Source organism: Chrysochloris asiatica, unplaced genomic scaffold, assembly GCF_000296735.1.
Source record: "Chrysochloris asiatica unplaced genomic scaffold, ChrAsi1.0 scaffold00140, whole genome shotgun sequence".
NCBI lineage: Eukaryota > Metazoa > Chordata > Mammalia > Afrosoricida > Chrysochloridae > Chrysochloris > Chrysochloris asiatica.
Window position 1 is genome coordinate 2,579,691 of NW_006408658.1, and position 62,730 is coordinate 2,642,420.

Below are 62,730 nucleotides of genomic sequence, written 5' to 3' on the forward strand. Positions count from 1 at the left end.
AAAAAAAAAAAAAAAAAAGAAAACAGGCAGGGTATCTCTTTCTAAGAGGAGTTCCTGCCAGTCCAGGGGGGCCAGGAACAGGCTTCCCATCCAGAACTGCAAGTTCTGCTGGTCTAAGGAGGTGGAGTTCCTGTACCTCCAGATTCGAGGGTGATGTGCAGCTCTGACCTTAGGCAAAGCAGGGACTGATAGGGGTGGGATGTCACCATCCACTGGGCAGATGAGGGTGCGGGATGGCGATATTCTAGTCACCAGGAGGGTATGGGGAACAAAGTGAGACTGCACTTTTTTGGTCATCAGCCATCAGTGTGAATGCTTGTGCTGTCCTGGGTGAAGGTAGCTAATTATCAGGTTGCTGTCCCTGTTGGACACTACTTGCGAAAGTTCAAAATGGCCATACGACGTCAGGCCAGCTGACAATTTACTCAATCTGTCATCTCCTCAGCACTTTTGTTCCACTTATTCTCCTAGTTCGTATTCAATCCACTTCTCTAGCAGGATGCCAGGACTGTCATCTGTATCTGTTTCATTTAGTCTCTTGTGTCTTTGCTGTAGACACAAGAGACCAAATGAAACAGATTCTGGGGAGCGTGTCTGCCTGGTCTGCCATCTTGCTGGAAGTCCTCTAGTGACCCTCCTTGCACCTGACCTCCTCAAACTTTCCAGGGTGCCCTCTTGAATTCACACCTTTATGATTAATAATTTTCGCTATAACCTCAGCATCCCTTTACCTCCAGCCTTAATTGATCCCTGGCCCTATCTTAGGGCCCCTCTCCCTATCCTGTAGTTGTCCTCATGAGTGGGAAGCAGGATTGTCATTAGCATGACGACCACAAACATCAGTACCATTTCTCTTTCTATGCAGGTTAAATTCCTCCTCCTTGGCATCATACTATGCAGCGATAGCATCCTGCCATTTTTATTACCATTATCTACCAACCTCCTGGATAGGTCCTCACAATTGTTGAAGACGCTGCAGACTGAAATCCCCACTTGAGTTGTCTAATCACTGTGGTCAAACCCTGAACTAGTCTCACTCCAAATTGCTCCACCTCTGAATAAATTTCCTAAATTCCAACACCCTACTGTATGATCATAATCTCTTATCATTCAGCCTCCCTCACAGCATTGCCACACTTCTGCTTTTTGACTTTATAGAGATGTTTGGTCCCTTGATTACTATCCCAATCTTCTGCTCCTTGGTGGTCATTTCTGTTTGTCCCCTGTCCAAATGAATAGCAAGGTTGGCCATCTGAATGCTCTCCTAAGAATTCTTTTATTTCATGTAGACATGAAACCCTCCAAATGAAACAAAACACCACCAACAAAGACCATCTATAGATCAGGGAAAGAATGAGAACTTTAGAGTTAGGTATGTTTAAATTCCAATCAAAGCTAGTGGCTTTGAGAAACTTACTCAATGTCTCTGAACCTCATCTGTATGAGTATGCATTCAAAATTGGTTGTATATTGTATCCCACAGTATTATAAAAGGAAACAGAAACCATTCCACATATTCCAAATAGAGAAGTATTTAATGCAAAGCATTTGTTACAAAGGTGTGGGGAGGTCTGGAGAAGCATAAGAGGGAATGTAGGGGGGTTACGCAGAGATTAGGAAGCTGTCAGAAATGTTGGTTTAATTGAGCAGAAGTGGAAAAAGGTATTGCTCAAGGAACAAGATGGTGGTGGTGGTGGTTAAATCGACTCATAGAGAACCTGCACAGGGTTTCTGAGGCTGTAAATCTTAACGGGAGCAGAAAGCCTCATCTTTCTCTCGCGGAACAGCTGATAGTTTCGAACTGCTGACCTTGAGGTTCGCAGTCTGATTCATAACCACTATGCTACCAGAGCTCCTTCAAGGAACAAGATGAAACCCCCAAATTTGCACTCACTGATGCTGCTGCTAGAGCTTGCATTGCGGATATTCTGAAACCATCTCCACTTTTACTAGACAGGAACCACTGCCACTGCTATTTCCAGAGGCACTTTCAGAAGCAGAGGGCTTCTTCCTCCCTTCAACTTTCAAGCTTCCTGTGAGACTTCCCACTGGCAAAACCTAACTGAAACCAACTGACAAGGGAGTTTCAAAAATGTGGATTTTAAGTTTCCACATTTTATAATCTTTTCTAGTAAAGGAGAGATTATACAGGAATGTATATGAGAATGAGGACCAGTAGGCAATATCTGCCACATGGATTCACCATAACTCTTGGTTGCAAGTGATAAATCCCAACTCAAGCTAGCATAAGCAAAAATTGAATTCATTGATTTGTATAAGTGAACACATTCAGGAGTGGATTTTGACTTCAAGCAGAGTTTGATATAGATGTTAAATATTTTATCAGGAATATGCCTCTGTCCATCCCTTAGCTTTGCTTTCTTTCAGTTGGCAGGCTCATCTTTCATGGTGGCAAAATGTCCACCAACTAACATTCTACAAGAACTCCTTGTCTAATAATTCTAAGAAAATTCCTGGATTTCATCGTCTCAAATTGAGTCCTATACCAAGCTCTGAGTTGATCACTTTGACTCTGATAGGCTAATCCTAGGTTAGAAGGCCATTATTGAAGTGGGTTGTGGCGAGACAATGGATCTTTAAATTGATGTGCTACTATCAATAAAAGAGCAAACGATTGCTGGGTGGGTCACAAGAGTGACACTAAGAACAGATACACAAGACAGGATAATACTTACCTTGTGAGGTTTCTCTTGCTCTCTATTCAACCCTTCCTTTCTTCCTCAGCTAACGACCTGGAAAATATTGAAATCATCAGGCATGAAACTCCTTAACTTTGCTAGGTTTAGTATAGATTTCATTTCTTATACTACATAGGGAAAGTTTCATTTTTTCAATGGAAAGCAACCACCTAGAAGCTAAAGAATTATTGGATCAACTATAAGGAAAAATACAATGGCAAAGCAATACATATATGTGGTGGTGGTTAAGAATGATTTTGCTTCTGAAGCGTCTTTGCTGTTAATAGAGATGAAAGAGCCATCTCTAAATAGGGGACTTGAGTCCCAGCTACCTGGTAATACTCTTCTAATTGGCTGGTCTATCAAATAGCATAATGCCATTACACTTAGTAACAATGACTCCAGATGAATTTGTTTCCAGTTTTTTTCTTTATAAACCTCCAAGGAAGTAATTTAAAAAGACTGATCCCTCATTTGCTGTTAAGTGCCACTGAGTTGGTTTCCAGTCATAGCTGTAGAGGTTTTTCGAGGCGCAGTTGTTGAGTTTGAACAGCTTACCTTGTAGTTAGTAGTCCAGTGCTTATCCTACAGTGGCACATCAGGACTAGGGACCCACAAGTGGTCAGAACCATACATAGAATGTGAGATGGATCATAGATTATTTGTTGCTCTTACACCGTGAAGTTCTGGTGTGTCACTGTAGAAAAAAGCACTAGACTGCTAACCACACGCTAGCTGCAAGATTGGCGGTTCAAATCCACCAGCTGTTCTTTGGAAACCCTATACAGGGTTGTTATGAGTCTGAACCGACTCGACAGCACTTAACAACAACACAATGGAAAGTATCAGAGGAGGAAAGAGATAACAGTAGAGAAAGAATGGGTGAAAGGTAAGGGATATGATTTACCATTGGTCAGGACGCCAGAGGAGATGAGGAATTTAAGAACTGTATGTGTATCAAATACATCAGGAGGAAAGTGTACAGATGAACAGCAGATCTGCCTTTTTGTATCCTAGCTAATTACACCCCCATGCTCCCTCATGCCTCTGGCTATTTAAAAGGATTTTTTTTTCTGGAAATTGTAGCCCTTTTGCTCAATGGGGTTGAGGAGACAAGTATTCAGTTGGGCCATCAATAAATGGGAGAGATTTCTGGATTTTTTTTTTTTTTCATTTGTTAAAATAGACACCTAGAAGTCATCCTTTTCTTTATACTGCCATAGCCAACCACTCAACCAATTACTAATTTCTGTAGATTCTCACCTCCTGAACATGCTACTAAATCTATGTCCTTCTCTCCATCCCTCCTCCCACCACTCTAGTCCAAGCCACCTGGACTACCTCAACTACTCCACAATTAGTCTCCATACTTCCAATTTTGCTTTCTTCCTATCCCCACTAAGCAGCCAAAGGTGATCTTGTAAAATGCAGAAAAAAGTGATGACTTAAAATAAAAACCCTTTATAAATAAATTTTAAATAAGAACAAACCCTTAGTCTGAATACACGATCCTCCTAGTACCTACCCACCTCTCCCGCTCATCTGATATCATTCTTCTTCACTCTCACACCCACACTGGTCTTCTTGTACTATTCCTTACAATTGGAATAATCTTCTTTTCTTCTGACTGACCTTTATCATTTTTCCCCTTGCCCTCTCCCCACTAAGTATCACTTCCTAGTGAAAAGCTTCCTAGATCTCCTCAACCAAGTTAAGCCCACTCACATAATGCTTTGTAAACCTTCTTCAAAATACTCATCACATTTCTAATTACATACTTAATGTTTCTTTTCCCTGTTACATCTCAAGCTTCATGAGGACAGGAACCTTATCTTGGGTCTTGCTCCTAGCACCAAGGACAGTGCCCCAAACATTAATGTATATTTGTTAGAAGAGAACCAATGAATTAACAAATAGGGCCACAATTCTTTGAAGTAATTCCCACTGGGTAATTTCTTCAGGATCCAGGTCAGATGCTATCCCCTCTAGGCTGGGTAATAAGCACAACTTTGATTCATCTTTGGATTCCTAGGACCTAGCTTGGGCCATGAGTGGATAATTATTGAAACTGAGTGGTGGATATATGTTGTTGTTAAGTATCATTAAATCAGTTCTGACTCATAACAACCCTGTACAGGGTTTCTGAGCAGCAGCTGGTGAATTTGAACCACCAACATTGTTGTTAAAATCAACCTTGCAGTCTAGCACATTAGCCCACAGTGCCACAGAGAGATGGGCATGAGAGTTCATTATATTGTTCCGCTTACTTTTGTATATATTTGAAAACACCCCTGTTAAAAAGTTAAAACGTTATATTGTTCTGCTTACTTTTGTATAAGTGAAAACACCCCTGTTAAAAAGTTATAAATCACTTCAAGTCAAACAAAAGTATACTCAAAGTTGATCTTGAGGTTTCTAGCTAGGGTAAAGGAGCAGATGGTAGTGTCATTAATGGATTAATGTATGAACTGGTATCACTTTCAGTCTGGCACGTATGTGTATGTGTTGGGAAGGGTTCTCTTTCACCCAAGTGAAACTCCTTAGAAGATCAATGAAGGGGAATGAAATAATGAACTCAGATTTGGACCCGTTAGTCTCAGTTGCCCTGAGGGTATCTCCAGCCAGTTGCTGAATTCATTAGCAGGTCAAATAAATGAAAATCTGCCTTAGACATAGCAATTGGTTTCTATTCACCTGGAGTCACAGAGAAAGAAGAATCAGAAATAGGAGGAGGACAGGTTCGCTATGGGTTGGAACTGACTCAGTGGCACTTAACAAGAATAACATGGAATGTGTGGCTAGTTACCTCTATGAACAACTACTGAGACCAGAAACACCGTGTGGTACCCAACAACTATACTGAAATCTTGAAAAAAGATTCCATAGAAAAATCCTGATCAAATGGGGGAAAAGAAGAACAGAATTTCAAAATGTCATAGATCCCAGACTTCTTGGAATTATGAAAAGTGGATGAACTCTTAGAACTATTTTCCTGAGATTATCTTTAAACCTTGAACCAAAAACTTCCCTGAAATCTTTTGAAAAACAACAACCAAATAATGTTGTTAAGGGCCATCGAGTCAGTTCTGACTCATAGTGACCCTGTGTTGGGTTTCCAAGGGGCAGCTGGTAAGTTTGAACCATCGACCTTGCAGTTCAAACCGACCTTAGTTTAACTAGTAAAAAACATCTGCCTTGAGCATTATGCTCTTTTAAGAACTGTCTATATGGGACCAAATTGTTAACAGCAACTCTAAAGATTTGGGCAATAGTGTTTATGCTATTGAGGGAGAAACAACTCAGAAAAGGAGGATGAACAACTTTAAGAATGTAGTCAATGTCATGAAACTGTCATGGAGCCGATGTGGAAACTGTTGAATTGGAGTTATGTTTGTGTATATTCTTAACAACAGCACAATAAATAAAATGTAAGAGGAAAAACAAAAACCAACCTTACAGCAATGAGCGTTTAGAGGGTGTCTGGTTGTTAACACTCCCTCTCTTTATTCTTCATGGTATCTGGGATCTATTCCACCATCCAGGGGGCTGCAACAACTATTGAGCCATATCATTCTTCCCTTCACATTTTCACTGTCTCTCTCCTTGACTTTCTTCCCTCTTGTGGATTTCTTGTTGTATTTGGTGTTAAGCTCCTACAGTTGGTTCCGACTCATAGAGACCTTCCTTATACAGGGTTTCCGAAGCTGTAAATCTTTATGGGAACAGAAAGGCTTTCTTCAGCAGAGCGCCTGGTGGACTCAAATTGCAGACCCTACAATTAGCAGCCCAATACATAACCCATAACACCACCAGGAAACGATTGTTGTTGTTGTTGTTGTTAAGTGCCATTGAGTTGGTTCCGACTCATAGTGACCCTGTATTGGGTTTCTGAGGAGCGTCTGGTGAGTTTGAACTGCTGACCTTGCGGTTCAAATCGACCTTGCTTATCTTACAGCGCCCCATCAGGACTCCAGATTTCTGCTAGGGAACAATTTATTCCTGACGTTTGTGAGGTCTTGGTGCCACTGTCCTATGTTCAAGATCAAGAATAATTAATACACAACTGGGATCCAGTCTGATGTTCACCACTTACTGTGACTGCAGGCAAGTTACTTTACCTTTCTGAAACTCAGCATCTGCCTCTGACAAAATGAGGATAATAATAACAACGATTCCATAGAGCTGTTGTTGGAATTAATGCATGTAAAGGGTTGAACACAAGAGACTGGCACAGCGTAAGTGGTCAATAAACACAGCTAGTATTATCGCTAACATTGACTGTGTCCTCTTTGCCTCCGCACCAGGACGTCAGGGAGTGTCGCTGCAAGAGCAGAGCAGTGCAGGCTGCCTCCTCCGAGCCCCTCCCGGAGCGACCGCGGTCCCAGCTCGGCTCCAGCGGCTCCAGCTCCAGCCTCGTCTGTTTGGAGTTCCGCGCAGCTGCGGGCAGGGCCCTGCGGGGCGCGCACGGTGAGTCCGTGCCTTCGTCGTGAAAGGCGGTGGCCCGGCTGGGCAGGGGTCGGGGAGGCTGGGCAAGAGCTCTGAGCCCTGGAGAGTGGGGTGTCGGCTGGCAGGGAGGGCTTGGGCCCAGAGGTCTTGGGGGGCTGAGGGCCCTAGAGGGTAGGGAACGGGGCGCATCGGCCCTCCAGGGTTAGCGCTCGTGCGCCCGCAACCGGCCCAAGATGGCGCCCCTCCCCCCGCGCGCGTCCCCGCCGCTCAGGGCGCGGCCCCGCGGCCCGCGCGTTCCTGGGCGGGGGATGTTGTGATGGAGAAGCCGCGGCAGAGCCGGAGCCCCGCAGCCTGAGCCGCCTCCGCCACCTGGGCCCGGGGCCTCGCCACGCAGGTAGGAGCTACCCCGGGCCGCGCCTAGCCCTGGCGGCCCGATCCGGATCCCCAGCGGCCGGCAATCCCTGCAGCCCCTTCCCCGTGGTGGCCCAAGCTCCCTGGGCCAGGCCCATCCCCGCGGGCGGCCCTTCCACTGCACGCCTGCAGACTGCCCTCCAGTCTTCCTCTTGCAGATGCCACCTTGGTCTTCAGGCCGGCCCCCTGCACTGACCTTTACCTCTGGTCCCTACAGGATGAATAGGGGGGCGCAAAGGGAGGGGCAGAGAAGTGGGGGAGGGGAGGTCAAGGGCTGGGAAGGGGAACGAGATGGAGGAGGAGGCAGCTGGAGTGCCAGGCCTGGGATCTGTCAAGCTGCATTCTGTTGCCTTCAGCACCCGAGGGGTGTGCCCTGGGGGGCTACTGTGTCCTAGCTCAGCCCAGAGGCCTAGCACTGGCAGGAGCACTCCTCAAGAACAAATTTCCCAAGGCCAATACGGAGGCTGTTCCAAGCCTATTTTGATTATGCCTGTCCATCTCTCATATTCACAGCCCCTCAGGCTCTCTCCAAAGCCCAACCCCCTGTCTACACTTTCTGCCTTCATTTCCACATTTCCCATTCATTCCTAAAACCACTCCACTCTGTCTTCCATCCCTGACACCCACAGTAACAGCTCACACCAAGGTCACCGGAGACCTCCGTGTGTGGCTCAATCCAATGGATATTTGATGAACCCCTTTCCTTTACCTTTTAGTAGTATTCAGTGGTGTCTGCTAACTCACTCGTCTTGAATAATTTTTTGGTTTCTTCCCTACCGCATTGCCTGTACCTTCTCAATCTCATTTGGTACCTTATTTTCCTCCTTTTAGATGCTGGTGAGGTGCCGCTCTCATTCTGCACTTTCTCTCCAGACTTCAAATTCCATATATATGCTGATGATTCCCAATTTTATATATTTGACCCAAACCTCTTCTCCGAAAGCCAGACTATATCCAGCTGTACTCTTGACATCCCCTTGAGAGTCCAAAAGGAATTCCAAACCTACAGGTTCCAAATGGGATCAATTATCTTTCCTATATTCCTTCTCTACCTTACTGCTATATCTGCGGTTCTTTCAGATCTCAGAAATCACCACTTTCCAATCAATTACCCAGGCTGGAATCCTGGGCAACAGTCTAGATTAGCTTCTCTTCCTCACTATGCGCATAGCATGTCACCAAGTTCTGCCATGTTCACTATCTAAATATTTTTCATACCCATTTGTTTTCACCTAGTTCCCACTGCTACTAAACTTACTCTAGACCAGTATTCTAGTTTTCCTTGACTGCTCTAATAGCATACCCTCTTGCCTATTGTCCTCTAATTATTCTCAATATGACATTCAGAGCAACCCTTAAAAAAAAAAAAAAAAAGCATTGGGACAGGTATTCATTCAACAAAGGTGAGCTGAGCACCTAATGTGTACTAGGAAATGTGATAGGCACTGAAGATATAATTATGAGCAAAATTAGACTGGGCCGGTGTCCCTATGGAGCTGATGGTCTTGGGGAGGGAGAACAATCAAATAAGAATGTCGTGCAAAAGCAAATGCAGTAAGTGCTATGAAGAAAAAGTGTTATCACTCTTCAAGAATACACAAGAGCTCAATTGGTTGGGGGTTGGGAGAAGAGGGTCCAGAAAGGTTTCTCTGAGAACATGACATCTGAACTAAGATGCAAAGGATGTTGTTGTTAAGTGCCGTTGAGTCAGTTCTGACTCATAGTGACCCTGTATAGAGTTTCTGAGGAGTGGCTAGTGAGTTTGAACAGCTGACCTTACGATTCAAACCAACCTTTTGGTCCTATTCATCCTAAAGGATGAATATGAGTTAATTAGACCGATAGAGTAGGGAAAGACAAACTCAGACAGAAGCAAAATCATGTGCAGACGCCCTGTGGAAGATGTCTTCGAGGAATTGAACGAAGGCCAGTAAGACTGAAGAGTAGAGGGACCAAAGTTGTAGAAGAGGGCAAGGACCAGACAGAGCAAGACAGGTTAGGCGTGTTAAGGATTTTGGTTTGGGGGATATTTGTCCTGGACATACAGTGTTGATAGTAGAAGCTGTGAAACACAAGTGAAGTTTAGAAATTTTTTCTGAGAGAAAATTGCCAGTATTTGGGAGCAGATTGAATACGGGGAATAAGGATGGTACCTCTATTTCTGGTTTGCACATCCGGATAGGTGGTGATAATATTTCATGAATGAAGATCCTGGGAGAGAACCAGTTGGGGTTGGGATTGAGAAGCATGAGTGTGGCTTTGGATATATTGATCCAAGGGGTCTTTGAGACATTCAAGTGGTATTGTTGAATTAGTTGTTGTTGTTAAGTACTGTTGAGTCGGTTCTAACCCACAGTGACCCTGTATGGGGTTTCTGAGGAGCAGCTGCTGGGTTTGGACAGCCGACCTTTGCAGTTCAAACCGACTTTGCAGCCCAGTGCACCACACCAGAACTCCTGTACTGTTGACTAGAAACTTCTAAGTACATATCTGGAACCAGATGAGCAGTTGAAATGGAGGCATGAATTTGCAAAGCATCAGCATATAGATGGTAACAGAAGCTGTGGGCACAGATGGATACCCATGAGTATGTTGTTGCTGTTGTTAAGTGTGTTGAGTCAGTTCTGACTCATAGCGACCCTGTATAGGGTTTCTGAGACGCAGCTGGTGGGTTTGAACCGCCGATCTTGTAATTAGCAACTCAGTGCTTATCCTACAGCACCATACTAGGATAAGAAGGGGGAAAAAAGTATGGGAACACACAATGAGAAACTTTAAGCATTGAGGAAGATGAGCCAGCAAGGAATCTAAAAAGGCAGTAACTAGAAATACGGGAAGAAAACCAGGAGATGAAGTGTGTGGAAGTCACAGATGAGGGATGGGAATGGTCCACAGTGTCAAACACAACCAAGACGAAGACTTCAGAGGCCACTGAGTTAAATGACACACAGATCAGGTCAGCCTTGGTAATTGCTGTTACAGAGCAGGGTTGGGAATGGAAACCCGGTTGAGGTTGAAGAGGGTTGAGGCATGAATGCAAGGTGAGCAATTGACACTGGTGAACAGTGACCAGTCTTTCATGAAGTTTGTGTGGAAGAGAAAAGAGTCCAGAGAGCTCTGGAGGGCTGTGGGGTAAAGAAGGAGTTTGTTTTAAAACTAGGAGATCGTGAATCCCATTGAGAAGGAGAAATGGATTATATAATAGAGAAAAATCGCTAAATAAATAACAAAAAGAAAACCCCCTGAAACAACCAGTTGCGTTAGGGCTGATTCCGTCTCCTCCTGTGTTTGTAGAATGTGCTTCCTCAAGTTTTCAGTGGCTGATTGTTTTCCAAGTAGATCACCGGACCTTTCCTCCAAGGTGCCTTTGGGTGAACTTGAGCCTCCAATTTTTTGGTTAGCAGTCAAGCACGTTAACTGAAAAACAAGAAAGGAAGGGTGCAGATTATAGGTGAAGTGATTGGTTTTAGGAAGAAGGGGAGAAAAGGACATGTGCTGGAGGAGTTTGTCTATCCATTGCTTCTAATGGGTGGTCTCTGTTTCCTCTGTGATTAGGAAGGGACGTCATCCTCTCATCCATGGAGAGTTCTGTTCCAGTTTCAGCTTAAACCTCACTTCTCTAGGCAGGCCTTGGCTGATGTCTGGACCCAAATAAATCTTGGAATTCTGTATTTCCTGTTCTTCTGCCATTGTAATACTTACTCATTTATTCAACAAATAAAGACTGCTTGCTAGGTGCCAGTCACTGGTGTAGATGCTGGCATTGCACTGGACTGTAATGGCTTGTTCAGTTAGGGATTCCCCACTAGATTGGGAGCTCCAGTAGGACATGTTGTCAGGAGGGAACAGTTGCTGGAGAAGGATGTCATGCTGGGTAAGATGGAGGGTCAGAGAAGGAGAGGAAGACCCCCAATGAGATGGATCTGCCAGGTGGCATCATTGATGGTGTCAAGTGCGGCAGCGGTAGTGAGGTTGGCCCAGGATCGGACATTGTTTCGTTGTGCTGTGCATGGGGACGCTATGAGTCGGTTCCGACTCGATGGCACCTGACAACAACAACAGTAGGGTAACAGCTAGTTCTTTGTCATTCATCGCTCTCCCTCTGGCCCAGCCCAGTGCCTGGCATACTGTGAACAGTCAGGAAAGAAGCCCCTCACTGCCTGCCTGACTTTGGGTAGGACTCACCCCCTTAGCCTTAGAGTTTTTCATCAACTGCTTCAGTCTTCATTACCTCTCCTTTTAACCCTGGCCTGAGGGTAGCTGTGCCCAGCTCCCTTCCTTGAGCCAGAACTCTGGTTCTTTCCATTCCTTTGAGATACTCCAGGTATGTTGTTGTGCCTTCGAGTCGATTTCAAGTCACAGTGACCCTGTATAGGGTTTCCAAGGAACTGTTGATGAGTTTGAACTGCCGACCTTGGGGTTCTAATTGACCTTGCAGTCTAGTGCATTATCCCACAGCACCACACCAGGACTCTGCTCTAGATATAGACACCAACAATAAGTGGAGAGAGTTTGATTTGTGTCTCTTCTTGAAGAAATTGGGCATCTGGTCATGCTTTTGACTTTAGAAAGTGAGGTCATGGTGACCACATGCTCTGGGCTAGCTGCTCAGGTCTTTTACCCACAGCAGAATTTCCCCGTTCTTTCCCTAATACTTTCTTGCCCTGGACCAGGTGGGTTCATGGTTCCAGTCACACAGCGCATTTCCCTCTTGAGACCACATCTCTAAAGACTAAAGAACTACTAGCCTGAGAAACTCTGAGAAACTCAGCTCCATATACCATTGCTTCAGAGAAGGGTCCATAATCCCTGTAGTTCTCTGAGCTTGGCAGAGTTGTAGGGTCCTCCATGACCTGCAACTAATGGAGGTATGACTGTCGAACACTCTTTAATGTCAGTTTAAGTGAAGTCCCTCCCTTCTCCCCCTTTCAAGACCACAGCCCTCACCTGGCCAGGACCACTGTCCCATCCTGCTTCCCTCTCAAGGATCCTTCATCATTCTCTAGGACCCTTCCTAACACTCCCAGTGCCCCCACCCACCCAGCTCATGGGGCCACACAAGCCTTTCTTAGTGTTTATTCACAAGCCAGTTCCCAACTTTCTGGTTCTTGATTCCTCCTACCCCTTCCTTTGTCTCCACCCTCTCTCCCTTCCTGCCACAAAGGGTCAGCTATGTGGCAAATACACAGAACATACACCTTAATACTGGGGATACAAAGTTGACTAGACAGAGTTCTAGATGTTTTGATAGCATTCAGTACTGGACATCATGGGTGGAGAGAGGGAACTGAGCTTACTCCTTCCTTCCTTCCTTCCTGTAAGGAGCTGTGACTGCTTAGTTGAGTTCTGGAACCTGAGTAGAAGTTCTCCTCAGGAGATAGGATTTTAGTCTGGAACCTGAGTTGAGGTTTTCCTCAGGAGATATGATTTTAGTCTGGAACCTGAGTTGAGGTTTTCCTCTGGAGATAGGATTTTAGTCTGGAACCTGAGTAGAAGTTCTCCTCAGGAGACACGATTTTAGTCTGAGGGAGCAGTGTAAACAACGATCCAGAGCTGTGAGAAGGTGACATGTTCCTGAGTCCACCACACTTCTTGTGGCTGGAATATAAGGTGTGAAGCAGGCAGAGAGTGGGAGGAGGTTTGAGCAGCCATAGGGGCTGGTGAAAGGAGGCTCTTGGGTTTCCTACTAACGAACTCAGACATTATCCTAAAGGCAGTGGTGAGCCACCAGGGACTGACACAGTCTGGTACCCACTTTTGAGAGTTCGGGGAAGAAGCAGAGTCATCTATTGTTTTTCTTCATCTGTTCCAGTGATCACAAGTTTTCTCTTTGCCCAGGTGGAGTCACACTGAGCAGATTGACAGTTACATGTGAGGTCGGCACATGGGCAGAACCTTTGTTTTCACTTGTTTCACAGATAGATGCCTAACACTGTGCTAGGGTCTGGGTACCAGAAGCAGCAGGGAGGTGAACCGTGACTTCTGCCTCGGGATCACACACGACAAATGGCAACTGTGCTTGGTGCTGAGAATTACCCCGAGGAAACAGAGAGACTCGGGACAGTGGGGAACCAGGGAAAGAAAGAACTCCTTAGTGGAGAAACAGGGAGATAGGGAATTCTGAGGTAAGGAATGGAGGAGAAAGAACTGTGCAGAGGCAGTTACAAGGGAAGAACTGCAGTGAAGGAGAATTGTGTGTGTTTATATGTGTTGAAAGTGGGTGTCAAGTAGGAAAAGAAAAGTGGAGTGGACTCTCAGCAGAGGAGAATAGCCTGGTAGGGGCTGTCTGAAGGAGAGGAGGCCCTGGATGGTTACATGCTCAACTACTAACCCAAAGATCAGTGGTTTGAACCCATCTAGAGGCTCTTTGGAAGAAACGCCTGGTGATCTGCTTCTGAAAGATTGCAGTCTTGAAAACTCTATGGTCTCCAACACAGGGGGTTGCCGTGAGTTGGAGCTGAGTTGATGGCAGTTGGTTTGGGATTTTGGTTGGTCTGAGGAAGAGCTCTGCAGTGAGGCTGAGGCTGAGAGAGAACTGGGGTGTAGTTGACAGAACTGTATGATGAGGCCGGGAGGGTCAGGGACGGGCAGTGACTAGAGCTGTGGAAGATCATGGGGTGGGGCTATGGGACGGGGCTCCTCAGGCAGTGGGGCTAGAAGGAGGGCTAGGATTCACACCTTGGTGTACAAGGTGCTCAGTGAAAGACTTGTGATGAGGGAGCCCTGGGAGATGGGAGGGGTGGGCTGCACCTGAAGGCCAGCTTGGAGTTTGCTTGGGGCACAGTAACATGACCAAAGTGTGCTTTCTCAAGCTTGCAGAGGAGTGCTGAAGAGGGGCCTGGAGGAGATGAGAGGGCCAGTTCGCACATTCATTCAACAGATGTTTATTGAGTCCCTGCTCTGTGCTGGAACTGTACTGGGTCCTTGTCATGCTGCATTGAGGGTGGGGGTCGGGGAGACCAAATCTTTACCACCATGGAACTGAATTATAGTCCTGCAGAGGCAATCGTTATACAAGTAAATAATAAATTAGTTTATCAGATGATGACAAGGGCATGTTGAGGGCCTTGGGAATTGCTGACAAGAGGCTGTGGTGACCTACAGTTTGTGAAAAAGTGTCCAAGGAGGGCTTTACTGAGAAAGTAACATTTGGGCAAATACCTGAAAGATGGGAGAATCTAGATGGGAGGCTCTGGCAGTGACCCAAGCAGGGGACATTGAAGGAGCTGGCAGGAGATTGGTGTGAGAACTAGCCAAGGGAAGCATGGATTGGAGTTGGACACCATTCATCTGGGACCTGTCTTCTCACGGCCGTGCTCTTTCTTCCCTCTTCTCACAGCCCCTCATATGGGGTGGTCTTGGGGGCTGGTGGGACCATCCTGGAGCATTTACAGTTGTGGGGCTCAGGGATAGCAGTGTGACAAGAGGAAAGGGACAGTCAGTGTCCAGTGTCCTGAACCCATCAGATAGTCCCATGCCAGCTGTGTCCCTGGCACAGTAGACTCCAGCCGGATGAGCTGGGGGCAGGGTGCACAGAGAGCCATTGTGTGGAGGCTCTGCTGGTGGGAGTGAGGGCAGAACAGAGACAGGCTGTGCTACCCCAAGACGCTCAGGACCAGGGAATTTGGAGATGGGGTGGACTGTGGGCCTGGTGGGGCGGTGGTACTGGGACAGGAGGGGAGCGTAGTCATTCTTCCGGGAAGCTAGCTGCTGGGACATAGCGCAGTGTGTGTGGCCTGCTGAGTATGAGGAGAGGCGGTGCAGGGCAGAGTCCTTGGGTAGAAGCAAGGGTGCAGCTTCCTGGCCTAGAGGCTCAACATGGTCTCCCCTCCCCACCCCACAGGTTCTTCCAAGGCCATGTCGGTTCCATCGTCACTGAGCCAGTCGGCCATTAATGCCAATAGCCACGGAGGCCCTGCCCTGAGCCTACCCCTGCCGCTGCACGCTGCTCACAACCAGCTGCTCAACGCAAAGCTGCATGCAACGGCTGTGGGACCCAAGGACCTTCGCAGCGCCATGGGGGAGGGCGGTGGGCCTGAGTCAGGCCCTGCCAATGCCAAGTGGCTAAAGGAGGGCCAGAACCAGCTCCGGCGGGCTGCTACAGCCCACCGTGACCAGAACCGCAACGTGACCCTGACCCTGGCGGAGGAGCCCAGCCAGGAGCCTGAGACGGCACCCTTGGGCCCCAAAGGTCTGATACACCTCTACTCTGAGCTGGAGCTGTCAGCTCACAATGCAGCCAATCGAGGGCTCCGAGGACCTGACTTGATCATCAGCACCCAAGAACAGGGGCCAGATGAGGGAGAGGAGAAGGCAGCCGGGGAGGCTGAGGAGGAGGATGAGGAGGAAGAGGATGACGAGGAGGAAGAGGAGGAGGACTTGTCTTCTCCCCCAGGGCTGCCTGAGCCCCTCGAGAGTGTGGAGGTTTCCCCTGGCCCGCAGAACCTTGCAGACGGCCCACGGGATCACAGCAAGAGTGCCAGCCTCCTGTTTGGCATGCGGAACAGTGCAGCCAGTGATGAGGACTCAAGCTGGGCTACCTTATCCCAGGGCAGTCCCTCCTATGGCTCCCCGGAGGACACAGGTACATTGTGGATCTTGACAGAGGGAATGTGGGAGGGCTGGAAGGCAAAGGTCAGGCCTCGGCAGGCAGAGGAGGCAGGCCAAGGCCAGCCTGGTTATGTGTCACTGAGGCTGTGTCCTCAGTTCACCGCAGCTAGGCCCAGGTTTCCCTGACATTTCCACATTCAGAGGGTGCTTGAACAAGGTGAGAGAGCTGTCCATCATGCACTCCAGGATGGATGGTGGGCTGGTTCCATTTATTGGGCACTTATCAGGTAACTGGTCCTATTACGATATTATTATTATCATAATAATCTAATCTTCACAATAATACTCTGAGGTTGATATTGTTATTATGCCCATATTACAGATAAAGGAAGAGCGACCCAGAGGTATTTAGTAGCTTTCCCAAGGTCACATGCAGTCAGTAAACGTAACACCTGAGATCTAACCAGGTCTGAATCCAGGGCCTGAGCGCTTCACTGCCACCGATGCACACAGCATGATGAATTGAGATGCACTTGGACTGTCTCTGTTATGTCTCCACAGGCCAGGTCTGAAGGGAGCATCTCCCCAGTGTGAGGTCTGTTGGAAAGACTTGGGGTGTTGTATGCTCATGATCCACATGCCCAGGATAGAGCATGTGTGGGATATTGTAAGAATACTGTTTTGTTTGGAATACTATTATTGATGTTGTTAATTGTCATCTAGTCAGTTCCGACTCATAGCAACCCTATATGGGGTTTCCAAGAAGTGGCTGGTGAGTTTGAACCGCTGACCTTGTGGCTCAAACCAACCTTGCAGTCGAGTGCTTTGTCCCATAGTGCCCTACCAGGACTCCATAATAATATCCATCTTTCAGGCACATGTTGTTATTAAGTGCTGTTGAGTCAGTTCCGACTCATAGCGACCCTGTATAGGGTTTCCAAGGAGCAGCTGGTGAGTTTGAACCATAAACCTTGTGGTTCAAACAACCTCATGGTACAATGTTTATCCTGTGGTACTGCACCAGGACTCAAGAATATGATATTGACTAAAATTTTGGAAACGAAGAATAAGCATGTACAGTGTAGTGGTTACAAATTGGGCTACTAACCTCAGGGTCAGCAGTTCGAAACTACCAGCTGTTCCGTGGGAGAAAGATGAGGCTTTCTGCTCCTGTAAAGATTTACAGCCTTGGAAACCCTGTACAGGGTCGCTATGAGTCAGAACTGACTCCACGGCACATAACAACAACAACTTTGGTATTAAAAAAAAAAATGAATAAGCAAAAGGATCCAAGGATTGATCGTTAAACATGTGCCATTTAAATAAATTGGGTCTTCATATTTGTTAATATCACCTAGCAATGCAGACAGAGCTAAGGGAAGAGCTAATGGACTGAGCCACAACCCTGAAATCCTGTGGGATGGGCATGCAAGTAAAGAAAGACTGATTGGCATTAAGTAGCAGATGCCATGCCCAGACCCTGACCTAGAACCTTTGCAGAGAGTGTGCAGTTCAGATGAGCCAAGGGTAGCACACCATTCCCTTTTTGAAAACCTCATTATGGAAGATTTCACACATAGAAGTGGAGAGAATCGAATAAAGAACTTGATTCATCTATCACCCAGTTTCAACAGCTATCAATATGTGGTTAATCTTGCTCTGTTGATTCCTCACCCCTTCCTCAGTCCAGGTCGAGGTTATTTTGAAGCACATGTTTTCATCTATAGATATTTACACATACATTTCTAAAAGTACCTCTCCCTGCCTTTTTTTTTTCCTTTTTGTCCCTTCCCCTTTTAAAAAAGTTTTGTTTGTTTGAATTGAGATATAAGTAAGTCCTAATTTACAAATAGGTTCAGATATTGTGATAGTTGATAAGCCTTTTAAAGTTTCTTTCAGTCTGTAAGTTCTCCCTCCGCGTCTTTCTCTTAATGTTTTTAGCTTGCATTTGTGTGTGTGTGTTTGTGTTATAAGGGAAGAAGCTGTGTTAGTGGTCCTTAGTGTTTTTCATGGTCTGGATTTTGCAGACTCTCCCTGTGGTGGTATTTACCATGTTCCTCTTCCCTGGATTTCCTATAAACTGGTGGTTAATTCTAGAGATTTGATCCAATCTAGATTTGAGATTTTGGTTTCATTTTGCTTTGTTTTTGCAAGAACACTTCATAGTGTCTGATTGTCTCTCCTTGTGTGATATAAGCAGCCTTTGCTGGTCTTTGCCTTGACCCACTTTAAAGGAAATAGCCCCTACTTTACTGCATCTGGTTGTTTATGGACTGGGAGTGAGAAAAATGTCATCTCCATGGAGCCAATTCATACAACTTTTCAAGGAAAACTGAAAATTAGATAGTGATGCGAAATATCCCAGTTTTTAAATGTTAGCAATTATCTTTTTTTTAAAAAAAGCACTATGCAGGCCACCCAGAATCTGTCTGAGGTTTGCTTCCGTCTGCAGGTTGTCAGTTTGCCACCTCTGTGTTAAGGAGTGTGAGCGAGAGGCCACAATGCAGAGAACTTGGCTGCTCAGTGGCTCCGGGGATGGTCACTATGGTGGCTGCTCCCTGAACCTTCTGGAATCGGAAGGATAGAAGTGTACAAGAACTGGGAAGGTGTGCTAAGCGTGGGCAGTGACCTCAGCAAAGGGGCGAGGAGAGTCAGGAATGGTGCTCGAATGGATGTGTCAGAAATGGGTGGAGAGCATGGGACCAGCCCAGGGAAGGAGTGGGGTCACTGCTTACTCTTTTGTGATTGTGTTGCTATGGCCACAAAGGCCACAGAGGAACACTGGGCTCCTAGAGGAATAGGGCTAGAAATAGGTTTTGTTTTTTGTTTTTTTTCTTTTTCTCTTTCCCACCCTGGGAGCTTGACAATGTTGTTGATTGAATGTGTAAATGCATGAACCCATGAATGATTGAATAAACTTTACTGTCTGTGTTGGGTACATGCCGAGTGCCAGACCTTGTCTTAGATGCTGAGACAGGTGTTCAGACTCAGGGCACACACAATTAGAGGAGGCAGAAATAAACAGGCACTTAAAATCTGTATGATGAGCCCTGGGTATGGACAGGGCAGGACTGTGTGGGTAGCAAGAGAGAGAGGAGGAGTTTTGAGAAGTGACCTTTACACTGATGCCTGAATGAAGATGGGGAGATAGTTGATGAAGATGGAGGGAAGGAGGCTGGGCTGAGAAAGGGTGAGGGGCATGTCTCAGGCAGAGACAGAGACAGACAGAAATGGAGGGGATGGGAGACAGGAGAGGAGTCAGAGACAGGGCTGACTGACGGTCAGAAAGTTAGGGGTCTCTAACAGCACATACACCCTGTGGAGGAGTTTAGAGTTTATCCCAAGGGCAATGAGACAGCAAGAGTATTACACTGGAATGTAACCTGATCATGTTAGTATTTTAGAAGAATCCTTAAGGTTGTAATATGCGGTCTAGATTGAGAACATTACACAGGATGCAGGGAAACCAATTATAAGGCTGTTGCAGTGATTCAGGTGAAAAATAGTAGCCTGGGTGACATGAGAGTGGGGAGAAGGGGCAAGCATTAAATAAATCACTGATTATTGAGCAGATGATCCCATCTGGCCTCGCCATTAGGCATGCTTGGATGCCTGGCTGCATGAACGAATGATACATGAACGTTTGTGTTTGGGCGTGGATGCCTGAATGAATCCATGTGAGAGTGAAGGTGTACAATTATGAATAAATGTATGAATGTGGAAGCAAAGCATTGGGTGGGGCTGTGCTTAGTGGGAGATATGCCAGGCTCCAGATGGTCAAGTCGGGGAGAAGCTGCCCCTTCAGGACAGATCAGAAGGATGAAGCTCTTTGAAACAGGAAGGTACAGGAATGGCAGATGGGATTGGTGTGTGTGACTCAGTTAGGAGATAGTGAATTGATCCCCTGATTCCAGAAGTGGGAACTCGGGCATTGATGTAGTGTATGTCCCCTCAAGAAGACAAATGTGGCTGTGGAGGCCCTGGGCAGTGGTGTTCCTGGAAGATTTTAGCAGGAAAGCCCTGAAGGGCATAAAAGGTCTTTGGAAATAGCAGGTATTCATTCTCTGAGACTCTGCCAAGTGTCAGGAAGTTGGAGACAGGAAGGGATACAGGGGTGGCTGCCTAGAAGGCTTGATGAGCAGGAGGAACCCCTTCCTCATTGAGTGCCAAGGATGTAGAGCCAAGAATGGTGAAACTCCTCGCCTGAATAACTTTCACGCCAGGTGTGTAGTCACTTTGGTGTAACCACGCCCAGCCCCCACGGATATTCCCACTGTGGCTGGTTGCCCAGCAGCCTAGGTTTTGGGACTGCCTATCCCTCAGTGCTGCCTCTTGGACCAGTCAGGATTCCTGGTTTCCCTGGTAACAGGAAGCACGTCAGCAGTCTGGGCGCTCCCAGCCTGTCCTGGTACTGCGGTTGCCGAGGAGACGCTGCAGCCTAGCTGGGCTTGGCAGGTGAGGGGGGTGGGACTGGGAACCCTAAGCCCAGCCTCAAGCTTGCTGGGACCCAGGCCCTCAAGGCCCACCCTTAGGCTCAAACTGCTGGGCATATTCTGGGCAGGGGAGGCCTCCCTGGGGGCCTTGAAGCCACACCCTGTTTATGCTGAGAGCTATAAGCTCTGCAGGGCCCCTGGTGGCTGGGCTATTCCTGGGAGGCTGAACCTGCTGCCATCCCTGAGACTGGGCTTGGCTAAGGCACTGAGGTGACCACTGTGGCGTGGGATACAGATTCAGGATGTGGGTGCAAAGGGGGCAGGATTAGGAGGAAGAAATGTGAGCAGGAAGGCCTGGGGTCTCATGAGTGCCCTTCTTCCCCTTTTCCCACTCCACGGATGCCCCCTAGCATGGTGGTCCTGGCCCCTCCTTATGAGCTCCAGGCGGGGGAGGATCTTGCCTGGCAGACGTTCTGCCCTGGTGAGAAGGGGGTGGGATGAGCTTTTCTCTGCAGCCCGGCACCAGGCTGTGAGCCCAGCTGGCTGGGCTGAAGGGGCTGCGAAGAGGGAGGGTGGAGGCAGGAGGGGCCGGGAATGAGCGCCATGTTCTCCCAGGACTTTTTCCTGGCCATCATCCTGCAGGACAGCAGCCCAGGTGAGGCACAGCATGGGGCTGAGCATGATGTGGGGTGGAGCTGACCCGGAGAGCAAAGAGGCGGGAGGCTTCGGGAGCTGGTGGGAGTCCAACTAAGGGATGGCCTGGTGTGGCTCCGCCAGGGGAGGAGGGGTGTATGCCACAGGTGCGTGGTCCATGTGTGTGCACAGGAAATGTTTGCCTGCGTCTGTGCGTGGCAGGGTTCCTGTGTGTGTCTCTGTGGTGTCTGTGCCGGTGGGGCGGGGGCTGGCATCTATTGTGTGTGAGTGAGTGTGTGTCACATGTATCCACAAATGTGTTAGAGGCTGTTGGGGCTGTAGTACCTGCACACATGTGTGGCGGGGGTTGGAACATATAGCTGTGTGTGTGTGTAAACCTCTGTGTATACGGTTGGCATTAGTTTATGACTCAAGTTGGTATGTCTGTGCCTGGGCACCTGTATGTGATTTCTACCATCTGTGCTGGTGTTGTTTGTGTGCGTACACACCCTTGTCTTTGTGGTGCTTGCACAGGTGTGTGGCAGTGCTTTGTACATTTTTGTACATGGCTGTGTGCACATGGATATGAGCAGGAGCTGCTCAGTGTGTGCACTGTCATGTACCCTGTGATGTGGGTATGTATAAGAAGAGGTTAAGTGGGGTTACCCCACTTCCCTCCCTGCCTTGCTTCTTTGCTTCCCTCTATGTGGCCACACTAGCCAGGATCAGGGCCCAGGAGGAGACCAGAGCCATGTCCTGCTGGTGGCCCCCTACGCTGTGACATTAAACTGTAGACTCTAGGAGAAAGCAAGAACCATATTGTGCCACAGCCCTTCTGTCACCCTTCTTCTCAGCCATGGGTCTCAGGGAAGGGACTACACATAAGTGCCCCACTGCTTTGGTTTGTTGGGTAGGTAGACCCTCACCAAGCCTTTCACCTGGCAGATTCCTTCTGGAACCCCAACGCCTTCGAGACGGATTCCGACCTGCCAGCTGGATGGATGAGGGTCCAGGACACCTCAGGGACCTACTACTGGCACATCCCTACAGGGACCACCCAGTGGGAACCGCCAGGCCGGGCCTCCTCATCACAAGGGAGCAGCCCCCGAGAGGAGTCCCAGGTGAGACTCATAAGCAGGTGGCTTTGGACCAGGGCATGGAGGGAATGTGTGTCTCCGAAGTAGGGTGGGCTACCTACTTACTGCTTCTACATCACCTCCTAGCTCACCTGGACTGGCTTTGCCCATGGAGAAGGCTTTGAAAATGGGGAGTTTTGGAAGGTAGGTGAGGGTCCTGCTTGATGATGGGAGGAACTGAAGAAGAGACATCATTTTGGACCTGATTCCTCACTCCCTTTCCCAAGGATGAACCCAGTGAGGAGGCCCCTATGGAGCTCGGACTGAAAGACCCCGAGGAGGGGACATTGCCCTTCCTGGCTCAGAGCCTGAGGTGAGTGGAAAGGTACCAGATGCAGTGGGCTGGCAGTGGGATAGATCTATCCAGAAGGGGCCTGTGGGACAGCTCCATGTATGAGGACCCTGAGCCAAGTGTTACCGTCTGTCTGCAGCCCGGAGCCGTTGCCCCCAGAAGAGGAGAAGCTGTCCCCACGGAATGCCAACCCAGGGATCAAGGTTTGTTCATGACCAGCCCCGACTTCCCAGGATAGGGTTCCTCCGTGTGTAGGAGAACCTCTTGAATTGGGTCATGTTCTGGTCTCGGTAAAGCTCCTCTGGTGCTGAGATAGGAGCTCTTCCAATCTCAGCACAGACTCCTGTGTCTGAGCTGGAGACACCACACTGGTGGCTTTCCAGGCTCGGCTCAGATTCTTCTGTGTATTAGCAGGGGTCTCCTTTGAGACACCTCCTGCCCCCAGCTGTGTTCTGTTTGTGGAGTTCCTCAGTTTTAGCTCAGACTGCCACTGCCACATTCTGAGTCAGGAACTCCGCTCTCTTAGCACAAACCTGTGGCCTGTAGTCTGAAATCCGCTGTCTCCGCCCCGCTCTTCTGTGTCTGGCAGTGTTTCGCCGTGCGCTCCCTGGGCTGGGTAGAGATGACTGAGGAGGAGCTGGCCCCTGGACGCAGCAGTGTGGCAGTCAACAATTGCATCCGCCAGCTCTCTTACCACAAAAACAATCTGCACGACCCCATGTCTGGGGGCTGGGGGGAGGTGAGAGCCTGAGGTCAGTGGGGTGAAATTTGGGGTGCAGTGAGAAGGGAAGGGAATGTGACAGTTGGGACACCCGACTTGCTCAAGAGAACTGAGGGGTGGGGGGCCTGACCAATCCCAAGTGGCAGTCCTGGGAAATGATGTGTGATCCTCAGTGGGCGTCTTGGAGCTGGTTGTCTAACAGCAATAGGGATGATAGAAGGAGCCATTTGAGATGGCAGATGCGTCCGAATCCAGAGCAAGGCCTACAGGGACACCACTGAGTGTCTGCTTCCTGGGCCTGCAGGGAAAGGACCTGCTGCTACAGCTGGAGGATGAGACTCTAAAGCTGGTGGAGCCACAGGGCCAGGCACTGCTGCACGCCCAGCCCATCGTCAGCATCCGAGTGTGGGGCGTCGGTCGGGACAGCGGAAGGTGGGAGCTGGGCCTGGGAGGCCGAGGGAGGGTGGGGACTCAGTTGGCGGTCATCAAGTCTCCCTTCCTAACTGTGTTCTCTGCCTCTCTTGTGCTGCCGGACCCAGAGAGAGGTACTATGGCTATTTGCAATGACCTGGCCTTCTCCCACACCTGGACCAGATGCCGCCAAACACCCAAGTTTCCCTGTTCTGCCCTTTTCTGCCTGCTCTGCTCGCCCATTCCCTCCTCCTTTGCATGCTTGCCTGTCTAGCCTCCAGCCAGAGGGCAGCTCCCACAGGACACCACGCCAAGGGCAGTATCCCAGGAGGAGCTGCCATGGACAGGGAGGGTGCAGGTGGGGTGAGGATGGGGCTCAGCACTGGATAGTGCTGGGAGACACTGAGGCTCCCCTCTCGCCAACAGGGACTTTGCCTACGTAGCTCGGGATAAGCTGACCCAGATGCTCAAGTGCCACGTTTTTCGCTGTGAGGCACCTGCCAAGAACATCGCCACCAGCCTGCATGAGATCTGCTCTAAGGCACGACCCCTCCTCCCCCGGGATTACCTGCCCCCTTTGCTCTACAAGGGCCTGGGTGACATCACTGACTGGAAATGGAGGACTCCAGGGCTGTGAAGCTCTAACAGACCCTCCTCCCTTGCTTCCTCCCTCCTTCTTCAGATTATGGCCGAACGACGTAATGCCCGCTGCTTGGTCAATGGGCTTTCCCTGGACCATTCGAAACTGGTGGATGTCCCTTTCCAAGGTCAGTGTGACAGCCCCATCAAGATCAGCTCCACTTGGTTGACAAAGGTGGGGGAGGGGCAAGAGGTGGCATGAGCTACTGGACAGACATGATAGAAAAATAAGCATACGGAGAGAGAATGTTTTGTGTCAGATAAGTGGAGGGATGTCCGTTGAAGGGAGGCAAGCCCTTGACTGGAAAATATCTAACTTTTGCCCTGGTGGTTAGGGACTGGGAGCGAGTAAGCTCTGACCCCACAATTGACCTTCCTGTTCTTTTCCACAGTGGAATTCCCAGCACCTAAGAATGAATTGGTACAAAAATTCCAAGTTTATTACCTGGGGAACGTGCCTGTTGCTAAACCTGTTGGTATGTGTGTTCGTCACTTTGCTTCCAAAGCTTGACCCTTACCCTCGGTCTTCCAGTACTTCTCCTAGCAGACCCTCCTCATGCTTGGTGTCTCCCTCCCCTCCAGTGAACATCCTCCTCTCTGGATCTCTGCCCCAGCTGCCTATAGTGTTGGGACAGGGTGGGGAGAGCCAGCTGGCCTTCACCAAGTGTTGACCGTGGGACTGGTACTGAACTGGGAGCATAGGAAGACCCCATTCCTGCATCCCACAGTAGAGTTTTGGTAATGTTGGAAGGCAAGTCTTAGATGATTGGAAATAGCGGGAACAGGCTGGAGCTGACTTTTGTATTACAGCACCAACTGTGGGCTTTGGCATCCAGAGAAAGAAACAGTGAGAATAGTTGTCATGTGGTTTAGTGTTTGTAAAGCACTGACTTATATATCATTAATTTCATGATTCTTTTATGAGGTTGGGTAATGGTAATACCCATTTTATAGATGAAGAAGTCAAGGGTAGAGATTACCTTGTTCATTTTTATGTATCTCTGAATATGCCAGGCACTGTACTAGGCACTGAGGGAAAAGTGGCCACAACCTTGATTTCATGGAGTTTATAGGCTAGGGGAGCACGGTGGCTGAACCCCAAGGACCGTGGTTTGAGCCCACCAGAGCTCTGTGTGCAAAGATGAGGCTTTTTGTTCTCACTATGGTTTAAAGGCTTGGAAACCTTACACAGGGTCACTGTGAGTCGGAACTTAACAACAACAACAGTAACATAGGCTAGTAGCAAACACAGGCATTAATCAAATAACCACAGAAATGAATGTACAATGATAGATTGAGTCATTCATTGAAAGAAAGTAGCAAAGTGCTGTGAAACTATAACAGAAGAACTTCATCTAGTATGGTGGTGGTGGTTATGTGCCGTGGAGTTGGTCCCAACTCATAGCCACCCTGTACAGGGTTTCCAAGACTGTAAATCTTTACGGGAGCAGAAAGCCTCATCTTTCTCCAGTGGAACAGCTGGTGGTTTCAAACTGCTGACCTTGCAGTTCATAGCCTGAGTCATCTAGTATGGGGGTCAGAGAAAGCTTCCTTGAGAGAAACAAGATCAGTGAGTCAGAGCTAATGCAGCAAAGTGGGCTGGAGATGGGGAGGTGAGTGAGAAATCATCCCAGGTGGAGTGAGCGGTATGTGAGTCCATAGACGCTTTGGCACTTTGGAGGTATTGAGAGAAAGCCAGTGGTGTAAGATGAAGCGAACAGTTGGGACAGCAGTCAGATCATGTAGAACCTTGTAGGCCGTTTTAATGATTTTGGTCTTCATTCTAAGAGCAGCAAGGAGCTATCTAAGAGTTCTGAGCACTGGACTTGACACTATCAGATTTGCATTTTGGAAAGCTCATTTTGGCTGTGCTATGGCGAAAGACTGAGGGCTCCGTTGGCCAGGAATCAAACACAGCTCACCTGCTTGGAAGGCTGCTATACTCACCACTATGGTGTAGGATAAAGCACTGGACCGAAGGTCGGTTTGAGCCACAGGGTCAGCAGTTCAAACTCATCAGTTGCTCCTTGGAAACCCTATATAGAGTTGCTATAAGTCAGAACCAACTCGATGGCACTTAACACCAGCAACAATGGGGACTGATGTTAAGCTGACAGAAGTGGATATGAGGAGCTCTGTTAGGAGAACCTTAAGATAGTTGTGGTCACTAGTGAGTGTATCTTGGACTATAGTGGACTGAAAAGGACTGTGTGGATTCACGACACGTTTAGATGATTAAAGTGAGTTCACAGGACAGAGGCATTAGGGATGACTTCTCTGTTCAGAACTGACTGGTTAGTTTCAGAACTAGTAGTAACTTTTAGGAGTCCTAGTATTGCTCTGTAGAATAAGGACTGGACTGCTGACTGCAAGGTTGGCGGTTCAAACACACTTCCGAAACTCTGTTCAGGGTCCCTATGAGTTGGAATTGACTTGACGGCACTTAACAACATCAGTCAGTGCCGCTTCGTGGAAACCCTATACCGGGTGGCTGAGTCAGTACTGACTCAATGGCACTTAACAACAACAACAGGAGTCCTGGTGGTGCTGTCAATTAGGCATTGGGTTGCTAATCAAAAGGTTGGCAGTTCAAACCCACCAGCTAGTCTGCAGGAGAAAGCTGACACTGTCTGCTCCTGTAAAAATGTAGTCTCAGAAACCCTACATAGGGTCGCTATGAGTCAGAATTCACTTGATGGCAATCTTGTTTTTTTTAATTGTTAAACTTTATTAGTGGTGCTGTTCTTTAAAGGTAGCAAACACTCGGGGGGGAAAAACAGTTTTGGTGTGGAGATTGGAAGCTCAATTTGGACTGAGTTTGAAGTATCTTTGGAATTGCTGACTGATAAAAGTCAAGTTGGCAGCTGAGAGGAGAGATCTAAGCTAGAGAGATACAATTGAGCATATCTGGGTTATAGATGTAAAAAAAGTCAGGAATATGGGTAGATCTGGAAAAAAATGCACAGCCAGAGGTGAGAAGGGAAATGAGACTAGGCCTAACCCTCAGACTCTCCAACACTGAACAGATGGTGGAAGAGGATAAAACCGCAAATAGTAAGAACAGCAGACGTGAGGTCCGAGGAACGACTGCTTCAAGAACTGGTCAGGTATTATGTCAAAAGACACTTAGGAAGATCTCAGAAAATGGTGGATGAACAAATGAATGAATGAGACTTACTTTAACTTACTAAAACTTGCCTTAAACCATTCTGTTTTTAATGACCAATATATTCATTGAGAAGGAGCTCTGGTAGCTTAGTGGTTACGAATCGGGCTGTGAACCACAAGGTCAGCAGTTCGAAACTACCAGCTGTTCCACGGGAGAAAGATGAGGCTTTCTGCTCCTGTAAAGATTTATAGCCTCGGAAACCCTGTACAGGGTCGCTATGAGTCGGAACCGACTCCACGGCACATAACAACAACAACAATATTCATTGAGGGAACCCTTCTTATGAAAGGTAGGAATTGAACTGAGGTTTGGAGGACAGCTCAGATTTGCTGAGGAGAGGATATTCTAGTTGAATTCAATGGCATTGCCAAAGACTTGGAGCTAGAGATGAGGATGGCGTGCTCAGGAGTTTAGCTGACCCCTCATCTACTTTCAACTTCTCAACACTTACTCTCATATCTGCTCATGGCTTCCTTCAGCCTCAATAGGTGAATAAAGTCTGGATTCTTAAAAAAATTGAAGATCTGTTCTATATTGTCCTCCCTTTTTAATCAGTATTCATCTTTTGTGTTCTGGATCATAAAATTCAGTAGTGGGAGCTAGTTCTGGTCTCAAGGTGGCTCAATTACCTAGTTGGTCTTGTAGTCCAGTTTCTTCTGATTCTTGGCGTCCTTCCTTCTCTTCTAATCCAGATGAATAAAGACAAATAGACACAATCTTAGATGGCTATTTGGAAGCTTATAGGACTCCAGACACTACTCACCATACTGGGTAATAGAATATACATTTTAAGAACTATGTTTTGCCAGTTGACGGGATTGTCCCACAAGACCATGCCTGAGCCCCCACACCAAGAGAACTAATCTTGTTATGTCTAGTTAGTATCAGCATCTGTAGCCACCCCGCCCCCCTTTTTGAGTTATTATTGTTGCAAAACCATATGTGACCTAGCATTTGCCCCTTCATCCCTCTTCCCTATATACATTATCTCCCTACGTAAATGCTTGCCATCATTGACATCCGTCATGCTGTGCAAACTTTGCCCATATTTAGTGCCATCTTTCCTGTTTCTCTCTGAACAAAAAGTGATTGATACCTTCATAGTTCTTCTCCCCCACCCCCCAGTAACTACTAATGAACATTGTTGTTGTTCTTGTTGTGTGCCACAGAATTGATTCTGACTCACAGCTACCTATATAGTTTCCAAGGCAGTAAATCTTTATGGGAGCAGAAAGTCTCACTCCTGTCAGTTCCTTGGTGATCTCCACAAAGCATCTGTGCTTGTTTCTCTGTGTCTAATAGTTTTTTCTCTATCTCAAAAGTCATTAGATTTAAGACACATCTTATAACAATAGGCTCAAACATAAGAACAATTGTAAGGATGGTACAGAATCAAGCACTGTTTTGTTCTGATGTAGAGTCTCTATGGGTTGGAATAATGGCATCTAATAACAACTTACTTATATGGTCCTATTAATGTAACAAGGAAAATCCTATTCTCAAATGGGATTACATCCACAGATGTAGAGGTTAGAATTCCAATACATATTTTGGGGTCGGGGGTCACATGTCAGTCCGTAACACTGTCCTTGAGATGGCCACAGCCCAGTGTGACAAAAGGTTTTCCAGCAGTGACAATGAAAGATGTCCCAGAGGTGTGTTCCCCCAGAGCTGACAGAGTGAACCCTCCCCTGGATGCTGCAGTGAAACTTGTCCCAGAGGTGTTGTCCTCTCTCTGCAGCAGGGGAGGTGTTCCAGTCCAGGCCTGCATGGAATCCTGAAGGCTGAGAATGGAGAATTTCAGGCAGTCGAGGGGGAAAGCACCCCATCCCCCAGCCCAGACAGAGGCTTCCCCCTCAGTCTGTTCCTCGAGGGCATCCTCTTTTGTTGCTTTGTATTTATTTCCCATCTGCCTCGAAGGGTATTTGCCAAGAGTAGATGTTAATAAATGCTACATAAAGCATCTGAAACCAGGGAGCAGTCAAATATGAGGCCTGACAGCTTGAGTGAGGCCTTGTTTTGGAGGACTTGCATGCTTATGTGAGGAGTTTGGCCTTGATCCAGCCAGAGATAGAGAAGTAAGGCCAAGATGGTGGAAGACTTTTGAGGAAGACAGTTGACCTTTGCTTTGTCCTTTCCTAACAATGGATCCACCATGACCTGCTCCTGGTGGCAGCTCAGAGGCACTGAAAGTGGCAGAGGACTGAGAAGTGGCTCAGAGTGGTGTGCACTTTTTGTACTGGCATTGTTCACTCCAACTTCTTTGTTGGCTCATGAGTAAGGCAAGGACTGGACTCAAGCTTATGTCATCTGTGTACCAGTCCTTGTTCTCTGTTACATACAAAGCAAAGTGGGACAGACAAGTGCAAATGTTTAACTACAGTTTGAGGTTGTTGTTGTTAAGTGCCATCGAGTCGGTTCCGACATATAGGGTTTCCAAGCTGTGGCTGGTGAGTTTGAACTGCTGACCTTGTGGTTCAAACTGATCAGTTTGAGGTAGAAGAAGTTTTATGTGATAAGTGAAAAGTAGTTAACCTTCAAGTTAGGAAACTTGTTTTTTGGCCTTTGAGCACATACAGAAATTCTGGAGTGGAACTATGATTTTGACAGTGCTTCTAATTTGGTCAAGTCAGAATACAGAGAAGAGGCAGGGGGAAGGCAGGGCTAAGAACAGGCTCTGGATTCAGACAGCCTTGAGTTCAGATCCCCATTCCTTGTTGTGACCTAAAGCATGTTGTTGTCGTTAAGTGCCGTCAAGTTGGTTCCCACTTGTAGCGACCCTGTTTAGGGTTTCCAAGGAGCAGCTGGTGAATTTGAACCGTTGACCTTGTGGTTCAAACCAACCTTGTGGTCCAGTGCTTTTCTTACAGCGCCACACCAGGACTCCTGCTCTCTATGTGGGATGGGTTTCCTTATCTGTCAGATGATTATGAAATAGTCTATTGGGAAAACATTGTGAGGCATAAATGAGATCATAAACTGAAATGACAGCACAGTGTGACACAGAGCAAACACTCATCAAATGTTTATCTGTAAAAAATGCAGTCTTGGGCGAGGACTGGCCTGTGGAGGCTGACCTGGGAGTTCCTGCTGTGGAGGGGAAGCAGCAGAATAGATGTGGCCGAGTGTTAGGAGAGCTGAATAGGGAGGTCAGAACTTTGGGGGTGGGAGAGTCAGTCAGGTTAGGAAGAAGAGGCAGTCAGTGAAATAAACAAGCACAAGATTTAAGATGGAAGAAATTAGATAAGTGCCAATTCACTGAAACCAAGAACTCCAAAGAATGGTTACAGAGACAGTCTCATCCTCAGGGCCATCATCTGGGAAACTGGGTGGCGCTAGGTCTAGGGTAGAGCTGAGGGGTCCTTTCTCTACCCCAGTCGTGCCATGTGTGTTACCCTTATCTTCTAGGAGTAGACGTGATTAATGGGGCCCTGGAGTCAGTCCTGTCTTCTAGTAGCCGTGAGCAGTGGACACCAAGTCACGTCAGTGTGGCTCCTGCTACCCTCACCATCTTGCACCAGCAGGTAAAGAGCTAGGGTAGAAGACATGGCTGTGCCCTGCTGTGGAGGGGAGACCGGAGGCTGGGGAGGACCGGGTAGGATGGGTGTGCCTCAGTGGAACACTGAGGGTTGGGGTGTCCCATTCTAACTTGGCCCACTCCCTCCAGACGGAAGCAGTGCTGGGAGAATGTCGGGTGCGCTTCCTCTCTTTCCTGGCTGTGGGCAGAGATGTCCACACATTTGCATTCATCATGGCTGCCGGCCCAGCCTCCTTCTGCTGCCACATGTTCTGGTGTGAGCCCAACGCCGCCAGTCTCTCAGAGGCCGTGCAGGCTGCGTGCATGGTAAGTGACTCGGGTGGTGGGTGATACCCATCCCACATGGAGACAACTGGAGAGTGACCACCCCACCTGCCTCTCTGCAGCTCCGCTACCAGAAGTGTCTGGATGCCCGTTCCCAGGCCTCCACCTCCTGCCTCCCGGCACCTCCAGCTGAGTCCGTTGCCAGGCGTGTAGGGTGGACTGTCCGCAGGGGCGTTCAGTCGCTCTGGGGCTCCCTTAAGCCCAAACGACTGGGGGCCCATACCCCCTGAAGAAATCCCTAGTCCTCCTTCTACCTGCTTGCATTGGGCTCCAGGGGACTCAAGGCATGGGGCAAGGAGGGGCTCTACAGACTATTCCCAGGTCTCAGGCCCCTCCAGAGCTACCCCTTAGTAGCTGGAGTTCCCTGTCTCGGAGCTGGGGAGGGAGAAATCTAATCCCTGTGAGGAAGTGGCAACACTGGATTGAAAAGAGGAGCAAGGCCAGCCCCCAGGCTCTCCATCCCCATGAGTTTCAAGTGGACATGAGGGACTGGTCCAGGCCATACCCCATCCTTATAAGGTCCAGCAGGGGCAGAAGGAGGGGGCTGGTCCCGGCATGGGTCCCCTCCCTTTGCCCAGTGGGCACCTCCCCTGTACTGATAACACTAATAAAGTCTGTCCGTCCTGCTGAGCTGTGTGCTTTCTGAGCTTACACCACCATCACCCTGATCCCTCAGATAGGGCCTTGCTGACAGACCCACTCACCCTGCCTGCCTGGAAAGGAGAAATTAGGACAGTCCGAGAGGGCTAGGGTATAAGTCTCATACCTTTATTATAACAGCCTGGAGGGATCAGTCAGCAGCAGCAGCAGCACAGGGTTCCTGGCCGGACAGCCCAGGGCAGTGTCTGCTTAGACCATAAAAGGGCAGTAGCCCTGGGCAGCCTGCGTGCTAGGACTGGAAGAGCCGCCCAAACCCCTCTCAAATTCTGCTAAACCAGCTTCAGGAAAGGAAAAAGTCCTGTTTCCCTGGCGCACCTGGGGCCCCCATGGGCTCTTCCACCAGGATGTTCTTGCTAAACTGTACCACAGCAGCCGTCAGCATCCTGGGCTTTTCACTTCCTCCCCAGACATGAACTTTACCAACGCTGGGTCCTAGGGGGCGCTAGCAGAACAGGGGCCGTGGCCACAGGTTGTGAACATCCTGGAGGCTCTCCTCCGGCACCAGGTGGCGACACAGAGCAGGGCTGTCAGCGCGGGCAGACAGCTGGGCACACAGAATAGTGAGGCGGCAGGGCTGGCCGCAGGGCTCCGAGGGCGGGTGGCCCTTATGGTAGAGGAACCAGAAAGTCTGGAATAGTCGTGTGTCGCCCCGCATGCGGTATACCAGGTTGTGCCAGGCGGCAGGCAGCGCATTGGGTAGCCCGTAGGTTTCTCGAGCCCTATAGAGGCGCTGCCAGTGTGGCGAGGCTCCAGGCGCGTTCGCCTGCGTCAGGTTCAGAATGAAAGTTTCGTGGTCCAGGACCACGTGAGAGCTCCCGAGGTAGTCACCGTCTATTTGGTAGACGCGGTAACCTGCACAGAGGAAGAGCTGACTGGAGAAGGAAGGAGCGAAGGCACCGCCCCAGGGAGAGGCCGCATGTCTTCTTTCCCCTCTCCCTCTCCCTAACACTTGTCGGGTTTTAGCTGTGGCCACGCCTCTGCCTTACGTTCCTTCTTTCCTCCCTCCCACCAGCTCCAGGATAACCACCTCATTCTACCACTCACCAGGATTAAGGCCAATGTAGGTGGTGGCACTAGGTGCCAGGAAGGCCACAGCAAGCGGCCGGCTCAGGGTCTCTTCATCATAAAAGACCTCAAATTCATCCACATGGGTGTGTCCAAAGAACTGACCAGCCAGGGTGTTCTCATACCTGGCCAGAAGACACTCATTTTATTCAGAAGATTCTAGGTAGGAGGAGGAGATTTGGGGAGATCTTTCTCCATTTGATTCAAGTAAGTAGCTACTCCACACCCACCAGGCAGAAGCAAAGGTGAGATAGATGCTCAGGGCAAATTCTAACATTTAGACTCTTCATCTTCTTAACCCCACCCACCCCACCCTGCCCCACTCCATCTGCCTCCTACCTGGCTACAATACGGTAATAATTCCAGCTCCAGCTCTTTAGGCAGTGTCCTGGGGGAATGTGGCCAATTATATGCACCTGGAGAAAAGGAGAGGGGTGGTTGGCATGGCACCAAGGCATCCAGGCATCCTTGCCAGGGTAGTTGGTACTCATCTCTCCTACAATGCCTGACATTCCTGGCCCGAGGGAGGAGTAGTAAACAAAGGGCTTTCAAAGAGAACCCTGAGCTGAACTCCAAGAAACACAGTTCTTGGGAGCACCAGAAAACCAAGTGTCTCTGCTTACAAGTGCTCCAGCTTCAGACAGGTGCCTGCTGGTGAAGGCTCTACTTCTCATCCTCTCCACCCTCTCCGCTGCTCCCTCCTGCCCCCTTGTTAGTCCTCACTTTGTCTCCTCGGTCCTCAGCAGCCTGGAGCTCTCCCACCAACCACTCGAGTTGTCCAGCAGGATCTGTGGAGTTGATCAAGAGCCAGAAGTTCTCCCGGGAACAAAAATTCATATTGAGAGAGATGAGGCGGAGGCCAGGGTATGGGGACAGGGCATAGAACCCCCCAATCCTGAAACAAAGTGAACATCAGGGGTCAGCACTCAATTTATAACCCCAGGCCTGCATGCTCAGTCCTGTGCTAGGCATTTGGGTGGAGTTGATGTTGCCCCTACCATGAAGGAACTGACAGTCTAGCTGAAGACCATGTGACTGAAAATGGCTTGAAGGGCTAAGGGATCTAGGAATTCAGGGAGAGATCAAAGTGAGCTATAGAGTGGGACACAAAGGTCATTCAAAGGGAAGATAAGCTGACCCTTGGTCAGTTGGGGAACTGGTAATGTTAAAAAGGGCAAGGAATTTTAGAAAACACCAACATGAGCAAAGAGCCAAATGGGTACATGAAGAGGAAGGCAGCTGGAGATAAGGGTGGAGAGGGAAGGGGGGCCAGTTTAGGGAGGGCCATCAAGGAGTGCAGAGGGCTCATGCCAGAGCAGACAGAGATAATGCCCTAGGTTCCCAGCCCCCCTCAGTTTCATCCTCCTGGGTTTCCATGGGCCTCAAGTACCTGAGAGTGTGAAGCGCTTCTGTGGGCAGCCAGGGCTCCCACGCCTTGGCCATGGCCTCATAGAGCCAGTGGGATGAGTGGTTACCCTTTATGAAGGGGGGAGGGAAACTGTTGACAGGTGTACTCTCATGGTTGCCCACAGCAGGGTACACAGGTATTGGCCCCAAGAACTTCCTCACGAGGGCCGTGATGGTGGCCAGGGCCCGCAGCTGGTCCTGGCGAGACTGTTGCCACACATCATGGGCAGGGATGTCTCCTGTCCAGTATACCATGTCAAAAGGGCCTGCTGGGCCCAACCCACTCAGCAGGCTTTCCAAGGTTCGTAGGGGTAGGTCACACTTGCTGTATTCGCCCCAGTATCCAGCACCAGATCGGGAGGCTGGAGGTAAGCCAGAACCCTTGCGGCAACACAGTGGGTCCACACAGTCAGGGTCTGAGCCTTCCAGATAGTCATGATCCCAGTGTAGGTCAGTGAGGAAGAGGACACGCTTGACAGGGGCGCCTGGGGCTGGGGGGCTGGGAGGCTGTGGGGGCGGCTTGGGCACTGCTGGTAAGGAGATGTTCCAAGACGAGAAGACGTCCCAGTGCCCACAGGTGGGGCCCAGAAGCAGGCCACAGGCCTCAGATGGGCTCAGCACCGAGCGTGTCCACACCTCCACCATGTCACCCTCAAAGAGCTGGACGGCTGATTGGCACACTGCAGGTGGCGCTATCTTCAGCAGATTGCAAAACTTGATGGCTATGGAGCCCACCCGGGCCACATTGGATTCCTGCTATAGTGGGAGCAAGTAACAGCAGGTCAGACACAAGGCAGGGGAGCCAGGTCAACCCTGACCATTGCTCCCCAGAGCGCCATATCAAACTTGGCTGGCTCAGAGCACCATGGTGAAGAGAGCTCGACGCACCCGCTGCCTCCCATAGACATTGTCCTATGACAGGCAGCATCTGGTCAGGGCTTCCTCTCTGGCTCAGTGACCTGCGGTATTTTATTTTACATCATCATTTGACCAGCTGGCTCCTGATGGGACAGTCATCTCAAACCATGGTTACTCTTCCAACAACCTTCTTAGGTACTGTCCTCAAGGCCCCTAAGCATTGCGCTGAACAGCGTGACAGACTGTCCAGAGTTTGGGGACACACACAAGGGCAGGGTCTTTGACCCTGTTAGCCTGGGGAGCCCTGCAGAGCTCACCAGAGACCCAGCATTTATAGATCTCCATAAGGAGCTCTGGTAGCATAGTGATTACAAATCAGGCTGCGAACTGCAAGGTCAGCAGTTCGAAACTACCAGCTGTTCCGTGGGAGAAAAATGAGGCTTTCTGCTCCCGTAAAGATTTACAGCCTCGGAAACCCTGTTCAGGGTCGCTATGGGTTGGAACCGACTCGACGGCACATAACAACAACAATAAGGGTCATGGCAGTCCTTCCTACCTAGTACCTGCCTCAGGGTGGTTGGACTTCACGACCTTTTTGAGTATCTAGTACCAGGAGTTCTGGTGTGGCGCTGTGGGTTAATGCGCCAGACTGCAAAGCCGTTTGAACTGCAAGGTTGGCGGTTCAAGCTCACCAGCTGCTCTTCGGAAACCCTATCTAGGGTCGCTACCTACTGGATGGCACTTAACAACACAACAGTACCAGGTATGGTGCTCAGAGCTGGAGATGACAAGTGTAAAGCACAGTAGATCAGGAGATAGGCGCTGCAGGGTGCGAGTCCCAGCACCCACCTCCACCAGCTGTGTGCTCTTGGACATTTCACTTCACTTCTCTGGGACCCATTTGTAAATGGAGATCACTACTCTGGTAGCGTAGTGGCTACGAATCGGGCTGCGAACCTTAAGGTCAGCAGTTCGAAACTACCAGCTGCTCCGCGGGAGAAAGATGAGGCTTTCTACTCCCGTAAAGATTTACACCCTCGGAAACCCTGTACAGGGTCGCTATGGGTCGGACCCGACTCGATGGCACTTAACAACAACAACAACTGTGTTCTAAAGCTTTGCTGGCTTGATTTAATCTGTATGAAACAACCTAGCATATCATTTGCATTTTTTCCTTCCTTCACAAATGTCACAATTGGGTGGTGGCATTTAGCCACAAAGTCCCTACGGGGGAGCAAACTGAAGACACATAGACACCACTCTTTCCGGCTGGGGCTGCTCTGGGGCGCCCCGCGCTCCCGCATTAACCCTCACCTCTTCCCGCAACACTCCTCTACGGGCCCCAGCCCGCTCCACCGCAGCCCCTTTGGTGCTCACCTTTAATCCGAGGTCAATGACGGAGAACAAGCCTTTGCACACCGGGCAGGTGAGGTTCCACCACCTAAAGGTGTTTCGGAGCTGGGGTTCTATGCGATTGAGCCTGGCAGGATAACCTTGGGCAGGCAAAGGGTGGGCCCCCGCCGGAACCCAAAGAATCAGGGAGTTGGGCAAGGCCAGGGCCAGTGTCAGGCCCAGGGCCATCCAGAGACGTCCCAGCCTATCTGGTCCCTGCTCCCGGTTGGACCAGAGGTGGCTCTGGCCAGGAGGTACTCCGTGGTAGGACATTGTCAAGACTCTTAGGGCTAGTTGGCACTACGGCCCTGTCCGGCCTCCGCTGGCCTCCGCCCTATTGGCCCTCTGGGCCCCGGAGGCTCCGGGGACACTCTACCCTTCGCTGCACTCGGCTGATCCCTCCGTTGGGAGCCGAAGGTAGCTCCGCCCTTTCCTCTTTCTCAGCTGCCCAGCTGCTGATCGCAACCGCGGCGGTGGCGGGGAGCCCCAGAGACGCTGCGGAGGCGAAACGGGCGGGGTGCGTTGTGATCCGCCCAGGATCCCGCCCCTGGTTCCTCCCCTCCACCTCCGCCCCCGCCCTGCCTGGTCGCAGGGACTGACGGACGCTGCCGGGGTTATTGCGGGCACCGCCTGGCGGCTTGAGCACAGGAGGCCGCTTCAGCCATCAAACTAGAACTTGCTTTGGGGACGATTAAATAAATGCTGCTGGTGGGAAAACTCGTCAGCTACTCTAACTGCCAAGCCGAGCCAGCATTTAATTGAGGAATGGTGGGTGAAGGACAACAGGGCCGGCTGGCAGGAGGTTTTTTTACAGAGTATTTTCCCAGTCAGGAAACGCTTCTCTAGATTTCCCAGATGGGCACCAGCACCCTTGAGCCAACCTGACTGGGTGTCTTTGAGTAATCTTTGATTCAGATTCCTCTGGATGAAAGGGACCGGCAGCACACTTTACAGATAAGGAAACAGGTGCAGGATGGCAAAGTGACTAAGAGACAGTAAAGATTATGTAGGCAGGAATCCTGGTGGGGCACTGTGGGTTAATGCGCCAGACTGCAAAGCCAGTTTGAACCGCAAGGTCGGTGGTTCAAGCTCACCAGCTGCTCCTCGGAAATCCTATATAGGGTCGCCATGGGTCAGAACCTACGCGACGGCACTTCACAACAACAACAAAGATTATATAGGCCCAGGAACATGGATTAGAATTTGGGTTTCCTACCTCCGTGTGTCCAGAGAGTAAAAACTAACACTTTCTGGTCTCTATGGAGTCCTGGTGTGGTGCTGTGGGTAATGCACCAGCCTGCAAAGCCGGTTGTACTGCAAGGTCGGCAGTTCAAGCTCACCAGCAGCTCCTCTGAAACCCTATATAGGGTGGTTATGAGTCGGAGCCAACTCGACGGCACTTCACAATAACAACAACAGATTGGGTTCTATGCATGATAAATGGACAAGACTGAAGTTGTCAAGCAGTTTGTCTTAGGCTGGGTTCTTAAGCGAAGCAAAGCCAGGGAAGCTTGCTGTTGTTGTTGTTATGTGCCGTGGAGTCGCTTACGACTCATAGGGACTCTGTACAGGGGTTCCGAGGCTGTAAATCTTTACGGGAGCAGAAAGCCTCATCTTTCTCCTGGGAACAGCTGGTAGTTTCGAACTGCTGACCTTAAGGCTCTCAGTCCGATTTGTAACCACTACGCTACCACAGCTCCTTTCAGTGAAGCTTTTATATATATATATATATATATATATGTGTGTGTGTGTGTGTGTGTGTGTATGTATATATATAAAGAGGTTTATGGACTCCTGGTGTGGTGCTGTTGGGTAAACACTGGACTGTGCACCACAAGGTTCGTGGTTCAATCCCCATCCCTTGGAAACCCTGTACGGAGTCACTATGAACAATACTTAACAACAATCACAACAAAGAGGTTTAGATCAAGGAAATGACTCACACAGTTGCAGAGAAACTTGTCAGTTCCAAGTCTGAGGAGGCTTCTGGCTCATGCAGCTGCAGGACTGATGAATCAAGATCGGCAGATCAGACTGTAGGCAGGCAGGCAGGCAGGCAGGCAGGCAGGTCTGGCAAGGAAGAGGGCAGGCTGCTGACAACTCCCATGACTGGCAAATAATAGAGCAGACCACTGAAGTCGGAAGAACCCATATGCAAGATCCAGATCCAGCACAGCACAAGCAAACTTTGCCTGAGTATCCAACATATTGAAGTAGGCCAGCCCTGGAGGAAGCTTCCTTTCAACTGATTGGCCACTAATCCGTCACAGAGTTGATTACATTATATTAGATCCCATCATGGGGGATAGCTGCATCTCAACTGCCAAACCATTGAGAATCTTGCCCCAGTCAAGTTGACACAAAACCTTAACCATCACAGAGTTCATTTTATTTAGATCCACAATCAATGTATTGTAGGATAAGCACTGATCCTCAAGGCCAGTTAGAACTGAAATATTGGCGGTTCAAACTCACCAGCCACTCATCAAAAACCTCATACAGGGTTGCTATGAGTCGAAACTGACTCTATGGCACTTAACAACAACAATCTGTGAATATAAAAGGAGCAGTCAAGACATCAAATGGTAATGCCTGAAGACTTCCATCAATGGTGGACTAGGAATACACACAACAGGGACCCTTTACAACAAAGATCTGAAAGACCAAATGAAACAGACACAGATGAAGATCCTGGAACCCTAAACTTCAGAGGAAAGGCTTGAAAAGTGGATTGAGTGCTTGTTGGGCAAAGAAGCTGAGCTGGGACAGCAAGAGAGGGAGACTGACTAGTGAAGGCCAGCCAGACACAGAATGAACATCTTGTGAGCAGCTCAGGCTACCGAAGGAAGCTTGACAGGGCAGATTCACACACCAGACAGGAAAGCTGCAATTCCTTCTTTTTCCCCACTTGCCTGGTGACCAGAGATGTGGCCAGCTCCCACCCTCATCCACCTCCAGCTCAGACCTTGCTCTCCAGTTCAGAGCCATGTGATTGGGAGCCATGTCAGTGTGAGGCGAGGCTGGTTGCACTACTTTTGTGCCTGGATTCAGGTGGGATTGACTCTAGACCCCAGCATTTACCAGAACCTGCAGAGTTACCAGACCAGCATTTAACCAGTTACCCTGCCTAAGCTGTCCTGTGGTCCTAAGAAATACTGAAACCAGCTCCAGCAAGGGCCTCCACACACTACATCCAGGCTGGGTAGCCTGACCTAGATAACACTGAGGCCAATAGGAACCCTATCTAAGGCTAGGAACTCTGCTGTCATATCCCTTTCACACCCTCGTGAGATCCTTTCACCTCGTGAGATCCTTGGCTTGCAGGAGCCCCCAGAGTTTTCTCTTCTCTTGGTTCAATAGCTGCACTGTTTTTGTTTTGTTTTGTGGTTTGGCTTTTTTCCTTTTAGTGTTTTATTATATATATATTTTTTAATTAAATGTTTTTATTTTGCATTGAGTGAAAGTTTACAGGGCACATCATCAGCTTCACATTCAACCATTCATATAGCTTGTTTCATTACATTGATTATTATCCCCTCCATATATCATCAGTTTACAGTGTTTCTCTCTATCCTCTTTAGCTTTTTTTTTTTTTTTTGGGGGGGGGGTGGTGCCGTGCCTTTTTGGAATTTACAGTCTCGGCTTTTAGGGAAGGTTTTTACAATTGTCTGTGGATATCCAGGGCTCATGTATGAGATTACTAACAAGCATTACTGAATAATCAGATGAGGGACAGTTTGCTATGTCTACTAGGTGGCTAGAGTCTGATCCTCAGAGCCTATGGTTTGGACGGTCAACAACGCTTGGGCCTACAGGGGCTTGGCCTCCTGACCAGGTCTGCACTGTCTGCATCTGAAACCTCCTTATTTATTGATTGTTTAAGGGACGCTGCCTGTCTTAGGTGGTCAGTGCGAATTCCTCAGTCTTACCAGTCATTGAGACTCATTGCAGCATGGCAATGGCTCTGTCTTAGTAGCCGAGGTTCCACGTGATCCTTACCCGTCTCTGGCCACACGTCCAGCATAAACAGCCGCCATCCGAGGAAGGCAGGGAGGGAGGAGATCAGCTGGGGACCCCATGCGCCCAATGTTGCCGGCCCACCACCTGCTCTAAGGTGACCAAGTGTTTTATTGTTTTGTTTATGCTTTCTCCTCCTCCTTCCTCTTTTTCCATTCCCTTGAATTTTACCCTTTCTGTCTCTCCTTTTGGTCTTCCTTCTTTTCTTCTGTTTCTCATTTGCCCTCTTCTCCCTCTCTTTCTTTTGATCTGCCTTTACCAAACCTTGCTTGCTGAAAGTTAAAAGGACTTAAAATATTTACTGATGAAGATCAAAGAACATAGTCTTCAGTATGGATTGCATCTCAATGGAAAAAAAAACAAAATCCTCACCACTAGACCAATAAACAACATTCTTACCAACGGACAAAAGATTGAAGTTGTCAAGGACTTCATTCTTCTCGGATCTACTATCAACACTCATGGAAGCGGCAGTCAAGAAATCAAACGACATATTTTGCATTAGGCAAATCTGCTGCACAAGACCTTTTTAAAGTGTTGAAGAGCAAAGACATCAGCTTGAGGACTAAGGTGCACCTGACCCAAGCCATGGTACTTTCAATAACCTCATATGCATGTGAAAGCTGGACAGTGAATAAGAAAGACCGTAGAATAATTGATGCTTTTGAGTTACAGTGTTGGAGGAGAATATTGAAAGTGCCATGGGCCGCCCAAAGAACCACCAGATCTGTGTTGGAAGAAGTGCAGCCAGAATGCTCCTTGGAAGCTAGGATGGCCAAACTTGGTCTCTTATACTTTGGACATATTGTCAGGAGGGACTAGTCGCTGGAGAAGGATATCATGTTTGATAAGGTGGAGGGTCAGAGAAAAAGAGGAAGACCTCCAAGGGGATGGATTGGCCAAGTGGCAGCATCAATGGGCTTAAGTATGACAAAAATTGTGAGGTTGGTCCAGGATGGGGCAGTATTTCGTTCTGTTGTGCATAGGGTCACCATGGGTTGGAACCAACTCCATGACACCTAACAACAGCTCTCTCTTTTTATCTTTCCTCTCACTGGTTTTTCTAAGTGTTTTAAAATTTCTTCCTTTTACTTCCTTCCTTATTTTTCTCTTCTATAGCTCCATTTCCTATCCCCCTTTTTATTTTTATTTATTCTTAAGTGATTCAAAATTTCATCTTTTTATCTTCTATAGCTCTGTTTCCCTATCCCTCTTAAGTCTTTATACTTATTATATACTTTTTTATTCTTCTAGTTACTCTCTGTTTTTATTTTTCTTCGTTTCATTGTTGGTTCCTTCTTTGTTCTTCTGTTTTTTCCCTTGTGTGTGTGTGTGTGTGTGTGGAAGTTTTTTCTCTTTGCCACCCTACAGGAGACAGCAACATTGCCCATAAAGCCCAGTCACAATTATACCCTCTGCAACTTCACCCACTGGGCAAGAGCTAATACCAGCTCCTATACCATCTCATCAATGATAGACAGTAACTAACACTAGGCAAACCCACCCTAAACTGAGGTGCATGAACAGCGAGGGATTAATGATGTACACACTTTCATTCTCTAACTACATCTACAGGAGACAGTTGGTAAGAGCCTAAGAAAACATCAACACACAATCATTAATTAAATACAAATATGATAATCCCACAATGCCTTCAAGACAACAAACAATTATAACTCACACAAAGAAAGAATGGATCAAACACATGACCAAGATGCAGAGCCAGAAAACATTTATGAGTAATAAAAGGTAATGGAACTACTTGAAAAAAAAAACAACAACACAAAACAACCCAAATTTCAGAAGAATGATATTTAGGTACCTTCAAAAGATTGACAGAAAGGTCAAGGAAAGAAAAAAAAACTTTAGAAGAGTTCAGGAAAATGCTACAAGAACAAATAGACATTATAAATACAAAATTTGAAACAATACAAAATCTGCAATTAGAAATCCAGAAGATTAATTCTAAGATTTCAGAAATAGACCATACATTGAAAGGGCAAAGGAGTAGATTTGTAGCAATGGAAGCTGAATTGGTAAGCTTGAAGATAGATATCTGAAAACTAGTATGCTAGAAAAACAATTAGAAAAAGAATGAAAAAATCTGTAGAAAGCCTAGGATTTCTGTGGGACTCCATGAAGAGGAACAACTTATGGGCGTGTGGAATTCCAGAACAAAAGGCGACAATAAAAAGCACAGAGAAAATGGTTAAAGAGTTGTTGGAAGAAAACTTCTAGAACATTATGAAAGACAATCTGATTAGCATGTAAGAAATTGAATGGACCCCAAACAGGATAGATCTCAGAAGAAAACAACCAAGACATACCATAATCAAACCTTCCAAAACTGAAGTCATTTTCTAGCACCAGTCTTGACCTACAGAGGACAGACACAGTGGAACTTCTTAATAATGTTGATGCTTCCCTTCATACACATTTCTTACTGCTTAGGTAGCTTCAGGCTCTCCCATGAAATAGATATTTGGTAGGTCTCCTGGCCTTACGTAGCATGTCTACTCTCAATACCCTCTTCTCTGAGTCTTTGAATCATTTCTGTCTGTTATGGCATTTCTACTCTTTTTCTGTGTGATGCTGTGGGTTAACGCGCCAGACTGAAAAGCTGTTTGAACTGTAAGGTCGGTGGTTCAAGCTCACCAGCTGCTCCTCAGAAACCCTATACAGGGTTGCTATGGGTCAGAATCAACTCGACAGCACTTAACAACTCATTTTGTGTGGACCATCACATATTCATGATTTTAATTGCTTCCAAATTTTCATTGTATTTTCCAAGGTGTTGATCAAGCTTAGCAATACCACACAGTTTCTTTGTCCTTTGTTGTTAGGTGCTGTGGAGTTGGTCCTTACTCATAGCTCTGTGTATAACAGAATGAAATATGGCTCTATCAGGTGCCATCCTCACAATTGGTATGCTTGAACACATTGTGGCAGCCTCAATTTCATTGACCCAAAGCCCATGAAACCAGTTCTCATCTCATCATCTTGGTTTCTAAGGAGTGTTCTGAATGTACTTCTTCTAAGACAGATTTCTTTGTTCTTCTGGCAGTCCATGATCTATTCAGCATTGTTGACCAACACCTTAACTTAAAGACATCAGTTCTTCTTCAATCTTCCTTATTTATTGTCTAACTTAGGTTTGGTACACCTTAGTCTTCGTAGTGATCTTTGCTCTTTAACACTTTAAAGAGATCTTTTACAGCAGATTTGCACAATGCAATATGGTATTTGATTTCTTGACTGCTGCTCCCAAGGGTGTTGAAGTAGATTAAAAAAAAAAAAATTCTTGACAACTTCAATATTTTCTCCATTTATCGTGATATTGATCATCGGTCTAGTTGTAAGAATTTTTGTTTTCTTTATGTTGAGGTATAATTATAGTTAGTATTTCATTTGTATTTATCAAAAGTTCAATGCACTAACCAGCTATTGTGTTCATTTCCACAAGTAAACCATTCCAGTTCACCAGGGACTATCTGAGCTCCACGTAATCATGGATGGGGCCCTCATTGTCAACTGAGTGGTGAGTGACTCAGCTACAAAGTCATATCCCATTCTCTGCTTTCTGAGAGGACTCCTGGCACCAAAGGTTGCAGGTTGGATTCCTGTCGTGAATTGCACTTCATTCCCCCTGAACATGTGTTGGCACTGCAGGTTAATGCACTGGATGGTTTGAACTGTAAGGTCAGCAGTTCAAACTCACCAGCCACTCATCAGAAACCCTATTCAGGGTCACCATGAGTTGAAACTGACTCAAAGCACTTAACAACACCAACAAACATGTTTTGGAATCCTAACCCCTATCCCTGTGGCTCTAATCCTGTTTGATTTGATTTGCTATGTTAATGAGGCCATAATCAATACAAGGGGTGTTCTAAATCTAATCACTTCTAGGCTATAAAAGGAGCAAATTAGACACACTGTTGTTATTAGGTGCTGCTGAGTCAGTTCTGACTCATCTTGCCCCTGTGTACAACATAACGAAACAAGGCTCCAGGAATAGGAGGAATACAAAAAGGAAATCTTTCAACAAACTGATGAAGTGCTGGAGGTGCTTACTTGTCTATGCTAAGAAACTTGGAAGACAGCTACCTGGCCAACCTATTGTAAGAGATCCATATTTCTCCCAAAGAAAGGTGACCCAACAGAATGTGGAAATCACTGAACAATATCATTATTCTCATTTGCAAGTATAATTTTGCTGAAGATAATTAAAAAATGGTTGCAGCAGTACACCGACAGAGAGCTGCCAGGAATTCAAGCTGGATTCAGAAGAGGAAGTGGAACAAGGGATATCATTGCTGATGTCAGATGGCTGTTGGCTAAAAGCAGTAAATACCAGAAAGATGTTTACTTCTGTTTTATTGACTATGCAAAGGTGTTTGTAGGGATCATGACAAACTATGGCTAATGTCATTAGGAATGGGTATTCCAGAACACTTAATTGTGCTCATGAGATTAGACACAGAAGAAAGACTATACTGGGAAAGGCAGATGCCACATGAGGGTCTCCAAGGAACCTAGTAATACAGGGAAGGAATCAGTACACTCAAGACCATGTCAGACTTGAAGACCATGTCAGACTTCCAGCCTCCAGAATTGTGAGACAATAGATTTCTGTTATTCAAAACCATTTGCTTGTAGTATTTGTGTTACAACAGCACTCGGAGTCCTGGTGTGGCGCTGTAGGATAAGCACTGGGCCACAAGATTGGTTTGAATCACAAAGTCAATGGTTCAAATTCACTAGCCGCTCCTTGGAAACCCTATACAGGGTCACTATGAGTCAGAACTGACTCAAGGGCACTTAACAACAACAGGAAACAAAGACAGCTAGCCAGAAAGCAGAGTCTAAGATGGAGATAGACTCATAAAAGATTTATTAGGGAGTGGTGTGGAGCTGTAGGATCAGCACTGGACTGCAAACCACAAAGATGGCAGTTCAAGCCCACCAGCTGCTCTATGGAAACCCTATACAGTGTCGCTATTTGTCAGAACTGACTTGACAGCACTTAACAACAACAACAATTTAAGATAAAAGGAGCCCTAGTGCCACAGTAGTTATTGTCTCAGTTGCTAAGCAAGTGATTGGTAGACTGCTTCTATGAAGATTTGTAGTCTTGGAAACCCTATAAGGGTAGTTCTACTCTGCCCTATTGGATTGTTATGAGTTAGAATCAGTAATAGCTTTGGATTTGCCTTTTTGATTACTCTCTGGGTCACCATCTATGAAAGAGAGGAAGTAAGATTGGGCAAACAGAGAGAATGAGCAGTGAAACTTCACTACCGAGGTTGACTTTACAGGGAGTTCTGAAATTGAGAGCACCTTGAGAATTTCCCCCAAGTTAAGGCGAGGTAAATATCATCAAGATAAGTGGAGAAAAGAATGAAGTTGTCCAAGACTTCATTTTGCTCGGATACACCATCAACGCTCATGGAAGCAGCAGCCAAGAAATCAAATGATGTATTTATTGCAGTAGGCAAATCTGCTGCACAAGACCTCTTTAAAGTGTTCAAGAGCAAAGATGTAAGTTTGAGGACTAAGGTGCACCTGATCTAAGCCATGGTATTTTCAATAACCTCATATGCATGTGAAAGCTGGACAATGAATAAAGAATACTAGGAGCTCTGGTAGCATAGTGGTTACGAATCGGGCTGCGAACCTTAAGGTCAGCGGTTCGAAACTACCAGCTGCTCCGCGGGAGAAAGATCAGGCTTTCTACTCCCGTAAAGATTTACACCCTCGGAAACCCTGTACAGGGTAGCTATGGGTCGAAACCGACTCGACGGCACTTAACAACAACAACAACAACAATAGAAGAATTGATGCATTTGAGTTATGGTGTTGGAGAAGAATATTAAAAGTACCATGGACCACCCAAAGTATGAACAAATCTGTGTTGGATGAAGCACAGCCAGAATGCTCCTTAGAAGCCATGATGGTTACACTTCGTCTCTCGTACTTTGGACATATTATCAGGACGGATCAGTCCCTGGAGAAGGACATCATGCTTGGTAAAGTGGAGGGTCAGTGAAAAAGAGGAAGACCCCCAACGAGATGAATTGGCACAGGGGCAGCAGCAATGGGCTCAAGCATAGCAATGATTATGAGTGAGGTTGGTGCAGGACTGGGCAGTGTGTTTTGTTCTGTTGTGCATAAGGTCGCTACGAGTCAGTACCAACTTGACAGCACCTTTGCTACTGTAGTGGTTACAAATCAGGCTGTGAACCGCAAGGCCAGCAGTTTGAAACTACCAGCTGTTTCATGGGAGAAAGATGAAGCTTTCTGCTCCATTAAAGATTTGCAGCCTCAGAAACCCTGTAGAGGGTCACTATGAGTCGGAACAGACTCCACGGCACAGAACCACCACCACCAAGAAAAACAACATCAAGGTGAGGTGGCTCTTTGTTGTTGTTGTTGTTAAGTGCCATTGAGTCGGTTCCGACTCAGAGTGACTCTGTATAGGGTTTCCAAGGAGTGACTGGTGAGTTTGAACCCCTGACCTTGAGATTCAAAGGACTTTGCAGTCTGGTGCTTATCCTACAGTGCCACACCAGAACTACTTATTTCTCTCTAAATTGATCAGTCATTGGATTGGGCTACCTCACAAAGACTATGTGACCTTGGGTAAGGGAACTGACCCACGGGAGGCAATTCCTATAGTGGAGGGTTCTTCTTCCAGCAACACTCCAGCAGGTGGGGGATAAGTTCTTCATTCCTGAAGGGGAATCTTTGCAACACATCACAGTGTCCATCACACTCTTACCTCAGTGTCTGCCCTAGGAAAGGACAAAGACATTCCATGGCTCTCCTGTGGCTGATGAGTCATGATGAGCAGGACTCTGACAGGGCTGGTGAGAATGACTGTACTCTTTATTTACTCTGAGTTTTAGAACCTCTCAAACCTAGTTTGGAGATTTCCTAGCTACTTGACAATGGATAGAATTTGGAGAAAGGGAGGGGAGGCTGATTTTTAAAGTCCTAGGACTTCCATAGTTCCCTGCTACCATGGTCAGATTGGTGCCAGGCTTGGAAGATGATTGTCAGATGGATAACATGGACTGATTTATTGCACTGGAAATTTTCCTAGTTATCCTACTGAACTAATTTGATCAGTACCACTTAGGCTGCGATGCTCCTTTGTTTCAAGAAACTTAGATAAACACTATCCTTTGTTTCAAGAAACTTGGATAAACACTATCTGGATAACCAGCCAACTCCTGAGTTGCCTATAAAACAGAATTAAAGCCATGTAAGCCAATGCCAATTGTCTAACTATGGAGAAAAGTCTCCCTCTTGTGGAATTTTTGAGGAGTACTAGAGAACTGGCTGATTGGCTGAGTGCAGTTGAATTGGTTCTGATTCCCATCACCCCTGAATAGGGTTTCCAAGAAGCAGCTGCTAACCTTGTGGTTAGCAGTCCAGTTCTTATCCTACAGAGTCACACCAGGAGTCCATGATATGGCACTAACCTTTGCAATCCCTACAGGAATGCAGTATTACTTTTGGTTTACTGTTTCTTAGGTAGATGTAGACACCACCGTTATTGCTGTTAGGTGCCATTGAGTCAATACCGACCCATAACGATCTTATGCACAACAGAACGAAACACTGCCCAGTCCTGAGCCAACCTCACTACTGTCGCCACACTTGAGTCCATCAATGCGGCCACTTGGCCAATCCATCTCATTGGGGAGTCTTCCTCTTTTTCTCTGACCCTCTGCCTTACCAAACACCACTAGGCATCTATAAATTTTAAGGGTACAGAGTCAGAAGAAACTGCGTCTTCAGCAGGCAATTCCAATACAATGTGTTTGCTGTTATTAGGTGCCATTGAGTCGGTTCGGACAACAGAATGAAGCACTGTTTGGTCCAGCACCACCCTCACAAGTATTGCTATACTTGAGCCCATTGTTACAGCCACTGTGTAAGTCAGTCCACCTTGTTCAAGGACTTCTACTTTTTCACCGAACCTCTACTTTACCAAGCATGATGTCTTTTTTTCAGAAACTGGTCTTTCCTGACATGTTTAAAATATTATGATTGAAAATACCATGGTAAAGACAATTGAAAATATCATGGTTTGGGTCAGACACACCTTGGTCCTCAACGTGACATGTTTGCTCTTGAAGACTTTAAAGAGGTGTTTTATAGCAGTTTCACCCAGTGAAATACTTCATTTGATTTCTTTCTTGACTGCTATTTCCATGAGCATTGACTGTAGATTCAAGTAAAATAAAATCCTTGACAACTTCAATATCTTCTAGGTTTATCGTGATGTTTTCTGTTGGCACAGTTGCGAGGGTTTTTGTTTTGAGCCTTTTACATTGAATTGTAATCCATGTTAAAGGCTGGAGTCTTTGATCTTCATCATCAAATCCCTCAAGTTGTCTCAGCAAGCAAGGTTGTTCCATCTACACATCACAGGTTGTTCACGAGCCTTCTTCCAATCCTGATGCTGTGTCCTTCTTTATACAGTTCAGTTTCTTGCATTATTTACTCAGCAAACAGATTAAAGAAGTATGATAAAAGGATACAATCCTGACACTCCCTTTTCCTGATTTTAAACATTCAGTACTTTCTTGTTTTGTTCAAATGACTGTCTTTTAATTTATGCACAGGTTCCACATGAGCACAATTAAGTGTTCTGGAATTCCCATTCTTTGAAATACTTATCCATAGTTTGTTATGATCTACACAGTCAAAAGCCTTTGCATAGTCAACAAAGCAGAAGAGAGCATCTTTCTGCTGTTCTCTGCTTTCAATCCAAATCCATCTGATGTCAGCAATGATATCCCTTATTTTCGTAGCCTCTTCTGAATCCAGCTTGAATTTCTTGCAGCTCCCAGTTGACGTATTGCTATCATCATTTTTGAATTTTCATCAGCAAAATTTTGCTTGCAAGTGATAGTAATGATATTGTTCAATAATTCCCACATTTTGTTGGGTCATCTTTCTTTGGAATGGACACAAATATCGATCTCTTCAGTCGGTTGGCCAGATGGCTGTCTTTCAAATTTCTCGTGTGTAGAACTCTCAGTGTTAGGGGCAGTGGTTAAGGGTATGTGCTTTCGTTTCAGGTTATCTGGGTTAGAATTCTATGTCTGCCACTCACTAGTGTGTGATCCTGACAAAGCACGCCACTTCCTGAACTCCAGTTTCACTCTGTGTGGAATGGAACTAATGAGAGTACAAGGCAGTTGTGGGTGTTCAGTGAGATGAAATGGGCAAAGTACTTTGCACAATAGTTGTTGTATGCTGTGGAGTCAGTTATAAGACCAAAGCAGAACTGCCTCATAGGGTTTCCTGCCCTGTAATCCTTACAGGGAAGTCCCAGTGTGGCACTGTAGGATAGACGCGGGACCAAAAGGTTGGTTTGAACCACAAAGTCAGCAGTTCAAACTCAACAGTCACTCCTCAGGAACCCTATACTAGGCCGCTATGACTCCAAATTGACTTGGTGGCACTCAGTAACTAGACAACAATCCTTAATGAAGCAGATTGCCCGGTCTTTTCTCCCATGGAGCTGCTGATGGTTTTGAACCATCAACCTTTTTGGTTGGCAGTCAAATGCTTTAACTGTTGTTCTACCTGGTCTCCTTAGCACAATGTATGGTGCAGAGGGAGACATTAGTACCTGATGGAACCCCTAGAAAGTTGCATCTTATATTTATCATCAGCCGTATACTATCTGCTATTGTCTTACACATTGTTAGCTGCCATGGACTAGGTTCCCAAGTCAATGGCAACCTTATGTACAATGATATTAGATTCTTGAGACTCACAGGGTTTTCATTAGCCGATGTTTTAACAAGCAGATCTCCAAGCCTTTCTTCCTCAACTGTCTTAGTCTGGGAGCTCTGCTGAAACCTGTTCAGCACTATAGCACCATGCAAGTCTCCACAGACTGGGGTTTCCACACAGAAAGTGCTAGATCTGTATTGACTAACATTGATTTGCTGAGGTCCAGCCTCTCCCGTTCAAAATTAAGAACGGTGTGCAACAGGGTTGTATTCTTTCACTATACTTATTCAACCTGTATGCTGAGCAAATAATCCGAGAAGCTGGGTTGTATGAAGAAAAACATGGCATCAGGATTGGAGGAAGACTCATTAAAAACCTGCAAGAAGCAGATAATACAACCTTGTTTGCTGAAAGTGAAGAGAACTTAAAATATTTACTGGTGAAGATCAAAGAGCACAACCTTCAGTATGGATTGCATCTCAATGTAAAGAAAACAAAAATCCTCACCACTGGACTAATAAACAACATTCTTATCAACGGAGAAAAGATTGAAGTTATCAAGGACTTTATTCTTCTTGGATTAACCATCAGCACTCATGGAAGCAGCAGCTAAGAAATCAAACAACATATTGCATTAAGCAAATTTGCCGCACAAGACCTTTTTAAAGTGTTGAAGAGCAAAGATGTCAGCTTGAGGACTAAGGTGTGCCTGACCCAAACCATGGTGTTTTCAATAACCTCAAATGCCTGCGAAAGTTGGACAGTGAATAAGGAAGACCACAGAAGAATTGATGCTTCTGAGTTATGGTGTTGGAGGAGAATATTGAAAGTACCATGGGCTGCCAAAAGAACAAACAGCTTTGTGTTGGAAGAAGTACAGCCAGAGTGCTCCTTGGAGAACAGGATGGCCAAACTTTGTCTCTCATACTTTGGACATATTGTCAGGAGGGACAAGGCGCTGGAGAAGGATATCATGTTTGGTAAGGTGGAGGGTCAGAGAAAAAGAGGAAGACCCTCAGTGAGATGGATGGGCAAAGTGGCAGAATCAAGTGACTCAAACATGACAACAACTGTGAGGTTGGCCCAGGATCGGGCAGTGTTTTGTTTTGTTGTGTATAGGGTGGCTATGAGTCGGTACCAACTTGATCGCACGTAACAACAACAAGCCTCTCCTGCCAGCTTGTTCTAGTTTTCCGCCCCCATCTTTCTCATCCAACAGTATCCAGCAGAGGAACTCTGACTGTAATGAGGTGGAGAACAAAAGGACGGATGTGGGAGATTTTGGAAAACCTTTTGTTCTCTTGTGGAAGACGTTGCTGCGAGGTGTCATTGAGTCAATTGTGACTCATAGTGACGGACGATAACTTATTCCCTTCTATTGCCAGGCATCCAATCATCAAGCATGTGTTTATAAAGCAAATGTTCTGTGTCAGGCACTAACCTAGAATCTGGGCATATTAAACTTTCAGGTGAACAGCCCCTGGTAATTTAGAGTATACAATAATAAGTAACCAAGATGCCACTTTGGAGCAACCTCTGTTTTTCCCCATAATCAATCTGAGGCTTGACTTCGTTTTTAAAAACAAAACCTGCTTTTATTTATGGTTCCATGAGGAGAGAGAAAAAGGAGGTCTACCACACACCACTGATGTGGCACTGTAGGTCAATGCACCAGACTGCAAAGCCGTTAGAACTTTTGCAAAGGTCGGTGGTTCAAGCTTACCAGCTGCTCCTCAGAAACCCTATACAGGGTCGCTATGAGTTGGAACCAACTCAACGGCACTTCATAACAGCGACAACAACAACCATACACCACTGATCCATTAAATGCCTACTTTCCTCTCCCAAGCCTCCCTCCCTTTACCCTCTCTCATGTTATTCATGGAGCCTTTAAAATGTTTGTTTTTCACCTTTCTTTATTTTGTTCTTTTCTTTATTTTTGTTTTTAGGCTTTCAGCTCTGGCTTGGAGAGTGTATACTCTTATTTGCCAGCTTTTCTGGAAAAGGAGTCGTGGTGTGGCGTTATAGGATCAGCACTGGCCTGGGACATGCTCTACAAGCTGGCCATGAGTCCGAACAGACTTGAAATGACTTGAAGGCACTAAATAACAACAACAACAGACAAACAGCACAGCCATCTATTGTTATTCATGATCCCTTTGGAAGACTTGAGTCTCCCCCCTTAAACTCCTTCTGAAATGATTTAGTCAATAAAATCAGTTCTCTTTTGAGGGGGAAGGGAGACCTTTTACAGATAAGAAAAAGGCAATTAAAATCTTTTTTCTATATTGTGATACTAGGTAATTGAACAACTATTATTCACCCTGCCAAGACTTTCCAGGAGGGAAGTGCGGGAAGCTACAGGGCCAGAGAAGAGCAATGTTTCCTAGAACTGAGGTTTCCCCAAGAAAGTGGAAGTCAGCTAGGCTGATGTCTACCCAGAATGAAGGGCACTTTGAGTTAAGCCATATAAGGAAATTGCACATTAAGAAAAAAGAAGTCCACATAAACAAGCCTGTTCCTTGCAGTGGAGGCCCCTTGGCATTTCTCCTTGAAAAAAACGACCCCTCAACATTTGAAACTGATACCAGGCACAAAGACCATAAAACAGGTAACTGAGATGGGAAGACCCTGCGAGTTTTTCCCTGTAAATCTTCTTATGAACGAGTTGAATTGGCACAGTAGCTACAACAATGGTTCAGACATAACGATTGTGAGGCTGGCGCAGGAGAGGGCAGTGTTCTGTTATGCAAAGGGTCACTGAGGTGGAGCTGACGCCACAGCGCCTAACAACAACAACAACGTCCTCACAATGTCTGAGACCAAGTAATGACTCAATGCTTATTGGTGGGACTGAGGTAGGTAGGCTTTATAGGAGAATTTAGACAGTATGCTGTTATTAAGTGTTGTCGAGTCAGTTCTGACTCATAGCTATCCCGTATAGGGTTTCTGAGGAGCAGTTGGAGGGCTTCAACAGCAGATCTTGTGGTTTGCAATCTGGTGCTGATCCTATAAATTGGAACAAATTTAAGCAGCAGCCACCAAAGTTATTACTAACTAAGATTGCCGAGGCTAAAAACTGAAGGGGGGGAATAATCTCTCACACCTGAAAAAGGATGAAATTACATGTTGTTACATTGATAATTAAGGAGCTCTAGTAGTGTAATGGTTACAAATTGGGCTGCTAACCTGAAGGTCAGCAGTTCGAAACTACCAGCTGTTCCTGGAGAGAAAGATGAGCCTTTCTGCTCCCGTAAAGATTTACAGCCTTGGAAACCCTGTGCAGGGTTGCTATGAGTCGGAAGCAACTCCACGGCACGTAACAATAACAAAAACATTGATAATTAAGCAGAACACTGCTAATTGAGGGAATGAAAAAGAAATTTGTTGTTTAATCTGAATAACAACTGCTTTGAAACATTAGACATTAACCCTGTCAATTGACCATTATTCACATGAAGAGCATAATACCTATAACAAACATTTTTCTTGCTTTAGCAAAACCATTGCTTTGCTTTATGTGAATAATGTCATCTACACGTTCTTGTCCTGACAGTATTGTTGTTGTTAAGTGCCTTGGAGGCAGTTTTGACTCGTGGTTACCCTGTATAGGGTTTCCGAGGAGCAGCTGGTGATCTTGAACCACTGACCTTGCAGTTCAAATGGCTTTGCAGTCTGGCGCATTAACCCACAGTGCCACACCAGGCCTCCAAAGTGCAAAGGCTAAAGCAGATAGAGGTAAATAGTGTTCTATATACAACCTTGGAACAATGATGCTCTGCAGATAGATACATGAAGAGAGACACAGACTGAGAGGTATGCGAGGAAGAGTGGGAGTATACTCACTAGTATATAAGAGCCTGAACGGGGATATTTGTAAATGTGGATTTACCTTTACTGTAAACACATGGATGAATGTAATGGAGCATACAATGGGCAAAGTGATGAAACTGGCTTAGATATAATCAAACATCTTACAGCAATGAGTTGCTGGGCCTGGGGGCTAGGGACCATAGTCTCAGGGGACACTATGGTCAATTGGCATAACATAGTCCACAAAGACAGTGTTCTACATCCTGCTTTGGTGAGTATCAACTGGGATCTTAAAAGCTCATGGATCTTAAAAACTCTAAGGGGCAACTATTGGTCTCTCCATGTGGGGAAGAAATAAGAGTGATGAAAACTGAAGATGTTTGGGATTAATTAGCCCAAGATACTAATGGAACATGTGAACATCTTCATGACTCTGAGACCAGAAGAATTAGAGGATGCCGAGTTATTACAGCCAACTGCTTTGAAAATGATCACATTGGAAGGTCCCAGATAGAGTGGGAGACAATGTGGAACAAAACTCAAAATTATAAACAAGACTAGGCTTACTGGTAAGAAAGAGACTAGAGGAACCTGAAACTATGACCTTTGGCCATCCTTCAGGTCTGGAACAGAACTCAAGTTTATGGCCCAATTTCAACCATGCCATAGAATATAAGGGGAACACTAGTAAGAGATGCTCACCATGGAATGGCCAACCATTCAAGTTCAAAAGGGCAACATCTACTTAAGGACAAAGTTCAGAAAGGTTGAGAAGGAAAGTGGTACGAATTAAGAGCCGTAGGAAGGAAGTGGCATGACTCTTGTTACATGGAAGGGATTGCAATCATTGAGATGAAACAAAGTGTACGATCTGTTGAACGCCAAACTGATGATCTGCTCTGTAAATCTTCACTCAATTTACAATAAAAGTGTGTGTGTGTGTTTTAAAATATTCTATAGATATGAATAACTTTCATAATCCATTACTCCTGGATAATGTGCTTGGGCCTCATCCAATCAGGAACCGGCCTTAAGAGCAAAAAACGGAAACTTTTTAGAAGAAATGCTGCCTCAAGATTTTATTATAGAAATTCTGTCTGAGTAACCATTATGCCAGCTTGCACAACAAATTTCAGACTCAAAATATCAATAATGACTCTTCTTGAGTTTCCAGCCTGCTTCCTACCCTACAGATTTCGGACTTCCCAAGATTGCCTGAACCTTGTCCTCAATATAATTATAATCCCCTATTAGTTCTGTATCGCTCGAGAACCTGACCAAGATAGAAAGTTGAGTTAAAACAGTACCACACACAGATTCACACTTAAACACCCTGTGAGAACTCTGAGGTGTTGCAGTAGGTGGGGGAGGAGGATGAAAAACAGAGTAGCTCACACCTGCTTTCACTATTGCTGTTAAGTCCTGTCGAGTTGATTCCGACCCATAGTGACCTTGTACAGGGTTTCGAGGCTGTAAATCTTTACGGGAGTAGAAAGCCTCATCTTTCTCCTGCAGAACAGCTGGTAGTTTCAAACTGCTGACTTTAAGGTTCACAGCCCGATTTGTAACCACTACGCTACCAGAGCTCATTACAGGTCCTTAAACCACAACCTAGACCTGAATTGGACGTATATGGTTGGTAGGGAGGGAGTTCTGAATTGGAAATTAGCTTTATATTTGATTTAGATAAGACTAAATCTTTTTAATACACAAAAGTGAATTTTCAATGTCAAAATGAGACTATGCTACCTGAGAGTGACTAGAAATGATGGGATCTGCTTGAGATGTCATAGGACAGGTAGTGTGAAACTGACATTTATTGAGCATGTGTAAAAGCTGTTGTTAGGAAATAATAAAGCTGAGACATGTTTGTCCTCCACTCAGTTCAGTTTATTCAGTCTATTCATTGGTTGTGCATATTGTGTAGGAGTATTTAAAATCCGAGGCATTTGACGTTCTCTGGATGGGTAAAACAAGAAGCAGGCCAAAGTCCATTTTGTCCGAGGTGTCAGAGTATTTTGAAATTGAGGCATTCAGCATTCCCAGATGACTGATCGCGGGTTGAATCAGACGCCATCTTAATTCTGTAGACTCCATTTCATTTCGGGCCTCCGTTTTGCTTTAAAATGTGTATGTGCCCTTCAAAATCTGGAGTGCTTGGTATCAAAAATAGCAAATGTAGGGACAAACTCTATTTGGATTGCACTCCTGCTTCTGATTTAAATCTATAACCCTTCTACTAATTTCAACAATTTGCGGAATAGACAAAGTGGCTATGTTTAGGCAAGTCTGGGCAATCCCAAGGAGGGTCAGAGAAAACAATTTGCAAGAATGTGGTTACACTTAGGCAAATCTGAGCAAGTCCTGGGAAGGTCAGCCCATCAAAATTTTGTTGAGAAGTTCCTGCTTTTTGACTATATCTCTCCTTAGCTCCGGCAAACTAGGGCACTTTGTAACTGCCTGGTTACTCTATGCTATCCCACATCAAGCATCACTTTATGCCTCAATAAACCTTTTGCTTTTACTTTAAAAGGACCATATGATATTGCTCCATAAGAATATGTAACTATACAAAATAAAAAATGGCATGTTGTTTCTTTCATTTAACAAAGTGTCTTTTCAGAATAACATGCAGGAAGCTACCTACTTTCTGGGTAGATTCAGGAAACGAGATCATCTCATGTTACAGTTTCCTAGGGTGGCTTTAACACAAATACCACAAGTAGATGGCTTTAAAGAACAGAAATTTATTTTTTCACAGTTCTGGAGGCCAGAAATCTGAATTCAGGGCATATCTGTAGGAGGAAAGCTTTCTTTATTTCAGTTCCTAGGAGCTGTCAGCAATCCTTGGAGTTTCTGGGTTTGTACAGACATCTGTCTCTGTAGTCTGTCTTTGTATGTGCTCTGTGTGATAGCATGGATCTACTGACCCAGACAGAACGGAGGCAGTTTAGTGAGTAAGTCTCAAATAAGGACCCTGCAAATGGGGAAGTTTATAAATTAGATGACCTTATGATCCCAGAAGGAGACGAGAACAAGGAGCATAGAACATGCTTAAACCCACATAGACAGTTATCTTAGGAATGAAGCAGCTGCAAATGAGGAAGTTTATAAATGAGCTAAGATGAATTTATGGTCCTAAAAGGAGAATAAGACGTGCTTAAACCCACACAGTTATCTTAGGAATGAAGCAGCTGAGACTCTAAAGGTAAAATGTTTGTGGAAATTTATTGGTTTATTATTTCTTTTTCCCAAAGAATGCTATCTTGATGTTAAGATAGATCCAAATGTAACTTACCCTATATAATGTGCCCACTCTTCATAATGAGCAGGACAGTCTTGAGAAATTATTATCTCCATACTCCAGACTGTCCCTAGGATAACGATCTTTAAACTTTTGCTCACATAGCCCTATGAGTAAATGATTTTTGATCATTCATTCACAATATACATTTTCCTTTACCAAGGGGTATTCACCATGTTGAAAAAGAAGTGGAGAAATAATGTGCTCCATGTGGGCATGCAAGCCCAAGAAAGAAGGCAAGATCCAGCATGCTTTGCTTCATCTCAGCAGCTGAAAGAGGAGAAAGAGACCAGAAATGCTTTTGTGTCAGAGTTCAGTATTGGAGAACAGAGCGGAAGTTCTCTCTCCCATGAAAACAGTAATGGACAACTCCTCCAACGTGCTTAAAATATAAAAGTGGTGTAAGTACTCTACTATAAATAGTCATAAGATATTTTGAAACATTTATATTTCTTTTTCCTTTCTGCATATTCCCTCCTCCAGACTTGCTGTGTACTGCTGAGATGATTCCAACTCACAGTGATCTATAGGACAAAGATGGATTACTCCATAGGGTTTCCCAGACTGTATTATCTATGAAAGTAGATAACCTGGTCTTTACTCCCAAAATTGAGGCACACGACTTATATCAGAACAATCAACTCAGGTCTGGAGCATTTACTCCATTTTGGCTTTTGCTTACTTGTCTAGAAACTGTCAAACCTTAGCCATACGTTTACAACAAAGGAAACTTTTTTTTTTCTTTTCTACCTTCTGTGGTTAAACTAAAGATATGAGCCCTGTTGGTGCAGTAGGTAAAGTGCTGGGCTGCTAACCATATGGCCAGTGGTTTGAGCTCATTTCAATATGCTAGGAGAAAGATGAGGGAGACTGATCTGTACAGGTTTATAACACAGAAACCCTAGGAAGCAGTTCTATTCTGTCCTTTTGTTGTTAAGTGCCTTTGAGTCCATTCTGACCCATAGCAACCTGGTCATAGGGTTTCCAAGGAGCGGCTGGTGAGCTTGAACTGCTGACCTTGAACTGACTTTGAAGTCCAGCACATTAACCCACAGCACCACACCAGGACTCCCATGACAGGATCCTTATAAGTAGGAATCAACTTGATATCAGTGGATTTGGTTTTCATTGACTATTAAATCAAAGTTATGGAAAGAATGCTCCTAAGGCAGAGTCTTGACACTAGGTTCTTAGCAGAAATTCACTCAGTAGCCCACAGAAAACGTTTATGACCACCCTGAAACCTCCACCTTAGTCACATATTTTATCTCTTGCTGTTGTTATGTGCCATGGAGTCATTTTTAACTCACAGTGACCCTGTATAGGATTTCTGGGTTTGAACTGTCAACCTTGTAGTTAGCAGTCCAGTGCGTATCCTACAGTGACACACCAGGACTCCATATCTAAACCAACCAATTCAAATAGCTCACATTCACATTTCTAACGAATCACTGTAAAGCTCCTGTTTCAATTTATCCAGTCTCTGGCTTCCCTCATCTTACAACTTCCAATCAGCATATATATGCCTGTTACTCCATTATTCTGGAGCATTTGATTTTACTTTCTGAGATAGAGGTGTCGTTGGTTCAAACTGTTTTGAATCTTCAGTAAACCTCTTTGTTTTTAACAGAGTACAAGTTTCTACTCTTTGACAGCTGAGTGCTTAGTCACTGCACCACCAGGCTCCTTTCTATTAGACTAGAGGTGGCTGACGGCCAAATTTTGCCTACTGCCTTTCCTCTTTTTTTTTTTGCACAGCATGTGTACTAACAAGAGTTTTTAGGTGATTTTAAAAAAAGATAAATATATCATGACACATGAAAACTATATGAAATTCAACTTTCGGTCTTCATAAATAAAATTTTGTTGGCACACAGTTGCCTAAGTATTTATTTACAATTTATAGAGTGTGGTGGCTCTTTAGGATAAGCATTGAACTTCGAACCACAAGGTCGGTGGTTTGAGCTTAAAAGTTACTTTGCAGGACAAAGATGACACTTGCTGCTCTCACAAAATTTACAGCCTTGGAACCTGTATATAGGTTTCTATGAGCTACAGTGGATTTACAGCACTTAACCACAGCAATAACATACACTTAGGGCTGCTTTCTCATCAGACAAGAAGAGTTGAGTAATTGCAACACAGACTATATAACCCTCAAAACCAAAAGCATTTACTCTTTACAGGAAATGCTTGCTTACCCCTCTTCTTGTTGCTGCTATTAACTGCTGTCAAGTTGGCTACTGAACTGTGGAAACTCCCATGTTCAGCAGAAGAAACCCTGCCCAGTCCTGTATCATCCCCATGATTGGTTAAAATCTGACTATTGTGACTCATAGGACTTTTATTGGCTTATTTTTGAAAGTAATATTACCAGGCCTCTCTTCGTATGTCTTAGTCTGGAAGCTCCTCTAAAACCTGTTCAGTATCATAACAACACACAAGCCTCCACTGACAGGTAGGTGGCGGCTAGTATGGATAGCATTGGCTGGGAACCAAACATGGTCTCTCGAATGGAAGGCAAGAATGTTACCACTGAAACACAAATGTTTTTATCACTCCTGCTCTTGATAGTGGGAATATTCACATTATCCCAAGGAAGAAAACAAATTCCATCACCCATCTGTGTCATCCTATGCTGGCCTGAGTGTTGCAATGATGCTGGAAACTATGCTACTGATATTTCAAGAACCAGCAGGGTCACGCATGGTGGCCAGGTTTCAGTAGAGCTTCTAGACAAAGATAGACTGGGAAGAAAGGCCTGTTGATCTACTTCTGAAAATTAGCCAATGAAAACCTTCCTGTCAGATACAGGAATAGAAGATGAGCCTCCTAAGTGAGAAATCACTACACAATAATTTCAACGATGGATTTGTATATCCCAATAATTGTAAAGTGGTGCAGGACTGACAGCGTTTCTTTCTGTTGTCCGTAGGGTCACCATAAGTTGGAGCCAGCTCCATGACGACAAGAGAAATAACATTATCAACAAGAGAAATTAAAACTGTTTTAATAGAAATGCAAACAGTAGCCAATGGTTCAAGTTTAGTTTGGTGTGTGGGTTTGGGTATATGTTTGCTTCCAAACAAATTTGGAGGAATACAAAGAGAAGGGGGCCAAAGCTGAGAGTTTATGGCATCACTGTAGAGAGGACACAAACCAAAAGAGAGGCAGTTTACAAAAATCCCCAACCGTGCCCTGGAAAAACTAGGTAAGGATCATCCAAATCTTCTGAGAGCAGGGAGATGGAAGTGGTGAGGTGAACTGGGGATATGAGTGAGATCAAATCAGGATCAACTTTTCTCGGCCGTGTTTGTAGGATTTGACAAGGAGTAACTGAAAAGATGCAGCAGCTACAAGAAATTCATGGCTGAGTTAGGAAACTTTTTGGTTTTAGTAGCTATGCAGGACTTTGAGCATCTTGCCCCACTCCCACGATCCAGCACCTGGAAGTTGCACAGAAGCTGTCCCATGCAGACCTTTTGTCAACAGTTTAATGGACAATCCCTTGTGCCTCTCCCAATCTTTATTGAGAAGAGGTTTGTCATTACACCTGCCTGTATCTTTACTAGGCAATGAAGGTCACCTTTCTATTCCAACCATGCTGCTCCATACAGATAACTCCCTTTTCAACGACTCAGGATGCTGTGAGCATCCTTGCTGCAGATATTCAGGGTTTTGACACACAGGGAGGAGAGCAACATGGAAAAAAAAAAAATTTAGCCATGTATGTGGCTGGGGCTGAGCAAGGGAAAAGTCCAGTCTGGCAATCTGTGGACATTCTCATTTCTTACCATCTCTGTTCTCTGAATAAGCTAAGCTCGAAGGCACTTTTAGTGATAAAACAGGAATTAGCTATAAACCCAATACGTCTGGGTACATCATGATAGCTTTCTGACATCATAAATATCTTTGATCTATTATCCCTCCCATTTTCCCTCTTTATCCTCCCCCTCCTGACTTCACATACTTTCTAAATCATAGCCTATAATCTACCATTGTAATGACTGTCTTGTAATGACTACCCTCAATTCCCTTGTTTTTTGGCCTTATGTCATTTGTATCTGGCTGAACTGCAGTCTCGTACAAACCCAATCACTCTCCTTTACTATTCCTGAACCCAAGTAGCTGAAATTGCTAGAGAAAAATAGACAGGTGGGAAAATGAACAGAAAGATAAATTCATAAATTCATAATCCCTAGCCTTATATGGGCCTAAACACTGCCATATTTCTCTAATCAGCCTGCTCTTTCTTTTTCTACAATTGCTCAGTAGCTCACAGATTTCACAGATAGCTTAGGAGCCACTAGGTAGAAACTCTGTTGCCTTTCATATAATAAATTTAAAAATCTTGTATCAGTAGCATCCTCTCTCTCCCTTTTCCCTGTTCCCTTCTGAGAATATTGAAACTGCCATGGGCTGCCAAAAGAACCAAGAGACCCATTTTGGAAGAAGTGCAGCCAGAGTGCTCCTTGGAGGCCAAGATGGCAAAACTTCATCTCTCATACTTCAGACATACTGTCAGGAGGGACCAGTCACTGGAGAAGGATATCAGGTTTGGTAATATGGAGGGTCAGAGAAAAAGAGGAAGACCCCAACGAGATGGATTGACCAAGTGGCAGCATCGATGGACTCAAGCGTGGCAACAGTAGTGAGGTTGGCCCAGGATTGGGCAGTGTTTCGTTCTACTGTGCATAAGGTCACTATGATTCGGTACCAACTCAATGGCACCTAACAACAACAACCTACTCATAACATGACACTGTACTATATGCACCAACTTCACCCTCATTCAACCAGTAACACTATTTGGAATAGAGACAACCCCTATTCACGGCGATCCACGTAGTCAGAGTAGAATTGGGTCGTCTGAATGTCCGTTGTTATTAGTTAGGTGCCATTGAGTTGGTTCCAACTCCTAGTCACCCTGTATGGGGTTTCCCAATAGCAGCTGGTGAATTTGCACCACCGACCTTATGGTTAGCAGTCCAGTGCTTATCCTACAGCATCCCACCAGGACTCCATGACACCTTACTTGCTATTATTATTATTA

The 62,730-nt window shown here is 46.2% G+C and overlaps 2 protein-coding genes across 9 annotated transcripts; one reads left to right on the forward strand and one right to left on the reverse strand.

Annotated features, from left to right (window-relative positions):
* Nucleotides 1-7,418: 7,418 nt before the first annotated feature.
* Nucleotides 7,419-32,030, forward strand: APBB1 (amyloid beta (A4) precursor protein-binding, family B, member 1 (Fe65)). 8 transcript variants are annotated; one of them, XM_006870187.1, is made up of 15 exons: nt 7,419-7,539; nt 15,400-16,140; nt 22,118-22,293; nt 22,396-22,452; nt 22,536-22,621; nt 22,740-22,803; nt 23,190-23,339; nt 23,626-23,753; nt 23,861-23,866; nt 24,159-24,273; nt 24,415-24,499; nt 24,764-24,847; nt 30,949-31,064; nt 31,208-31,384; nt 31,465-32,030. In XM_006870187.1, the coding sequence occupies exons 2-15, from the start codon at nt 15,414-15,416 to the stop codon at nt 31,630-31,632; spliced, it is 2,139 nt and encodes a 712-aa protein (XP_006870249.1). In that variant the 5' UTR covers nt 7,419-7,539; nt 15,400-15,413; the 3' UTR covers nt 31,633-32,030. The 8 variants fall into 8 exon arrangements, with proteins under 8 accessions (XP_006870249.1, XP_006870250.1, XP_006870251.1 ...); XM_006870189.1 differs by lacking the exon at nt 7,419-7,539 and having other exon boundaries at nt 15,414-15,562; nt 16,022-16,140; nt 31,465-31,632; XM_006870194.1 differs by lacking the exons at nt 7,419-7,539; nt 15,400-16,140 and adding exons at nt 20,532-20,809; nt 21,155-21,194.
* Nucleotides 32,031-32,325: 295 nt separating this feature from the next.
* Nucleotides 32,326-37,057, reverse strand: SMPD1 (sphingomyelin phosphodiesterase 1, acid lysosomal). Its single transcript, XM_006870309.1, has 6 exons — nt 36,770-37,057; nt 34,518-35,290; nt 33,851-34,022; nt 33,467-33,543; nt 33,107-33,252; nt 32,326-32,914 (listed from the first exon to the last, which is right to left on the reverse strand). Exons 1-6 carry the CDS (start codon nt 37,055-37,057, stop codon nt 32,505-32,507), a joined length of 1,866 nt encoding a protein of 621 aa, XP_006870371.1. The 3' UTR covers nt 32,326-32,504.
* Nucleotides 37,058-62,730: the final 25,673 nt, after the last annotated feature.

Coding starts and splice junctions, on each gene's coding strand:
- APBB1 (XM_006870187.1), top strand. CDS start 15,414: ATGTCGGTTCCATCGTCACTGAGCCAGTCGGCCATTAATGCCAATAGC. Junction 22,294..22,395: donor GCCCCCGAGAGGAGTCCCAG/GTGAGACTCATA, acceptor ATCACCTCCTAG/CTCACCTGGACTGGCTTTGC. Junction 31,065..31,207: donor TCACCATCTTGCACCAGCAG/GTAAAGAGCTAG, acceptor CACTCCCTCCAG/ACGGAAGCAGTGCTGGGAGA.
- SMPD1 (XM_006870309.1), bottom strand. CDS start 37,057: ATGTCCTACCACGGAGTACCTCCTGGCCAGAGCCACCTCTGGTCCAAC. Junction 35,291..36,769: donor TCATTGACCTCGGATTAAAG/GTGAGCACCAAA, acceptor CTCCCACTATAG/CAGGAATCCAATGTGGCCCG. Junction 32,915..33,106: donor CTACATTGGCCTTAATCCTG/GTGAGTGGTAGA, acceptor TCCTCTGTGCAG/GTTACCGCGTCTACCAAATA.